This window comes from Perognathus longimembris, chromosome 25, assembly GCF_023159225.1.
Source record: "Perognathus longimembris pacificus isolate PPM17 chromosome 25, ASM2315922v1, whole genome shotgun sequence".
NCBI lineage: Eukaryota > Metazoa > Chordata > Mammalia > Rodentia > Heteromyidae > Perognathus > Perognathus longimembris.
This window is the reverse complement of record NC_063185.1, coordinates 20,506,593-20,578,681: the sequence shown is the minus strand read 5'-3', so window position 1 is coordinate 20,578,681 and position 72,089 is coordinate 20,506,593. Positions and strand designations below refer to the sequence as shown.

General features: G+C 40.9%; 1 protein-coding gene across 5 annotated transcripts; it reads right to left on the bottom strand.

Annotated features, from left to right (window-relative positions):
• Window positions 1–27,484: 27,484 nt before the first annotated feature.
• Window positions 27,485–71,886, bottom strand: Gabrg2 (gamma-aminobutyric acid type A receptor subunit gamma2). Of its 5 annotated transcripts, none has more exons than XM_048333954.1 (9): window positions 71,739–71,886; window positions 70,073–70,140; window positions 67,819–68,039; window positions 63,624–63,706; window positions 61,317–61,454; window positions 36,233–36,385; window positions 31,646–31,851; window positions 29,225–29,248; window positions 27,485–27,827 (listed from the first exon to the last, which is right to left on the bottom strand). In XM_048333954.1, exons 2-9 carry the CDS (start codon window positions 70,112–70,114, stop codon window positions 27,552–27,554), a joined length of 1,143 nt encoding a protein of 380 aa, XP_048189911.1. In that variant the 5' UTR covers window positions 70,115–70,140; window positions 71,739–71,886; the 3' UTR covers window positions 27,485–27,551. The 5 variants fall into 5 exon arrangements, with proteins under 5 accessions (XP_048189911.1, XP_048189912.1, XP_048189910.1 ...); XM_048333955.1 differs by having other exon boundaries at window positions 27,552–27,827; window positions 36,233–36,382; window positions 71,739–71,883; XM_048333953.1 differs by lacking the exon at window positions 29,225–29,248 and having other exon boundaries at window positions 27,552–27,854; window positions 71,739–71,883.
• Window positions 71,887–72,089: the final 203 nt, after the last annotated feature.

Genomic DNA, 72,089 nt, shown 5'->3' with positions numbered 1-72,089 from the left:
GAGCTGTTGCGCAGCCCCAGGACTATGTGTTGAGGGTTCAATGCTTCTAGCAGGAATAAAGTTCATTGAGCTGTTGATGAAGCAAGAGAAAGGAATAAAGATGAAATATTTTTAATAAGCTGTTAATTCTATTGTTTTATACTAGAAACTAAACCAGGACTTCTAGCTATGTCCCATACCAAAATTTTATTGGGACCAAATTTTGTTTTCAAATTTCCAACATGAGATGCCATGCCTTTAATACCTAATGCTATTTCTTCTTTTAATAGCTAAACAGTTCATGCTGGAATATACCCGTAAAGCCTTTTAACTGTTTAAAACAGTGCACAAAATTGCGAAAGACTATGTTTGAAGAATAATAGCATTTTACATTTAGATGACTCATCTTTATAAGTGACTTATAATAATTTGGACCTTGAAATTAACTTATAAATCCCTCTAAAATAACCACATTTAAATTCATGGATCGAGAGCAGTCTGGTGAAACAAAAATATAAATAGAATGATTGGATGTATAAATGAAGTTTATAGATGAAAAAATTAAACTGTATTCATAATTGAAGTGGTTAGTTACACCAATAAGTCAAGCATTTTGAATATATTTGTTCCTTTTCATTTGTAGACCTTTGTCAGACAGGCTCAGGAACATGAGGTTGATTATACTCCTGTGTACTCAAGGGATCGTCACGATGTACATGAGGATTTCCCTGAGGAAAGCACTAAGGCCAATAGCTGGTACACGCATGCACCTAGCAGAGGAGAAGAAAGGAAGAGGGACACAGGGAGGGAAGAAGAGAAGAGGGTGAAAGGAAGGGGAGAGGGAGAGAGAGAGAGAAAAGAGAGAGGGAGAGAGGGCGGGAGAGGGAGAAAGAGAACTCTGTTGCTTATTTTAGCTACAAATTTCCAAGTTTAGCTTCAACCAAGATTTTTTGACTACATTCCTGGTTTTATATTGATATCAATGAGTATATATTTTGCACAAACATCTAAGAATGGTGACATTCTAGGTTGTTAAAGATTGCTTTTAAGAATATTGAAATGAAAAAAATAAAAAGAAAGACTACTGAAACGATTTATTACACTTTGGGTGAAATTGAATGTGGCTATTACCCCATATTCTAATAGAAGTGAAAATTTACTCAACCTCATTTTAACTAGTCAGGCAGTTGAAAATGTTAATTTGTGGTATTAATTTGTATTTAATATATGTAAGGAAAAATAAAATATTTTTACAAAGGCTTTAAAATGTCTGTCACTTTTAAATTATTTATTTATTTCTACTTACCCCATTTTTCCCACATTGTCTTGCAATAGCCAGTGATAAATGGGAGGAGCCACTTAACCACATTTAATGTATTTTTCTATTCAGTTTATCTACCGTCTAGTTTCATTAAATTTGCAAATGTGTGCATGTGTCTTATTTTTATACATGTATATCAACCTGTCCACGTAAAATAATTGCTTCTTGAGGTAGCATTGTAAACTTACTTATTTCAGTAGAGTCAATTCAGGAAATGTGGCTCAATTATCAAGATTACATCAAGTAAATAATGTGAAAGGAGAAATAACCCAAATACCAAGTTATGAGACTCAACATGTAGACCTGATGGTTGGTTGATTTATTTTTCATTAGAAATTGAAAAAAACTTCTGATTCTATCAATGCTATTAATTTCTGAATCATATTTACATTTAGAGAGAAAAATATAAATTGGAAGGCACATATACTTCCTTCTTTTGCATTACATTAGCTTAGGACTCTTATTAGGACTGTTTTCTCCATGTGCAGCAAGTCCACGTGTATTTCCCTCTGTGAGGTGACAGATTTGATTCGTGGTGGTGTATTCAGGGGGCTCCAAAGCTATCTAAATGAACCTCTGTGCCTTTCAGATTGTGATCTTAGAAATATCAAAACTTTGGGCTGGGAATATACCTCAGTAGTGTGGAGTATTTGTCTGTGCAGCTCTGGGTTTAGTCCTGAAAAAAATATTAGAATGATTATTTCAAGAAAGTTTTTTTAAAAGCCTTCGTCTAATTCTTTAAAAAAAAAAATCTGTGAATGCTCCCCTTCTCTTCCTTTGCCTCCCTCTCTCTATTTTGCTTAAATTCTCTTTTTTTTCCTTGAGAGGAATTGCAAGCAATTTGGTTTTAATTAACTGCACAGAAGCTTCTAGAGTATTCCTCTGTTTGTAAGTGGAGATGTTACTCCCTGTGTATATGCTCTCAATTTATGTGAATCAGAATGTGCACCTGTCAGCTTACATTGAGGCAGTTTAAACAAGGTAGGTGAAGTCCCTGATCTCTGTTAAGAATTCCAGAAAAAAAAAAAAAAGCCATCTTGCTTGCCCTAGAACCAAAGTCAGAAAGACCTCCTCATTTCTGTCCCCAAGCGGCAGTGGGTCAGTCAGTGTCTGCTAATTCAGGGTTTGCAGTGACTTTAGACAGTGTAACTACTGCAAATGAAGACAATTGCATCTTTGCCCCTGTGCTGATTGTAGCTAAGTGCTACTCTGCCCCACAGCCGGCTTTGTTGTTAGAATGGCCTGATTTCCCATCAGCACAGGCACTGGGTCACTTGATTAATATCAGCTTCCTCACCTACACGCGTCAACAACAAAGCCACCCTGATAGGTCTGCCTTGAACATTAGCCATAGTTCATGGAAAAATGAAAAAAAGTACCTTGTAAAAAAACTACAAATGCCCAGTAACTTACTGTTTTCCGGTGATGCCTTAAAAAGCTTTTAGGACATGAATAGAAATGATCCTTATATTTTCTCCTAATTGGAAATTCAAGATGTAATTAGGAAGCAGTAGCCCTGAAGTACTGGTCTTTGGTGTCATCTCTGCTCCTCGAAAAGAGCATTTGTCCTACGCCCTGAATATTTTGTGCTGGTACCAGGTCTCCCAACTTCCCCCTCGGCCTCCCCCCCGCCCCGACTCAGCACTGAGGGCTCCCCAAAATGCCGGTGCACTCCTGCTGAATCCACTAACCTGCCCTGCTGTTTAAGGGATCATTCTGTGATAACCACAGGCAATGTTAGAGCTTTAGAAGGAAAAAGAAAAAAACGTTTTCTTACATAGCCAAACTAGTTTTTATTAAGAAAATGTTTAGCAGTCACCTAGCAAATACTAAGGACAGTCTGAGTGACAAGAACATCTGCTCATTTGTTTTGTGTAGAAAGAGCTTCAGGAAGTCCCTGCTGCCTTAAGCTTTAGTTGAGACGAGGCCTCTGGCCATGTTTCCGCGTGACAACATTCTTGTTAGCCCACAGGACTGTGTCACATTATTATGCCGCTCACATGCTCCTTCTGAAGCAACGTCTCTCTGGAAAGAGCAAAAACTTGAGTCTTTAACTTTGCATATATTTGGCCATTATGGTGGAGGAAAAATCTCCCTTCTCTCTCCGATTGGTCCTGTTCTCCACCGATTTTAGGATTCTTTTTTCTCTCCAGCTTTACTGAGGATAATTGACCAAAATGTCACACAGGCAAGGTGGCCAAGGTGATTTTTGATACATTATGCATGGTAAAGTGATTATCATAATCACGCCAATTAATATGTCCATCAGCTCATAGTCACCATTTTTGTGCATAAGGTAACGCGTAGCAGTGTCTACTCTCTTTCAAAATTCCAAGCACTGACAGTTACAGTAGTGACCATGTTGTGCAGCGAGTCCACAGCGTCCATCTACCCTCTGCCACAAGAGCTCCGTTCCCTTTCAGCAGCGTCTGTCTCTTCCCCTGCCCTGCAGTCCGGCCACTGGGGCCCTGCTCTCTTCTCCTGGGAGTGTTAGTTTCACATGTACATGGGATGATTGACTGTTGGTCTTTATGTATCTGAGTTCGAGCATGTTGTCACAAGGGACACATTTTCATGACTTAGGTTTTACATGCAGCGGGTGATACCCTACTGTGAATAACGTTGAAATGAATATGGGAGGGAAGATGTCTTTGTGTCATACTGGTTTCATTTCATTTGGGGACAAACCCAGAAGTGAGTTGCTACTCCCATGGCAGTTCTGTTTTTAACTTTTTGAGGAATCTCCATGATGTTTTCCCTGATGGCTGTACCCGTTTCCATGGCCACCAGCAGTGCACAAGGGCCCCTCGTGCTCCCACTTGGATCATCTTTTATCTTTTTGACAGTGTCCATCCTAATGGGCGTGAGACTTGTCTCATTGCTTTGGGATGTCTAATTCCAGGGCCCATTGTGCTGATGAACATGCTCTCATAACGTACACTAATTGCTGCAGTCATGGGCATTTACTAGCTCACTGTTTGAGTTGGCATTTCTTCCTGTGGTGAATTTTAGACCAAAGTACAAAATAGTAAGGAAGGGGAGTTTGGGATCGTTTGCTTGTTTTTGATGTTGCTTTTGGTGTTGTTTGGTGTTTCAGGTTTTTAACATTCTTCCCAAGGAAAGATGGCTCCCCATGGTGCCCTTCATCCTGTCCCGTACGCCGGTGTGGATAGTGGGGGAGCGGAAAACCCATCCTCTACTGTTTGTTGCCTAAAAGAGGAAAGCTGCCAATGGAATTTGATCCAATCAGGAATAATGAATGTGATTTAAAAGACAGATTTGATAGTAGCTTTATTTGATTTTACAAAGACTGTATTTGATTTTACAAAGAATGTTTCATAGTATTTAAAGAAAGCATGCTCTCTTAGTGATTCTAAAGAAACCAAGGTATGAGAGCTAGCAGGGTGACACAGGCGTACGTACAATCTCAGCACTGAACAGGAGGCAGAGGTGGAAGAATCACTAGTTTGATTTCAGTTTGGGCTACATGGCAAGGCCAAGAAAGAAAAGGAAAGTGAGGGGGCACAAGAGAAGGAAAAAGGAAGGAAAGAAGGAAGGAAGTGAGGGAGAAGGAGGAATGGGAGGGAGGGAGGGAGGGAGCTTTGAAGCAGGGTGATTTTAAGAAACAATGTAGATGCTCATTTCTTGCTCCTGCTGTGCCGTGTTTGACAGTGAATTGTGTGGTAAATTCAGCCTCTCTAGGCCCATCTTTTTTTCTCTCGCGCCATCAAGTTTATGTCACATGAGAAACACATAAGGAAAGAAGAGAAAAAGGAAAGTTTGGGATGACTTATGGACAGGGCAGTTCAGGATGTGTTTTAACTCAGATGGGAAAGTAGAACTAAATCTTTCTGGATAGCTTTTATTAGATTACAGATACTGGTTAGGACATTGCACCTCAGGGAGTCCTCCTACGACTGTTACTGGAGGACTGATGACTCTACTTCTGTCTCATGTCCTTCATAAAGTTTGCTTTGCTTGGACTTATTTCCAGATCCTTTTCTACCTCTAAGAGGAATAGGTCCTCATCAGTCCATCCTACACTGGAAATGAAGCTACAAACCTCACGTAATGCACCTGGAGCCTTAACCATAACCGCTTTCCAAGCCAGCACGCCACTGTGTGTCCGTCATTTCTCCTCGTGACCACGTGGAGGGAGTGCCGTGGCCGTGGGTGCTATGTAGCAACATGAGAGACTGTCCCACAACACGTTACAAGCCCTGGCAAGGACCACAGCTAAACACTTGAAGTGTGGTTTCTAATGAATGCATATAATATGCTTTCCTGCATTCGTAAGGCCAGAAAGTCTTAAGCCATCCATGTAACAAGTCAGCAACTATATTTACTTGTTTGGTTTCAGAATCAGTGTCTACCTTTCTCATGTCATCGAAGGTTCCTTGAAGGCCTAGAACCATGTAGAAACTATAGTATTCATTCAATAAATGGATGCTGAATAAAGAGATAGATAGAGCCCTACTGGCAGGTTTGTGGTACCACGGGTGCCACTTAGGATATATAACTAGGTCCTTGGTGACGTGATCATTTATTTTATGGGCAACATTTTTGTTACCATTTGTCCATCGTAGTAATAGCAGTTGTTTCCAGTCTAGAGCAATTTTGCCCTTGTAATAAGGCAGCCACCACTTCGAAGCAGAGGAAAAGGTGTTGCAATTCCTTGGAGCAAATACTTATCACAGAGTATCAGTGCCAAGGCTAGATCACCTTGATCCGAGTGTGCTAACTCCTCTCTGGTTGTCTGGCCGCCCTCATTCCCAGATTCCCTTCTCTTCTGTCCTTCACACTCTCTAGGATGAGTCCTAATTAAGTTTTTGGAAAGTGCTCAGGGCTATTCTAAAAGCTCTTAGGAACAGAAATACATTCATATAAAAGTAAGATTTGAGAAATCGTTTTCTTAAAACTAGATAGAAAGAATGACCTCTTCCTCTCTTTTGCTAAAAATATATCAGGTAGCATGTAAAAGGAGGCAATACTTATGGGGACAAACCTTTATTCAGTCACAAGCTATTTGAAACTGTCAAAGATTGGTTGCAAAAAAAAAAAAAAAGACATTAAATTTCATCCAACCGGTAGCTTCACTTCTACCAATGATGAAGAATCCTGCTCCTTTGTAAGCGGGGTCCTGAATCCCCAGAGCAATGTAAATGATTCTTTCTCACCAAATGGGCTTACTGTTAACCAACAGTAAATCAACCTTCTTCTTTCTTAGAAAGGTCACCCCTGTGCTCAGTGGCAGTTCTTCAGGAGACCACATTACTTCAACAGCTCACCCACACAGCATCTGGACTAACAGAGAAGGCTTTCACTGGGAGCCACTCAACACCACCTCTCATCACCATGCCTACAAGTAGACACTCCCACATGTCCCTCAAGCCAACTCAAGTGAGCGCAACACCCAAAACACTGGATGGGGAGAGTAACCGTACTCACCAGTAGGAGTAGCAGTGAGCCTTGTCTAAGTGCACTTCCAGTATCGCACAGTGGTGCAACTATGGACACCTCCAAATGAGGGCAAGCTTAATTCTACTTCTGGATGAAACATGAATCACTATTTGCCAAATGTAAGGTTACTGTACCAATGCTATGAAAGCTAGCAATTTATTGGTAGGATTTACAGTAGCTGTTTCTGTCATCCCCATCGATCACAGGGAATGAATGGAGGAGAAGAATAAGTGTAGTTATTGTAGTGCTCATAACAACAGCTCATTTTAGGGGATCTGAGTAGCCACAGGTTGGATTCCTGGACAGCAGTAACGCTGAGCTGGAGGCGGAGTGCGGAGCATCGGTTGGCACTGGGCCGGTGAAAGGGAAGAAGGCAGTGTTTGTGGAGGGAGATGGCAAACCGCGGTGCAGCCTTGGTGGATGCTCCCGCCAGCCCTAGGACCTGGACAGGTGCTGGCAGGGCTCTTTGGAGGAGCCCCGGGGGGAGGGGGAGCTCGTAAGGTGATCGATCCTGTGTCGATTCGTCCCTGATTCAGGCTGACCTTAGAAGACCTGAACTTGGAGAGTCAGCCTGCTTCTGCTGAGGCAGGCTCCACAGAGGCCTGTGAGCCCTGTCAGCTTTCTTCATCCAGCAGAGGAGGGGATAAACCCATCTTTTCATCTTCCAGATGCAGGAACTGGCGTGTAAATAAATTAGACATCTTCCCTTACAAACTCAATGTGATTACTTTATCATAAGTATATACAATGAAAGTATACCTACGGAGAAATGACTCAAATCAGTGATATCATGGCTTAGCTATATGTTCCTGATTTACATGGACAGTCACTATGGAGCTATTACTACTGCTGCCTTCATTCTTAAAACGTCCCAGACTAGATATAATAAAAGATCACCCTCAGTGAGGTCAGTGCTGAAGCCACCAGGGGTCAGTGCACACAAGCTAGACATGAAGACAGCCAGAAATTCACCAACAGGCCAGGGGCTGTCCTTCCCGTCCTCGGAGAAGCAACATGATGTACATTACTACTTCCACCCCAGAGCGAGTAATTCAACCAGGTGTGGGGCTGCTCTCCATTTTAAGAAAGCTTCTGGTGTTTCCTTATTTTTTCAAGTTGAAAGTCACTGAGAATTTGTAGACTAACTCCGAACAAGGGTTCATGACTCTTGCCCTCCCCCCTCCCTCCCTCCTTCCCTCCCTCCCTCCCTTCCTCCCTCCCTCCCTCCCTCCCTCCTTCCCTCCCTTCCTCCTGCTTTGGTTAGTTTTATTTTACACTGCTTTTCACTGTAGTCAAGACATGTTTTCTTATCAAGTGCAAGATAATTTCTAGAAAGAAAGTTTTAAGGGTCAAACTTTCCCATAGTACTGAAACTCACCAAACAACAACAACAAAAAACAACTCTTCACAATTTCTTCCTACTTTGCATTGCATCAGCTTTAGAGTTGGCTGTGTGGCCTGAAAGCTGGGGTTCTGAGGCATATTCTTTAGGTGCCAGATATGTGATAGAATAAGGTCATAGTCCATTGGGTTTTACTCTCTCTCTCTCTCTCTCTCTCTCTCATATATATATATATATATATATATATATATTAAAACATCTCTGTGATGTTAATTGTGGACTTTAAGACACAAAATCTCTCCGTATGCATTTCATTCACATACACAACAGAGGGATTAAAACTTACTTTACTTCTTCAGGATTCTTTATGAAGATGAAATAAAATCACACGTGCAGAGTTAGTTAATAACTGGACTGTTGTAGGCTTGCAATCATGATAACATAATTCTTATCTAGACTGATTTTTCAGAATCCACCAAACACAGTTTGTACTTGATTAATTCATGTGTAATTTTTATAAAGCAACCTTATTAAGCTAATAGTTTTCAGCATGAATGTTTTCACATATTGGAAAAGTGAGATAGAAAATTGTATGTCACTGAAGTGTAGGCATTTCTTATGTAATATATCTAGTTTTCCCCCTGGATACCAGAGCAGGAGCCACAATTTTAACAAGCGTTTAACCTGGAACGGTGTTATTGTGGCTCTAGTTTCTTCCTTGGCAATGTGTCCATTTTCTCGGGGACATTCAAACACCTAAGTTGGGGGAGGCAAGGATGCACAAATAAAGGACCATAACTCCATCATACCATATGTTTTGAATTGCTTTAGTGTCAGTGAAACCATCCATAAAATTGGAAACTCGTCTCTCTGGGGTCTAGATAAATGGATCAGGAAAATGTGGTACATATACACATGGAATTTTATGCCTCTATCAGAATGAATGACATTGCCCCATTTGTAAGGAAATGGAAGGACTTGGAAAAAATTATACTAAGTGAGCCAGACCCAAAGAAACATGGACTCTATGGTCTCCCTCATAGGGAATAATTAGCACAGGTTTAGGCAAGTCATAGCAGAGGATCACAAGAGCCCAATAGCTATACCCTTATGAACACAAAAGATGATGCTAAGTGAAATGAACTCCATGTTATGGAAACGATTGTTATATCACTGTTGTAATTACTTTCAACATGCAATGTGAAACCGTAGCTTCTATTGTTGATGATCCTCTTGTATCCCCTTCCTGTGGTTGTACCTGCACTATCACTGTATATTATCTGAGTACATTGGATACTGTATATACTGGTATTAGAACTAGGAAAGTGAAAGGGAATACCAAAATCAAGAGACAAAGGATAAAAAGACAAACGACTCCAAAAGCAATACTTGCAAAACCATTTGGTGTAAACCAACTGACCAACTCATGGGAGAAGAGGAATAGGGGGAGGGGGGAGGGGGGAATGAGGGAGGAGGTAACAAACAGTACAAGAAATGTACCCAAGGCCTAATGTTGAAACTGTAACCTCTCTGTACATCACTTTGACAATAAATAAGAAAAAAAATTACCTCACACGTAACAGCTTGTCATTAGTGGATCCAGTCAGAACAGGTCCTGTCTGTTGGGGGACGGTACCGACCAGAGGCCAAAGCAAAGGCCTCCCCAAACAGAGTCCAACTGCGATTTCAAAAATATGCCAACTAATTCATTGCTATTCCTTCTTGATCTGGGCAGAAGTAGAATAAAGTGGAGTCAATGGAGTGTGATTCCAGGATGTTCTGTTGAAACATTGGGATTTATTTTGTGCTCTCTCTCTCTCTCTCTCTCTGTATGTATGTATGTATGTATGTATGTATGTATGTATGTATGTATGTATGTATATGTCTCTACTTATTTATTTTTGTCCATCACGGGGCTTGAACTCAAGGCCTGACTGCTGCCCCTGAGCTTTTTTGTCAAAGCTAGTGCTGTTCCATGTTGAGCCACTGCTCCACGTTGAGTGTTCTGGTGGTTAATTGGAGATAAGAGTCTCAGAGTTCTCTGCCCAGGCTGGCTTTGAATCACAGCCCTCAAACCTCAGCCTCCTGAGCAGCTAGGATGACATGCGTGAGCTGACTGAGCCTGGCTTTCTGTCTACTTCTTCCTCTGCACAATTAATCTACCTGGTTGTGAAAGGGCTCTCATGCCGATGAACTGAAGTATCTGGCAAGCATGAAGTGTATGTATGAGTGTCACCACATCTCGGTGCGACAGGAATGATGAGCCAGAGCGTCCGCATAAGCTACCCCTAGCCTGACTCTCAGGAGCTGCGTGAGATTTCAGCTCTACTGCATTAAGCTATTACGTGTTAGGAAATTTGCTGCAGAGAAAAAGACAGTAGAACATTTCTTGCACAAGTAAATGACTGTTTATGGTAAAAGCTTTTGTCTTCAATGGAGTCTAGGTGACTGGGGAGACAGTGTCTAAAGAGACCAGAGGTGCACTTAATGCACTTGTTTGTACCTAAACTCGAAGCTCTTTTCACTTTTTTATTTTTGTATTTTGTAAAGTATGATTGCTGAAAGATTTAAGTTTCCAAGCCTTGCTTTTCTTAAGAGACATACATATCAATTCTTTATAAGATATTTTGGAGAATATTTGCATCAGTGTAGTGTCTTTAATTTTAAATACTGTCTTAAATTATTTCTCATTACTCACTAAACAAACGATGAAGACTTTGCAGGCAGAAACTTTGGTACCTTCCCAAGTTTATCACAGTCTCAAGCAATCAGCAGCAAGGGTCTAAAAAGCATTGAAGAGATGATTCCTATTTTATATAGGGTAGACTCATTCAGAGTCATAAACTTAGTTCTTGGGATCTAGGGACGCAATAACTCCAGCCCAGCTTTCTTCACAAGGAGAAACATGAGATCCTGCCACGGCACACGGTCGCCCAGGGGAATGCATTGGCGGGGGAAGAAACCAGCCCCGACACCCAGTGAAGTTCCCCCCGAGCCCAGTGCTACAATTCACAGCATCCTTTTATGCAGAGTGGTCATCTACCCGGCGCAGTCTGGCGATGGGCTGCGGGTGGGTAGCTTCTGGAAACAGTTCGTCTTCTCCCTGCTAGGGCGTTGTCTGCAGATGGAGTGGAGTGGAAAAACTTGACTGTTTTGTGTTCCCTTGACAAAAGGCAATTCCAGAAATCATCGTGATGCTGCCTGCGTAGCCCTCCGTCCACACCAGGCAGAAATTCTGTCAGAACTTGTCACTTTTATTTAAGCAAGGCCTTGACATTGAGCAACTTTATTCTAATCATGCTTACATTGGGTCTGACAGTTCCACGGTGTCTGTGTGCCCATTGTACGTGCTTAGATAGATAATTCACCACCCAGCATTGCTCTCGGAGCAACTCTGAGAGATTTTCACCTTTCCTCAGCCCAATTTGTAGAGAACGAAAAAATGCCTGTATTGAAAACAATCGTTGTTTTTTTTTCCCCTGTTCTCAAGAGACTGTGTGGAAAAAAACACAGGACTGAAACAAACACAGTTTATTGTTAGGAAGAATGGAAAGTAGAAATAAAAGCTACAGAACCCATAAAGAATGGAATACTATTTTTTTTTTAAGTTTCGGTTTGAATCCTAAATTTCCAAAGAAATTGATTCTATTCACTCAGTTTTGTTGCCATTGACAGATCACCCTACAATGTAATTTTAAATGCAAGTGGAATCATCTTGTCATCTCTGACTAATCTGTTTTAATTAGTGACACATGGGGACACTGTCTTAATGTCCCGCTTCCTTTGATGCATTATTTCATATAACTCTTGCTGGAACAAATGATAAGTCATCTCCAGTTTTCAGAAGTAGAGAACACATCTCAGAGCAGTGAAGCACCACGTTCAGAGGGCTTTACCAAAAGTTCATTCCAGGGAAATAATTCCCTCTGAGTGCACTCTACTGAAACACAGCCATGTCTGCCACTATTTTTGGAAGGTAAATGCATGAATTGCTTTATTACACTTTAGAATATGGACCAAGGAAATAATGCCAATGAGCTTACCCTTGCAGAATTTTCAGTTTCAGTTGGCCTCTCCCTCAGCAGGTAGAGAGAGCTGAAGTGTCTCATGCCAGCCAGGGGCCATTTATCAGTGTTTAGAGGTACTTCCTGTGTCATCAGTGAAAGACAAATGTGTACAGTATTACTACTGAACATCCTTCTATGAACAGGTCAGCACCCACAACAAGGACCTGCCCCAAATGATGGTGTTGATGTGGAGAGGCATTGCTCCAGGTGCAGATCCATCAGATAGGGTGTGTGGACCTTCCTTGTCCTGTGGCAGTCATCCCGTGAATGGCCCCTATGTCAGGAAAGCCTGGAGAATGAGAGTCAACATGGCCCAGTTCCTGAATGTAAAATGAAGCAACTGAGTCTACCAGGCCTGAAGCCTGTCCTGGTTTATTATTGCCTAAACATAGTTTGTGGTAGATGGTGTTTTCAGAATTGTAGCAGAAATATCTTATTGAAAATTCTATTTATAACGTCTAAGTCAGTATTTACTTAATGAAATATCAATGTTTCGGGTGTTTATCCTGGATTGTGTGTTGTCATGCTGATGGTTGGTGATACAATTACGAAGTTCAAAGGGGCTGTCAGGGGCTGTGTTTACTTTAATCCACAGCTTTCCAAATAACCATTGGGCTTAAATTTTATTTCAAATTTAAACAGGCTGTGCATAGCAGTATTTGAATAATCGTAGTAATTAGCAGTGGTTTTACTGTCAGCAGCAACTTGTGTTTTTACTGAACTTACTGAATGCCAGGCACTTTGCCAGGCACAACACAAAAATTACATTTTATAATTCTAGCAGTCATACCACAATATATGGTAGCTGTGAGTATGTAAGAAACTCACTACTTTGCTTTTTGGTAGTTGTGAGGTTTGAATTCAGAGCCTAGTGCATACGATGTTGTCATTCTACCAGGGGAGCCACCCCCAATCCTTTGTAGCTTTTAGTCATTTCTCAGATAGTGTATTAGGCTCAGACCAGCTCTGACCAAGATCCTCCCATGATGATGCTTCCCAGCCCCCAGAAAGCTGGGGCAACAGATGTGTGTAATCCCCTTTCTTAAGGGATTAAAACATTCCTAGTGGATCTGCCCAGATCTCTAGAAAATGCTGTCACCAGATTTACAGGCACCACAAATCTCTGAGTTCCTATGTGGGGTGCAAATACTATTACACTCCCCTATTTTCTGGAGCTGAAGGAGTTAGGTAAAGAGCAGGGCTCCCTTCAGATCTGAAATCTATATAGGGAATGCTGCAATGACTCATAAATCCTGATGGCTTTTTGCTGCAAGGGCAGGGGCATGGGAGACTTAGAGTGACAGCCGTATCCTTTTTATACTCAACTGCTGTGTACCTGTCACCTGCGATCATGGTACTAGCATAACAGTGCACGCTCTGCCATGTAAGGGGAAGAGCTGGGCCTTTGCCAGCCATTGAGTTTCGCTGAAGGAAAGGAGGACGTCCTGATGAAATTAGCTTCCTGACTCTCTTGGTCTTGCTGCATAGTCCTGAGAGCGAGGACTCAGTCAGATACAACGAGAGCATCCTGAACATCCACGGCCCAAGATAGTCACTTTCTACGGCACTTTATTCTTAGGATTTTTAACACCCCCCATGGCACTCCTCGAGTCTGCCGCACTCTGTGGAGTGTACACAGGATGTACAAAGCCTGCGAGTCTCTCACCGTGAAGTGGATGACTGGCAGCGTGGCAGCGTGGCTCCCTGGCGGTCTCTTCTATACTGGAGAAGGAGTCGAAGAACGCCTGGGCTTCCCCTCGGGAGCCATCAGGAAGCACAGCCGATGGAGTCCTTGGCCTGTGCTTTGGACCTCCCAGCCCAGAGTCATCACCACTGAAACTCAGATGTCCCCTGCTCTCTCAAAGTGGTTTTTGGACAGGCTCTCATCAGGTACTTGTCACCTGTATCAGTCTAGACATCCAAATCACATTTTATTTGCACATCTTGCCTGCCTGTGTAGGATAGCTAGAATGCTTTGCCTGTTTCCTCTGGAACAGACCTGCAATTACATCTTGGGAAAGCTAGTAAGAAACAGAGGAATTCAGAACAATGTCCTATTTCTGATTGCCAAGAGATGTGGCATGTTCAGTGATACTGTTACACCATGAAGTTCTTAGGACATCAGAAATGTCCACTGAATATTTAGAAAAAAAGCAAATATGAAGAAATGAAGATCCCAGAACAGGACCAATTAAACTATTTCTACTTGAATAAGATGGGATTGAAGGGCAGTAGGAATAACAAGGGGCTTTCCAAATTGTGTGTGCATATACACAGAACTAATTTTTAAACTGTATTTCATTTTACCACTTGTTAAACAGAAAGTATTCATCCATTATTCTGTTTGTACATTGACGAGGAATCTACATGAAATGGATTTTTAAAAATAAGGGTACTAGATTGAATTCTAATGAAAAGAATGATGAAATATTTTGCTACAGAGCTATAAAATTAACTTTAAACCTCTTGCTAAATACCCTCCAAAAATTTATACAATGTGTTTAAATAGCCATCTCGTTGGAAGTCATTTACCAATGGTACAAGACTGGAAAGTGAGCACATTCACAACACTACATTTTAAAAGTAGATAGCATGTAATAATTATTTTATAGGGAACAATTTAGTGTTGCTTACAGGCCTTATGCAGCATGCTGTTATTGCCTGTAATAATACCAGTTAATGTAGTATTGTTTATGCTGGTGAAGTCTGAAAAGGAAAGAAAAGAGTCAAGTCAGCAGAGGAGCTAGCTTAAGAAATACAATATCCTCATGCTTATTCCTCTAATAGTGTTAATACACTCTGTTTATTTATAAGAGATGGAAATCTGTACAAATTGTTAAATTAAAATTGATAACATTAACTGTGATTCAACCAATCCAGATATAATTTGCTTTCCTGAATTCTTCTGTGAAATTGCTTTCTTCAATGGAATTACAATTAATCAGACAGTGTGAGAGCTTGGGCCATCTGGTATGGCCTTCTTAGTGCCAAAGTAAATGCACTGTGATCCAGCACCTTAACCTCTGATGTTGTACTTCTCATGTCAGGCTGCACTCCCTGAAGTACATGGGTCGTGCAGGCTGGACCCCAGATCTTCCCGTACTCATGTCCTATCTTCCCATAAGTTTCTTTTTCATTTAAGCAGTTTTAGAGAGATAAATAAACCGGGCATGCTGAAACACATCCATCTGAATGACCAAAAGGAACAGAAATGACCACAGCAAATATTTCATGAAGCTTAGCACACATTGCTGTGTGATTGTAAATTATTGAAATATATTTGGCAAAAGTCCTGGTGGCTTATTATAAACTTACATATACCTTATGGCCTAGATCCCTTTATTAGATATTGTCTCAGGATGCAAAAAACTATGTATTCCCAAGAGTAATTTAAAAAAAATTTGTAACAGTTTTATTTGTACTGCCACAAATAGGAAAATAGTTAATTTTCCATTATGGAAGGATAGAGATAAACTTTGCTTATCTAGTGGCATACTTGTCAGAAATATAAAGGGAAATTTCCCAACAGATACAGTAACATTGATGAGTCTCAAAACGTTATTCCTTGTGGAATAAGTGGCAGAGAGGACATGCGTGGTATGACTCCACTTAGGTGAGATTCTAGAAGAGGTGACCCTCGTCTGATACTGAAAAGTGGAGTCGTGATTGCCCCTTGGAAGGTGACAGCAGGAAGTTCTTGGGAAGATAGGAGGAACCACAGTGGGGACAAACATGGTATTATGTTGATAAATTGGTTTGCACTACACAGTAATGTGCATTGGTTTACAGTCGTATAAAGACAGGCTTAACATGTGTGGGTTTCAGTGCACAGAAACTTTTCTTGTAAATGTGGGCTGAGTTAAGAGAATGATGTCTGGGAGTAGGAGCATGTGCCCACAATTTCAGCACACAGGAGACAAAGAGGAAGGAAGGAGACAGGAAGAAAGGAAGGAGACAGGAAGAAATGAAAGAGGAAGAAGAAAGTGATGGGTAGACCAGTAGATATAAAAGTAAACAAATACAGCAGAATACAAATTGTGTTACTGTTTTCTAAATGAATGAGGAAATTTTTTTGAGGAAACTGACCTTATGAAAGTACTGGTACCAGGTTTAGTAGAAATATCTCCATTCTAGTTCGGGTTGACTTTGGGTGCAGAATGTGGCTGTCTACCCGCCTCACCTTAGACCGCTTCTGTTAGAGGAGGCTTTCTGGGCACAGCGCGATTCCTTACCCTGCTTCTGAGCCTCCTTCATTGGAACTTATTTTCTCATTCTACCTGCTTTTCCTCAGTGATCTGTTCATCCCCTGGTCTTAAGGCGCTGATTTATAATCTAATAATGTAGACGGTATTTTCTCTCCACATCCTTCTCCGTAGGGTCACTGCATGTGTTCACGTATCTACTGAATATCACAACATGTGTGGCAGTGCTGGCAGTGAGAAGCGAGAATCACTCTCACCACACTGTCTCCACGAATGACAAGGAACAGTCACGCTTGGTGGAATTGGCCTGGGAACGAGGAGGTAGATGAGGGAGAGGTCCGGGGCATCAGGCTCTGCATACATGGATATGTGAACATTGAACCCCCTTCTGCCACTAATTGATCCTGACAAAATGCTTTCCAAAATGAAAACTAGTCATAGTTCAGGTTTGCTCATCAGTGATTTTTCATGAGTTCTTTCAAGACCAGAAGACAGGTTCCCATACATCCACTCAAAGATAAGTGAACTGAGGTTGACTGGTATGTAGTAAATGACATACATGTATAACCAGCAGCATTCTGGTCCCCAGTTTCATGATATCCACTCTTTATCATACTCCTCTCATGATAAATACGTCAGGGCTTGGCAACAAAAATTCAATCCCAACAGATCCTACTCTGAACCCATCTTTCTGATTTGCTATGCACTGATATTCTAAGTCTACGTCCATTTACTAACTCAAGAAAGTGAACGTTTTCTCTTATACATCCTATGTAATAAACCCCAAAGGCTTGCAGCTTCTGTTTTCTGCTACCTTAAAATTGCAGCACCATGTCCCCATCCCCCCGTTCAGAGCCGCAGCAGCCCTCCCCTCCTCGGAGCCCTGCGGCAGCTCCCTAACGGCCGGCCTCGTGCGGGTCACGGCCTTTGCAGTCCACTGTGCACAATGCAGTGCGAGCGGCTTCCTGAAGTCAGATCTGATCACATCACTTTCTCTCCTACTTAAGGCCTGTCGCTGTCATTCGGCTGCCCGGAGGACCAGGCTCTACTCCTTCCGAGCGCTGCAAGGTCATTCAAGACATAGGGTCTGCTCACACCCACGGCTGCCTCGGAAACATCCTACTTCATCCGAGCTCCACCGAAGGACACCCTCTGAAGGGGCTTTGGCATCTCAGATTGGAAAGTTACTTTGTCCTGCCCCACCGTTTTGCCTCCTTGCCTCACTTCGTAGGCAGGCTGCATCTCCTCCTGTACGCTTGTCCTCAGATGTAGCTTCCTCCCGAAGCCTTGTCTCACCCACCAGGATCCCCCTCTGTCTTCCTAGAGAACCCGTCTCTGCAATGAGCCCGGCTGGCGCATTCATTGTGCTAGCCCTTCATTAGCCTCTTTCTTGCCTGACTCTGTCACTGAACGTGGTAGCCCTTTAAGGGGAAGAATTCGTCCTCTTAGCTTCGTTTTTTTCCAAGAAAGGAAGTCCAAGAGAACGATTTGCGTGCAAATGGTTTTGCAGGTGGTCCTAGCAAGGGGGAGACAGAGGAAGACCCCACGGTGAGCTCACCCTGCAGATGCTCTCGGGAGCCTGCCTGGGCCCGGGCGACCGTCTCCCACTCCTCTGCTTATACCATCCCATCCGATTGTACCGCTGAAGGCACTGGTGGGAAGGGCAGCCGCGGTGCAGCGGGGAGGGAATGTCGGCTCCGTGATGTGCGTACAGGGCAGCATGAACCCTGGGACCCAAAGGACCGCCTCACTGACACACACACACACACACACACACACACACACACACACACACACACACACACACACACACACACACACACACACACACACACACACACACACACACACACACACACACACACACACACACACACACACACACACACACACACACACACACACACACACACACACACACACACACACACGGCTGGCCGGAGTTCAGGCTATGGTGGAAACGGATGTGGGCAATGGGCACGAGCCGTTTGTTCATTGTCCTGCCCTCCACGCTTAGGGATGCTCACGACCTACTGCGTAAGGGAAGACTGGAAGGACAGGAAGGAAAAGGCCGGGTTTTCATGACTTCCTCGGGGCTCTACTCTTACAATCCAGGGCTTCTAGCACTTAGTTCTCAATAGATACTTTGAATGAATAAATGTTTAAAGGCTTCACAAAGATAGGAGTGAGAAGTTGATCTGCACACACACACACACACACACACACACACACACACACACACACACCATGTCATAAGCCCCTCATGACCCAGTTTGGGGGCCTCATCACTTGGGGAATGTTTACTGTCCTCACAGTGGAGATGGAAAGGCAGCTCCGTCTCCAGAGCTGTTACTGTCTGCAAAAGGAAAAGGAGCGGAAGTGGAGGTGGGGGTGTGGGAGAGGCTAAGTCTCCAAATAGCTCCCCGAAATGCCATGGGAAACAGGAAGGGCTGGGGGAAAGGACAAAGGGACGCAGCCTAAGCAGCAGCAGGAAGGAGCTGCACTCAACCTGCGGCTTTCCCTACATTTGACATTTCTTTAAAAAGCCCCTTTTGCATGTGAATTATATATGTAGCACTGTAGTCCACTTTCCTGACAGTGACTTTTTTTTGGGGGGGTGGGGGGGAGTATAGAATGGCTTTAAGAAAATTCTTTCATATACTGCCTTTATACTTGAAAATCCAGATTTTTTTAAAAATCATTGAAAAGTTCTCATTTAGTAGCATAGCTCTTTAAAGACCGGATATAAAATCATTTTTACGAAATTAAAATACACAAGTGAGGGTTTTCGCTGTTTTGGTTATTTGTTGGTCTAGACAGTCCTGGGGATTGAACTCAGGGCCTCATGATTGTTAGTTGTTTTAACACATAAGCTCTGCCTGCAGTTGTTTTGCTTTCTTAGTTTGTTTTTTCCAGGCAGGCCTCTGCCTGTCTTTGCCTAGCCTGGCTTCCGGCCCAGACCCTCCATCTCTGTGTCCTAGTGGTTGGATTTGTAGACATAACCCCAACATGCCTGGCAGAAGGTGAAAAAACTAAAACATTAATCGATAATACACTAAGCAGTATAAATACTATTAGCATTTTTCCTTTCGTCTGTGTCTATTGCTTCCCTACCTACCGAATTTGGAAGTTATCTTTATGACACTCAGATTCAAATATAGTAGACTTTTTTTTTTCTCCAAAGCTACTTTGGGAGACCTTTGTTGACTTTCTCAGACAGGTTACTTAATCGGGAGGGGAAAAACTGGGAGAAAATGAGGGAGGGGTGACACTATTCATTACCTGATGTAACTATAACCTCTCTGTACATCACCTTTACAATTAAAAAAAAAAGTTACTTAAGATTTGCTTTGGATATGGGTGATTTTCCATAGCTTGTTCTCAGACGCATGGCAGAGAAATGGTGATTCTCCCAGGAGAATTTGCTGTAGGACTTTGTTTAATAGCAGCTAACATTGAAACATTGCCAGAGAGCCAGGGACTCTGACCACTGGGAGCCGGGCTTACAGGTTCCAAAACTATGAGTACAGAAAATAGCAAATTCTGGTCATGAGGCAATGATTTTTTTTTTTTTTTTGCCAGTTCTGGGGCTTGACCTCAGGGCCTGAGCACTGTCCCTGGCTTCTTTTTGTTCGAGGCTAGCACTCTGCTGCTTGAGGCAGAGCACCACTTCTGGCCTTTTTCTACATATGTGATGCTGAGGAATCGAACCCTGGGCTTCATGTATACAAGGCAAGTATACTTGCCACTAGGCCATATTCCCAGCACAATGATTTTTTTTATTTAGTTTTTTCCTATACTAGGATTTGAACCAATGGCTTCTTTCTTACTAGGCAGGTGTTCTACTCCAGAGCTACTCCCACATCTGCACAAGTTATTTTTTTTTAAACTTTTTTCTTCATTGTCAAAGTGTGGTACAGAGGGGTTACAGATTCCTATGTAAGGCAGTGAGTCCATTTCTTGTCCAACGCACAAGTTATTTTGAGATGAGGCCTCATTGTTTGTCTGGGCCTGGGTCTGGACTATGAGCCTCCTGTTTTATGATTTCTTCTGTATCTGGGATGAGTCACTTGCCACAACACTCAGCTTCTTTGACTGAGATGAGAGCTAATGGACATTTCTACCCAAGTGAGATCTACATATATATGTATAGATACATAATATATATAATTAAATGTTCATGAATAACAGTACAAAGGCATCAGCTTTAGAGAAGGTTTTTTTTTTGGAAAATGTATCCCTTACATGTCTATTCTAGGTCAGGCACTGAACTAGACAGTAAAGATTCAGAGGGAAATAAGTAGTCCCCTCCCTCGGTACCTTTATAGGAAAGCATCAGATATATGTTTTATGAATTCCAGGGTGTGCATGGTGTGTATGTACCACAGTGTCCCAGTGGGGTTACGGTACCCCACAATCCATCTTGCTCTGAAAACATTAATGGAAGACACAGACAAAGATGTTTCAGCTGCTGGCACTGTAGGCTGTGCCAATTACATTCTAATTGTCCTTGTAGTCATTGTGTTTACAGAAATAGGACTGGGTCTGTTATATTTTTAGTCTTGAACCCAGGATAGAATCTTAGCCTTGGGCTCGCAGTGACTCAGAGCCCTGTGTCTTTCTAAGCTATTCAGCGATGATGGGATGGACTGAGTCAGAAGTCCCACTCGTGGAAACAGCTCAAGGCTGCCGTGGCCTGCAGATCACTGACCCCACCGGGCACTCTTGCCATAGGAGTAACCAGAGACCCATTCCTACCACCCAGGTGAACTCCTAGAACATACTAATAAAGGGCTTGGCTTCACTGTGATGAAGCCAGTTGGAAAACATTTTCACATCAGATGTATTACCCGGAATAAAATATATGAGTCTCTCATATTCTTTTTTTTTTTTTTTTTGCCAGTCCTGGGCCTTGGACTCAGGGCCTGAGCACTGTCCCTGGCTTCTTCCTGCTCAAGGCTAGCACTCTGCCGCTTGAGCCACAGCGCCGCTTCTGGCTGTTTTCTGTATATGTGGTGCTGGGGAATCGAACCTAGGGCCTCGTGTATCCGAGGCAGGCACTCTTGCTGCTAGGCTATATCCCTAGCCCTCTCATATTCTTATCTAATGCTTTTTAAGGCCTACCTTCACACACACATAATAAAAATCCAATTGAAAAGTCACATTCCTTCCATTATCTTCATAATATTATGAGAACTGGTGATGACCAAATTGCAAATAAAGTGGCTCCTTTTGTAGTGTGTGTAGTTCCTATTTGGAGAGATTTTCTGGGACACTGCCACTCATCTGTCCATGTCTGTTCTCTACTCTCTGGGTTCTCACAGCACAGCCCTCTGGGTTCCCGTGTTCTCTAACGTCCATCTGGCCTGACCAGGTTAGCTTGTCATAGGTAAGGGATGACGGGATTCATGTGTTCATTCCTATTCTTCCTCTGAGACTGGCAAAAAATGTGAAAGTAATTGTATTTATCTAAAGTCAAAGCCTCTCTTGGGTAGCTTCTCTTGCTACTTCTTTCCTAAGTCCCACAAGTAATCTTTGCTCTTGTGCTTTCATGGTGTGATAGACAACATAATGACCTTTCACAAACATGTGCTTTCTAAACCATGCAGACGGAATAGAGGATAATTTAAGTGCTAAAAGCAACTTTGCAAGTGTGCACAAGGATATTGACGTGAGTTTATCCTGGATTGTCTGTGTGGGCTCAATGTAATGATAAGGATCCCCCCATAAGCAAAGAGTAGGAAGTCCCAGCAAGAACGTGACACAATGAAGGGATCATGAGTGCTGCAACTGTTTGTTGGAATTGGAAGAGGGCTTGTAGCCAAGGAAAGGAGGCTTCCAGGATGAGGAAGAAGATAGGTGGAGCCCCTAGGAGGAATGCTGTTCCTACACCTTGACTTTCGCAGTGAGACTTCTATCCTTCAGACGTGATGCAGAGTTCGTCTGAGACTCTGTTCGTGGTACTTTGAACAGCCACAGTAGTAAATTCATTCAGGTAATCATACTTGCCCATAGTTGGTAGACCATGGTATCATGCCATTCTTTCATTAGTGTGTTCTACAGCTTTGTGAGTCCTCTTCTGCTTGCTTATCTTTTAATGGTGCCTTGGATACGCCCACCTGTTTCCTCCCAGGACCATAATTGTTGAATTGTTGTGATCATAAACATTCTTACCTTGCAGAGCCTATATGTCGAGACAGGTGCTATGGATGAGGACTTGTAGAACCTCCACCCAGTACCTGGCAAATAGCTTTACTATAACGTGATTTGCAAAAGCAAAAAGAAGAAATGTCCAATTTTCAGAAGGAAATAGGTAGATTAATGAGGGTAAAACTATATAATACTAATAATGGAATGCAAGACATGTTATGTATGCCTCCATATGCATGCGTTGTTATCCAGTGAATGAAGACTAGTATTTTTGTACTTTTCAGATTTCACAGATTTTCTACAAATTTCCACTATTACCAGAAAGGAAGCTTTCTGGTAGTGGTGGGGCCTCCTCAAGTGTGGGAAGATGCTTGTGTTGCATATGAAATTCTTCCCTCTCTGATCACATGCTGCTTCCTCTACTTCCATTGTATGCACCTCTGTTACAGATTCTTGTATTGCTCTTTGTCTTAATCATATTGTGGACATTTCTGTTGAGTTAACTTTATAGGTGTTTAATCAAAATTTCTTTGATGGAAGACTTCATTCTAGACCCATAAAACATACAAGTCACAAAAAATTATAAGGCAAATGTATTTCATGGGGGGGGGCTAGACAAGATGATAAAATGCCTGATTTAAGATGTAAATGGATAGTGAATTATTTATATCATATTCTTGTCACAGCATTACTCATTTAAAATTTGTTTGCTAAGGGGATTGGATGCATGTTAAGTACTTAGGTGAGGTAAACAGAAGGATTAGACAACTCTAAAATCATACCAAACATGGACAGACAGAAAAAGAAAATAGTGTATTTTACTTTATTAAAGCTGGAAAGACTTCATGGATTACTTGGACTATTTAGACAGTAGAGCCTGTTAAGCAGAGAAAAGAACCACATTGTTTTAGTAGATGCTGAAAGAAATAGACCACTGATACAAAGGAGCTGTGAAAAGAAGATACTGCTTCTTAGAACTGAATATTAAACCATAATCAGTTACATCAGACCATAATAAACAGCATAGAAGACACAGACTAAGCCCCTACCAGAGAAGCAGGGGTCTGCATTCTTCACTCACCAGGGAGAAAAGGAGTTCTGCCATAATAGGGTCTTGCTCAGCGCGTGTGACAGTGGCCCTTCCCATCTCCGTTGTGAATGGCAAAAGGGAATCGTCATAAATGATCATAATTACTTGTAAGCAAAATTGACATGGCCCTGCATTCTCTCTTTTCTGAAATTCCATGTCTGTGCTACAGAAAATAATAAGCAATCATGTTGTGCTATTAATTTAGTTACTCCCTAAAACAAAGCATGCAATATATAACAGTATTATCCCTATCTTTCTGATGAAGAAACCGAGACACATAAAAGTGACAGGTCTGATAGGTCCTAAATAACAAAACAAAACCAGAAAAAATACTCCAGACTTGTACTTCCAAATCCTGAAGCACTGCTAAACGCAGTGGGAATGGTCGCCATCAGCCTGCTCTTCTGTCTGCCATCTGCACGCCAGCTGTGTGGCCTGGGACAGCTCGTGCAACACTGGAACTTCCACAGAGCCATTGTTCTGCATCTGCTCCTCTTACACCCTTGACAGGTATTCAGTGACAAAGAAGAGAGATGGCAATTTTTGATCAAATTCCCAAAGATCACATCATTTGGTTCATTTGATTTGACTTTTTATCACATTGCTGCTAGTAGTCACAGTAACATGGATACCAGAAAAGTGGGACACGGGCCATACAATGACTGAGCACTCAGCTAGAGATAGGGCATTGAGCCAGACAGAAGATGAGATTGAGCTGGAAACGACGTGTCTGGAAGGTAGGAAATAGATGTTTAAGCTGAATACAGGAAGCCACAAGGGGCCAAGAGAATGGCAGGCAGAGAAAGGACAGGGCAGCTATGTTTGTGAAAGATACTGATTTATTCTTTGGAGATTTTTAAAGGAGTTCAAGAAAATATGACACTGACTCCGGGACAAGACTAATCCAGTCCCAATGCTTTTATGTTTGCTGCTGTAATGCTTCTCCGCTAACTGGGCCTCAAAAGCAACTGATGTAAGTCTTTTTTTCTGACCAAACACTGGAATTTCCAACGTATATTTTAAAAGAAGAGTTGCACGACAAATTCCCCTTTAAAATGAAACACCATGACTGTTGTTGGACTCTTCTAAAGGGCTGATTCATTTGGGGTATAAGAAGCATTATTGCATAGGAGACATTGGAAATGAGGGAGAGAGCTTTCCACCATTCACTGAATGTCAGTAGTTGAGGCACATGAGTGTACATATTGGTTATAGACAGTGGAGGGTTCTAAATGTTGACTTGTCAAATGACCAAAAGGAAAAACAAAAAGAAAAAGAAATGTACAGTAGTACAGGGTCAGTGATCCTAACTTCATGTGTCAACAGTCTATTTTTATGTCAGTCATGAGACTTGAACTCAGGGCTTAGTGCTGTCCCTGAGCTTTGTTGCTCAAAGCCAGCACTCTACCACTTTGAGCCACTTCTTGTTTTCTGGTGGTGTAAGAGTCTCATGGACTTTCCTGCCCCAGCTGACTTTGAAATGTGACCTTCAGAGCTCAGCCTCCTGAGTAGCTAGGACTATAGGAGTGAGCCACCAGTGCCCAGCTAACAGTCTGTATTTTAATCCATGTCCAATGTGTTGAGATAAAGAAAGTTTGATGTTTTAGTAACTTCAATACGTCTCTGCCTTCCTTCTTCATTCCTGCCTTAAGCACAGGTCTTAGTTCTTTAAAAATGAAGAGAATGCTGTGTGGAAATAAAACAAAAAACTAAGTCCCCCAAGACTTAGGGAAGGGGAATTTGGAGAATGAGACAGGAAAGAAGCTCAAACTACTTACAGAAAATAACCCAGTCAGACCAGTGAGATGGCATTGTGGATCCGAATAAGCATTTTTATTGGAAAAGTCCACATTAGGTAGTTCCCTTTGTGAAAAGGTTTTCAAATACATAGACAAGGAGCAGCTGATAATTAAGAATTAGATTCTATATAATATATATTCATATTGCCCGTATATGCACACATTGGAAAGCTAGCTTTGTTTAGTGTCCCCATTACAGAACACATTTCAAGTTGACAATGATAACATATTTCTCACCATTGAAATTTGCCAACAACTCTCCTAAAGAATGAACATTCAATATCTCAACAGTTTAAAACAAGAAAATATTTTTGTTCTATTTACATTTGTTGGAGGCTAAGTACTAAAGCATTGATATATTAAAATTGGTCACTAAATGTATTTCAAGATTCATCCAGATGAGTTAATATCATTTTACATGATTTTATATTACCCCAGTTGTTCTCTCTTTTCTATACTTTTTAGATTCTCTATAGAGTTATACTACCAGCAGTAAAATTCTGACTTAGAGAAATGATTGCTTTAAAGAAGAACTGAAAAAGGATATATTTTAAAAAACCTAAGTATTTGAGATGAGAAAAGGAAAATAGGGCTCACCGCATAATGTTTGAACTGTGAGGCAATCCTATCGTCTGATTACTACATAGTCCTACCAGGCCATCGTCACAGGCTCGTTGGCCTCCTCATAAGCCATTCGTTTGTTCGCTCCCTTTTTAAATTTAATGTTAAGTACAATTTTTCCAGTATAATAAAGGACTACATTCTGAATCCCAGTCATGTATGAAAATCTTGTTCATAACTGTCATAAATTCCCAAGCAGAATTTTAAATGGGTCAAGACAGCCTTATACCCAAACCTGGAAATGTAAAAAAGGCTTTGCCCAAGTATTCATTGGTGCACAAACAAGAGACATAGATACTAGTTTAAAAGAAGTACAGATTGCAAACACAGTATTGTTGAAGAGGAACATAATAGCCAAAGTTCCTTGGGTCCTTTGGTTGTTTCTAGAAGACCAAACATCACTTGATAATGCCAGAGTAAAAAGATGAATACCCACATCCAGGTCCGCAAAGGGAGAGATCCATCACTAGGAATGTGGGTGATTTGTCTGACTCTATTTTCTAAGCACTGACTATGTGTCAGGCACAATGTGCAGAGACCCAAAGAAATGACAATGATTCGGCCTACAAGGCAATCACCATCACTGGAAGCAGATAATGAGATGGAGGCTTAGTTCTGCTGAGAACTAGCATCCTAAAAGGAAGGAAAAATAGCGGCAAGCACATACGATTACTTCATATTCTACTTAGAAAACTGGGCATACTTAAGAGTTAGCAAATGTCAATTATTCAGCTTATATTTGACTTCAAGTGTTGTCATCTGTCATACAAAAGCAAGGAAATCAACCAAATCTTCATGCATGAGGGGGAGGGCAGTGAAAATCCCTCCCTCCCAGGTCCGAACCCAAATCCTTAAAATTGCATTCATGTTTTCTGTTAGATAGCCCAAAGACACAAAATAAAAGACAATACTTTAGGAAGATAACTTCAGTCCATTTATTTTGGCTCTAAAGAGATGCATGCATTAAACTGGAAGCATACTACATTATTGAAATATTTACATCAGTGTACAGGCGATATGCAGGAAATTTTGTTCTTGTCTTGGGATAAAGACTTAGTAGATTTCTACTCTAGGCTTTTATATTTGAAGTGAGTTGTGATTCTTCACAATAAGGGAGGTATTCTATTTTGTTTAAATTTACCACAACTTGACCCCAAGTGAATGTAAGATACAGTTTGGAACCTTTCGGGTGGAACTATATTATGAATCAAGTAGAGATGCCACCGGTATAAACAGTCAAGCTCTCACAAATTTAGTTGTAGCTGAAAAAATAACTATCTTGCTTGGCTTCAAAGTTCTTGTTCTAATTTTACTTTTGCCTTGCAGGTTTGAAACATGGCACACATTGAAGTTCAAATTACACTAACCAAAGGAGAGTTGGGCACAAACAATATGACATTATACAGTTTATCCGATCAGGACATAAAAATGAACTCCGATCATTACCAACTACACTTAGAAAGGACATCTTTCCATGAGATTTAGCGAGTCAGACCCATATCACTAAAACCTATAGTTCCTCACAGGTAAAGATAGGAGACCCAGTACACCAGATTGAACAAGCAAAAGGCTGTGGGGAAGAAGATTCTAGCATATGAGTCCATTTTGGCAATACGGATATGTATCCTCCCATGTCTCCAGGCTCCAGTTCGACAGTCTTCAAAGCAGCAGAAAAAACTGGCACAGTCCTTGCCATCCAGACACTCATAGCCATACTCTTCATCCCTCTCTTGAAGGTGTGTGGCATTGTTCATTTGAATGGTTGCTGATCGCGGGCGGATGTCAATGGTGGGGGCCTGGGACAAAGGTGGGGAAGGAGAGAGCTCCAAGTTAGGGATGCTTGCGCAATCTTAGGCTTTCTCCACAATGTCACCGATGGGATGATGAATCTGAAAATGAGTACTCGGAAAATTGCTATGGCATTGCAATCTACGATGGGAAAATTCAACTTAGAAAAGTAGCACATTTGCGGATTTCAAAATACTGAGCTTAAGCAGTGCAGCTGAAAATAATGTCAAGCTAATTGCTAATGCAAGACTATAGAGCACCAAAAGAACACAAAGTTTAAAGATTTAAATCAAACTACATGGAATCGTATTCTATTGATTACTAGATGTGAAATTGGTTACATGAAGCCATTTGATGAGACTGCTTGTGAGTGAAACAGAGAAATAAAAATGCATTGATTTTGAAATCAAATTCGTAGTCATGCTTAGTTATAGGCAAATAGGAAACCCATTACACTGAGCAGTTATATAAAATGATGGTAATAGAAAAATGCTAAAAGGTACACAATTTAAACAATTCCTGATTTTATACTACTAAGGTAGTATACCTTAGGTTTTAAGAGAATATTTTAGTGCCACTCACCAACTTGAAATTAAGAAGTAAGCAATATTCATATACACATGAATGAGTCTACATGTTAATTGTTTTAGCATTTGAGGAGAAACTACTAATTAGTTAATACCAGTAAGGAAGTCCATACCAGTTAGCTACATGCAAATCGAATCTTGCTACCCAACTATGGATAAAATTTTAGTGTATTCAGTGTTGATTTTGCTGAGTTACTTTTAGTACAGCATAAATACAAATCTGAGTCTATAAAATCAGCTATTGGAATTGAGTAGCAATCCCATTTTAACATTTAATAAATCACCAAACCTGATGAACACATTGGAAGGAAAAGACAAGTGTTTTAACTTAAAGTCTTTAAAAGACAGTATTGTTCTTATAAGATTCACAAGTCTAGCTTAGATTTTAAAAAAAGATCAATTTTATAGAAAGAAATTTTAAATCTGGATTTTAGGATTTAGAGTGTTAAATTTTTGTTTTAAAATAATTTATGTACAGTAGGTATAACCACTAAAATTGAATCCCATTTTCTCCCATTCTGAAGAGAGAAGGTCATTTTTTGCTTTGATGTGTAAAAGAGCCTTGATTACCTGTGACATTTCACAGGCCTTCTGATTATGAGCTTTAGAGTAAGATCAAAGCCTATGGTGAAATGCTGAATAGTTACTTCATCAGCTCTCTGGAAACTATAGAACTTTCCCCAACTTTGAATATGTTATGTCTAGTAGAATGCTTAAATCTCTACTCATAAAAAATGAATTAAAAAATACAGTGTGAAGCATTAATAGTTAAATTTAGCAATTGCATGCAGTGGATTTTCATTCCAAGAATATTATACCTTGAAGGAAAACATCCGGAGAAGCTTTGGGTTTGTAGACAGAAAAGAGAATCGCAGGTTTGGGTTTTTTTTAATCAAAAAAAAAAAAAAAAAAGAAGGAAAGGGTAGAAAAGAATAAGAAAGAGAAACAAAAGATAAATTAAAAATACATTTTGAAAACACAGCAAGTAAAATGAACTGAAATTATAAACACAGAAGGAGAGTTCTGAACTTGGGATAAAGTATATGCCTCATTGGTACAACAGAATCTGGTGATTATTAGTTAAATCTTCAGTAAATTAGTCCACATTTATCTCACTACAAAAGCCAGTCTTGTCCAATTGTGAGTCTTCCTGTTGTCTGTTTTCCCTGTATAGAAATGGTGTAAATTCATTTTCAAACAGTCATCAGAGAGACTTTTAGCTGCTGAGAGTAGACACATGACACAAGGGCACAGTAAACAGGAAAAGGCTTCTCATTCCACATAAATTAGCAGATTGGCTTAAAGGGGGAAATGTATGTAATTCTCTGGCAATTTCGTTTTCTCATTTTCTTTGATTCCTTTCCTTCTCTCCCTTCTTTTTTTTTTCCATCTGCTATTTCTTGGACTGTAAGTTGAGGAATTCAACTGTGTTCCTCTCTACCCTGCAGTGATGTAGCTGATAATCAAAGGGCTCTTTTGGAAAGGACTTTTCAGAAGTGGTCTGACAGCCTAACCTCACATCCTTGTTAGAGCTGGCAAGTACAATACCGGGGTCAATGGAGCCATCTTCTCAGGGGAAAATGAAATGGAAAGAGAAGAGGGGGCAAACAAAAACACCCAGCACAACAAGTAAAATAAAACATGGATAGAAAAAAATGGAAAGGCACAGAAAGGCAAAACAGGGAGAGTAAAGGATTGCACGGGGCATCATAAATATTGGAGGAAATGAAAAAAGAAGCATTTCCTTTTGTTAAACAACAGGATCTTCCTTGTGACAATGCCTTACGCTTCCATCAGTGTGCTCTTTGCAGAATTTTGCTGGAGTTTCTGGGAGATGTGTCAGGATGAAATCTAGAACCAGCTACCTTCTCCTTGGTCACACAGGTAGCCCCTGCCATAGATAGCCCTTGTGGCTCTCAGATCAGGAAGCCAGGGAAAGCTGGAAATCAGGTGGGTGGGGCCATTACCCTTGCCCCTCTCTTGAAAGAATGGAACTTAACTTTCATTTGTGGCTCTGAAAGCCAGAGTCTGCTCAGGTGGCCACTTGGGTAGTTTCCCATTCTCCTCAAAGCCACAATAAGAGCCAGTCACTTTAGGCACTTACATTTGTGCTTACCCTTCTCTGATTAAACCTCAGAGCAATCAAAAGTCATCCTGCCTTTGTCCAAATCAGACAGATGCTGAAAGAAATTCTTGGTGGTAACTGCATTTATTTAGGATCATCAACCATTAGCCATCAGCCATCATTGATACCAACCAATATCATCAACGATGAAGGACAAGGACTCTTTTTATGTTTACCTCCCTCAGCAGATTAATTTTTCCCAGCAGTGCCGTACATACTTATTTTCTATACAAGAAAGACATAGGGAGACTACATAACTTACCTGAACACAGGAAAGTATTTGTTTTCAAAGGAAAAAGAGCCAGGTACTAGTAACTTGCACCTATAATCTTAGCTACTCAGGAGGCTAAGATGTGAGGATCACAGTTCAAAGCCAGCCTAGGCAGAAAAGTTCAAGACACTCTCCAGTTAACCAGCCAAAAGACTACATTGGTGGTATAGCTGAAGTGGTAGAGCACCAACTGTGAGTAAAAAATTTGAGATCATGAAGCCCTTAGTTTAAACCCTGCTACTAGCATGCGCGCGCGCGCGCACACACACACACACACACACACACACACACACTCACAGAAAGATAATATTGTATATGGATCCAACAGAAGTCATCTGGTGACAACATACATATGTACACCCGCCCAAAGACACACCAAATAGTTTGGAAAAGTGTCATAATCCTCAGAACTTGAAGAACCTGTAGCTGACCTGTAGTGGAATGACTTAAACAACAGTTTTCATTTATATCACTAAAACGTTTTAAACTGTACAGTAAGTGGGGCAGCAAGATGGAAATCAGCGAAACGTTGAATAATAGCAGCTAGAACATGGAGACGTTCCTCAACACTAGTTTTCACCCATCTCATAAAGATGCAAGGTGTTACTTTTGCATAAGGATGCTCACTTAGAACCCAGGAATCTCAAGTAACTAATGACCGTTAGTAGATCGTATGTTCCGGTCAAAACCCACACCAAACTATTTCCATCCTGAAGCCCAAGTTTTGAGCCTTAACCTTCAGCTAGGGTACCAAAGCCAAACCCAAGCCAGAACCTCATGGTCTTTAGACAGAAAAAGACAAACAAACAAACTTCAGTGGGCCCAAGGGGAAATGATACATACAGGATTTTTCTTCTTTTTGTCTTTGTCCTTGCTTGGTTTCCGATTGCTGACAAAGTAATGCAGGGTGCCGTACTCCACCAAAGCAGAGAAGACAAAGATAAAGCAAACAGATACAAAGAGATCCATGGCTGTGACGTAGGACACCTTGGGGAGAGACTTGCGGGCAATGGTGCTGAGGGTGGTCATGGTCAGGACGGTGGTGATCCCTGGGGAGAGGCCGGGCAGAACAGGTCATGTGACGGCATGTGGTCATGTGAGCAACACGTCCCCACTGATTTCTGATCCCCAGCCACCAGGGAGGAGTCAAAGCGAATTAATTTCTCTACCTTGCAGCTATTATTGCTTGTCTGCTAAACGTGTTACTGTGGTACGCACTGGGTATAGGCCGTGACGTATATTCCAGTAAGAGAACCCTATGAGTCAGGCAAGTTCTGAATATCTTCACTTTGTGGGGCTGGGGTTATGGCCTAGTGGCAAGAGCGCTTGCCTCGTATACATGAAGCCCTGGGTTCGATTCCCCAGCACCACATATGTAGAAAACGGCCAGAAGCGGCGCTGTGGCTCAGGTGGCAGAGTGCTAGCCTTGAGCAAAAAGAAGCCAGGGACAGTGCTCAGGCCCTGAGTTCAAGGCCCAGGACTGGCCAGAAAAAAGAAAAAAAATCTAACTGAATATCTTCACTTTGAAATAGGGATACTTGATCTGACCAGTGCCATCTTTGTCACACCGTAGATGATAGGGTATTGGGTTTAACTGACACCGTCTCGTCTTCACTGTTGTCAGGGAAGTCCCACCTCCCAAGTGACGGGTGTGCCTGAATCCCTAGAGGCAGAGGCGGGGACTTGGACAATAGATTACTGGACCTGCCAGTCTTGTGTGGTGACTCTCAAGCTGCCTGTGACCCTGCCCTATGCTATGACCCTATTTAGGCCCAGACCAGCTCAAGTGCCATTATGCCATGCCACATGTCTCCATGTTCATGTCCTGTCTCCTGGCTCTTTTCTAGTCACCATGGCGTCCCACTTCAGCTCTTCACTGGAGCTGATCTAGTTTGTTTGTATTGCTTTTCTACTTGTTCTTTCCTCTCTGATTCTCATGACTTAGTTTTCTGACAGTGTTAAGTGTATTCATGGGGCTGCTGGTCATTGAGACAAGAGTCCACCAGTAGTCCTCCAGGTCTCTAATAAAGTCTGGTAATTTGGCCTTTTAAGTGGTGGCGTCTCTGTCTCTTGCCGACTGGATTTCCTGGATGTACCTTACAACAACTTCAAGCATGATGTGTGCTGTCAGAGATGACAGGCATGATGGGCGGAAAGAAGGCCCGTGTGAGGGGCGGCTAGCTAAGACGGTTAACGCGAAGCTTCAAATATAAGAAGTAACCAACCTTGTCACTGTTAAAAAATTAACAGAAGGGCTGGGGATATAGCCTAGTGGCAAGAGTGCCTGCCTCGGATACACGAGGCCCTAGGTTCGATTCCCCAGCACCACATATACAGAAAACGGCCAGAAGCGGCGCTGTGGCTCAGGTGGCAGAGTGCTAGCCTTGAGCAAAAAGAAGCCAGGGACAGTGCTCAGGCCCTGAGTCCAAGGCCCAGGACTGGCCAAAAAAAAAAAAAAAAATTAACAGAAGGTCAGAGGAAAGGAAATCTTGTCTTCTTACGGGTGTTTAGAGTGCGCGGCCTCTGACAGCAGGCAGGGAAATGCATGTTGTGTGGGTGAAGTAGAAGTTATGCACTCATGGCATCCATTCACTCGATTGGGTAGGTGAATTATTTGTAGGATGATAATTATCTCCAAAGTAAAATGATACATACTATTTGCTGAAATGATTGCTTGGGTTAGGCTCTGCCATTGCTCCATTAGTAAATCAGCAGAGGGAGAATTTGGATGCAGGAATCAAGTGTGTGACTTAAAAACTCTTCTTTTCCTAATTGTACAGTTGTCAAGCAAAGTAATTTCTCGGCCTTACTCTTGACAAGTGACATAAGTATCACTTAGAGTTGGATTAAGTCATCTTACTTCTACTCTATCTATCTATTCACTTACTTGTGTTTGTCTTGGCACTTGAACTAAGGGCTGAATGTTGTCCCTGAGCTTTTGTGCTCAAGGCTAGTGCTCCACCACGTGAGCCGCAGCGCCCCTTCCGGCTTGCTTTCTTTTTGGTAGCTAGCTGGAGGGAAGAGTCTCCGGGTCTAGGCTAGCTCTGAATAGCCAATCCCCAGATTTCAGCCTCCTAAGTAACTGAGATTGTAGATGTGAGCCACGAGTGTCCAGTTCATCATGCGTTCTTTTACAATTGCTCCTCGTGATATAAACGTGTACTGAAATTTAGGGAGTAGTAGTCATCCAGAGAAGTGAGACCACAAGGTTAAAATAGTAATGGGTGCCGAGCGTGTGGGTGGGGCCCTTCCTTCACCCGCCACCGGCCCGGGGGAGCCCTAACACCCACACCGAGTCACATTGGCTGTGCCCACGAGGCAGGGCCTAGTTCCTGACAGCGGTGTGACCTTAGGTAAGTCGTTCAAACGTGCAGCACCTCCACGTCCTTAGCTCAGTTTGTGCGACAGTTTGTGCGACCATTAGAATTTCTGTGTGCATTTTCTGCAAAGTAGAGAGAAGTCCTACAGGCCATACTGAGCATGCCTGCTGTCTAAGTGCTGAGTGGGTCGGTCCGGCCACCTGTTCTCTGCTCAGAAGCCCCTCCCTCATCCCCTTCCTCACTCACTCTGGTCCCTTTCCCACATAGCCATTTGCCAGTTGACATTTATTCAGTGCTAAACGTTAAGTACCGCCAAGTGGGCTACCTAAGCAAGTCATGAATGGGACGGGTGGGCAAGAGCCCAGACTTCAACAAGGAAAAGAGTTTAAATATTTCCCTTCCCATGTTCTTGGGGAAGAGGGTAGATTGGAATATTTCGATGTATTTATTCCATCCATCCATAACTATATACAATATTCGGATTATCATCCGGTGGTAGTAGCTGTGTTCCCATCCTACAAAGGAGGCAAAAAGGTACTTGCATTTCGGTTGGGGAGATGGGACATTGGCTCACAGTGGCAAGTTCTAATCCTAAAATATTAGGCTCACGATAATATTGAGTTAATTTCAGCTTGTACCATTAGAGTAGATATTCAAATTGTTGAATAGGATTTGTAACACACAGTACTGCATAAAACAGGAAAAATCAAAATGACTTCATTTTGAAACAGATGGGAAACTAAATTAAGTTTGGAAGAGGACAGATATGCAAATTACTTTTTGCAGTAATCACTTCTGCCCTCTGTTTAATAACCTAGTACAGATCATTTTGTCAGGAAATCTCTGCAGTGGCTGTGCTCAATGTGGGTTGCATGTGATACTTTACTTAAACCCTAATGGAAGCTTGAATGTTAATTACAGGAAATATTTGTTTGTTTCATGTGTGAGAAAGCTGCGATTTTGAGAACAAAGGACATCTCAAGGTCATATTGTATATATGTCTGGAAATCCAGAGTTGAAAACCCTACCTCTAAACTCTTACATAATACTTGCTCTGTAGCCAGAGGGTTAGTAAGGAATGTGTTTCTGGGTTCCCCATAGCTGATGAGAGGCGACTGGGGTTTTATAACTAATCTTTTCTTCATTTTTACTTAAATCTTTGAAAACTCCTATGTAGAATAAACCTTTCATTCAGGGCTTTCGACTCTAATGCCCCAAGCACCTGTGGCTTTGTATCTTCTTCTATGGATAAAGAAAATTAGGGTGAAAACTTGAGACTAGGGCTGGGGATATAGCCTAGTGGCAAGAGTGCCTGCCTCGGATACACGAGGCCCTAGGTTCGATTCCCCAGCACCACATATGCAGAAAACGGCCAGAAGCGGCACTGTGGCTCAAGTGGCAGAGTGCTAGCCTTGAGCGGGAAGAAGCCAGGGACAGTGCTCAGGCCCGGAGTCCAAGGCCCAGGACTGGCCAAAAAAAAAAACAAAAAAAACTTGAGACTAATGCTATCATATGGAATAGATGGAGCCAACTGCAAATAATCTTAACAGTCATTTTGTTCCCAAGATTTCACAGGCAAATGTACTTTACCAAAAAATAATCTTTTTGATAGCTCTTCTGTAAAGTATCAATTACTTCAAATATCATCAGAAGAACTACATGTTGAAATTAACCAACAGTGAATGACACATGACATCCTAGGAAATGTACACTGATCGAATCCAGGAAACAGACGCCCCTCATCTCCAGTGTCTTCCCATGGTGTTAATACTTCACCCTGGCTGATTTTTAACTACTTATATGATGTCATGAAGCACAGAATTAGAAAGGGATAAGTAGAATCAGTATGTTTACACACAGTTCTATTGAAATTAAAGTTTGTTTTTAGTTATCTTGGTTATAAACCTATAATGCAAAGTTATTGAAGAAATTCAGGAGAACAGAACAACAGAACTAGGAAGCTTTACTATCATTCTTTAAATCCTTATTTTCCTTAAAGTAGGTGATTCCTGTGTAAATGACTACTGCTGAACTTGAAGCAAATCAAACTTCAAATGGGAAATCAAGGTTGGTGATATTGGCACAACACAACACAAAGCATGTGTCTCACCTAATGATGTTCTGGCTGGTACAGCATCCTTATTGATCCAGAAAGATACCCAGGACAGGACAACGATGAGCGTGCAGGGGATATAGGTCTGGATGGTGAAGTAGCCCATTCTTCTGCTCAGATCGAAGTAGACACACATGACGACGTAGTCTCCTGGAAGAGAGCGGAGATGGCACCGTGCAGGCCCTCAGCAAAAAACCAGAGAGCATTTGAAAACAAGCTTGTGTTTAACTCGTATGAATACCCACCTGTAAACTGAGAGCTACGTGAAGACTACATTGAAAGCTTCCTTCTTTCTACGTGGGCTCTCAACACAAACAAAAGTAAAAACAACCCCCCCCAATCATTTCTCTTAGATGTAAGAAAACCTTTTTGATTTTTTTTTTTTTTTTTTTTTGGCCAGTCCTGGGCCTTGGACTCAGGGCCTAAGCACTGTCCCTGGCTTCTTCCCGCTCAAGGCTAGCACTCTGCCACTTGAGCCACAGCGCCGCTTCTGGCCATTTTCTGTATATGTGGTACTGGGGAATCGAACCTAGGGCCTCGGGTATACCGAGGCAGGCACTCTTGCCACTAGGCTATATCCCCAGCCCAAGAAAACCTTTTTGAATGTATTGATCATAGTTTCATTTGTGAGATGATTCTTGGCCTTGTTTTATCTTCATGCTTATCACACAACAGGTGCATTTGCTGTTTGGAGGTCAAAAGGAAGACCAGTGTTTGTATTTTGTGCCTATCTCCCCTGCAGTGGTTCTAATTTTAGAAAGAAAAGAGTTTGAACTTTAAATAGGGAGAAACGTACTTCTGAATATTTTTATTTAAAAAAGAGAACCACTGAGGTGAGGGCAAATGTGGGGATCGATCATGGCATTTCATGAATTAGATTGATTTCCTCATTTGCCCTCACTTCAGACATGGAAGACACAAGTTATATGTGAGAGGTGAAAACATTTTATTGAAGATAACCTTTTATTGCCCAGCCTTTACGTGTTCATTTCCTTGATCAGAATACCAGAGACAAAGCAGTCTTTTATTCATGCAGGAAAAAAGAAAAGAGTATTTCTTTTGAAATAATAACATTCAGAAGTCCTTTTCCTCATTTTTTTCCCTAAATCCTTGGATTTCCTCCACATCTTAAAAGTGTTTAAATTGAAATATACAAACTATAAAAATTTAAATGAAGCCTCCCATTTTTGATAACTTCCCTCTTATCATATGAGTGACAGTCAGGACTTTTTTGAATGACTGATCTGACTCTTTAAAGGTAAACCTTAATTTTGGCCAACATTAAGGAGATAATCATCTCAATTCAATTCTCCATTTCCCCTGAGGTCGGGGTCTAAACTTCCGTAGTCTGCTTATCTATCCGTTTCTATTAGGAGGTAATAGCTTCTGACCATCTTGCATCTCTGCCTGCAAATCTAAAGCTTTTCTACCAGTGGATTACAGATTCAAACTCGGGAACAAGCCGTTTAAAAGCAAAGCGGCTTCGGTGACAGCTGAATGTCTGTCTTATCTCCCAGGCCAAGTCACTTTTTGTATGCTTAAAAACTCTTGGACTGAGAAGCCTATAAAATGAAATCCCCATAAAGTACTGCATCAGTGATTCTCCAAACCCAAAAGGCTTAAATGCCAACCACATCTAAGGTGGTTATTTCAGCCACTTCACATTTTTTCTTCTCCTGGATTTATCCTAACATACGCTTTTTAAAGTCATAGCACATCACAATTAGTGTTGTACTGCTGATACTTAGTATGTCGAGACAGATCAGACACAATATAACAAATCATAAAGGAAAACGCTTAAGTTTACTGTATAAAACTGTGAGATTCTATCCAAAAAAATTAAGGCAAAAGACTTGGAGATATGGCTGAAGTGGTACAGTGCCGCTCTAGCAAGTTCAAGAATACAATTTTTAAAGAGTATTCTAACTAGTTTTGTAAAAGGTAGAATACCAGACTTCTCTCACCAGCCCCATTCCCAGTGTTGGCTTAGTCCCTCGAACTTCGCTCTCTATGGATGGTATTTAGAGCTGTGCACTCTGCAGTCAACAAAAGGGAAGCAGGTTGGAGCTCAGCCGAAGCCTTTGCTGTCTAAAACCCCGTGGCTATGAAAGACCCATCATCACTACACAGGGACAAAATGACTCTAATAAAACAAGTAAGGGCTTATTTATTACAGTGATTAGAACTGCTGGCAGGCACATTTCTGAAATTTTTGATGAATACCAGTCCTTGTAAACAAGTATATCTTGTTCATTTTTGAAGAAGGACCAAAGTCCTTAGCGTGGCATCAAGGCTGTCATTTAACTTTAATCTAGGTCTTTCTCTCTGGCTATTGTCTTCCTGTTTCTAAGACAGGTGAATATGTTAACTTCATGCTTTATAATTTGTCTGGCTTTATTCTTTCCCACATCTTCAATGAAATAGAGAGTAAAAGCTCACTACCAAACACATTCCACGATGCTAGTATAATGCCAATCCCAAAACCAGACAGGGACCCATCAAGGAAAGAGAACTACAGACCCATCTCTTTGATGAACATTGATACAACGCTTCTCAACAAAATTCTGGCCAACCGACTTGAACAAGTCATCAAAATAAAATCATACACTATGATCAAACTGGATTCATTCCAGTGATGCAAAGTTGGTTCAATATACACAAGTCAATTAATGTAATCCGCCACATCAACCAGAGCAAGGTAAAGAATCACATGGTTATATCCCTAGATGCGGAAAAGGCATTCGATAAAATCCAGCACCCATTAATGATAAAAGCCCTGGAAAAACTGGGATTCCAGGGAACTTTCCTGAATATTATAAAGGCAGTCTATGACAAACCAACAGCTTGCATAATACTAAAGGGTGAAAAAACTAAAGCCAGTCCCTTTAAAATCAGGAGCAAGACAAGGATGTCCGCTCTCTCCCCTCCTGTCCAACATAGTACTAGAATTCCTAGCCAGAGCAATTAGGCAAGAAGAAAACATAAAGGGGATCCAAATAGTGTCACATCTTTCTTCATTTTCTCCCAGTGTTTTTCCCTCCCTAACTCCCTCCCTCACAAGCTGTACAGCTCACTTTCCACATAGTGTCTGCTGAGGGTCAGTGCTGCATTTGTTCCCACTTTGTCCCTCCATGTCTGTGCTCCCCCTTACCCCCTCCCGAACAGATAAGCTGAGACAAAAGGTACAGAAATCAAAAACAACAACAAAGGAGGAAAGAAAAAACCCAAAAGCAAAATAACAGAAAATTCTCATTTCCATTGCTTGAAGTTCATTTTGATAAACATCCTTTTATTTGATTCTAAGCAGATGGTGATTGAGCCTCTGTGATCCTCTCCTAAGAATATCCTCCTTTGGTCTCAGAGTGAATGTTTAGTGTCCTATTTAATTTACCATGTCAAAGAGTAAATTTTTTTTTAACCATACATTTTGTCAATGATTTCTTAACAACATAAAGGACTCGGGATTAATTACAGGGTTAATTAATCATTAGAATAATTTTTGGAAAACAGATTGTATACTTAGGATAATAGACCAAGGAAAACGGATATTTTAAGTTAAACGTTATCTAACTCTTTTTAGTTCTAAACTTTTTAAGCTGCCATCATTTTAAAGTAACATACAAATTGGCATAAAATGTAGTCTAAATAAAACTATGAAGTTCATACTGTTTGTTGTTGTGTGGAATATCAAGGATGATCTGGTTTGGCTATAACTAAAGAATAAAGACATTTTAGATTAGATTAGCCAGGCAGAGGGCACCTTCCTATAATTTCAGCACTTTAAAAGATGCTGAAGGAAGAAGATTGTTCATCTGGGTTACATAGAAAAGCCCTATCTTAAGAGCAAAAACAAAGCTGAGCGTCCGTGTCGCACACCTGTAACCCAGAGGGTCACAGTTTGAAGCCAGCCTGGGCAAGAAAGTTCATGAGACTCTTCTCTCCAATTAATCACAGAAAAAGCCACAAGTGATGCTACGACTCCACTCGTAGAGCACTAGCCTTGAGCAAGAGCAGCCCAGGGACAGCATGTAAGTTCCAGAGTTCAAGCCCCAGGAATGGCACAAAACAACAACAACTGAACAAAAACCCCACAAACAACAAAAGCAAGATGGACCTATGGATCTAGGAGGTTGAGCCGCAATTGCAGCATCCTAGGTGATAACAGATCCCTCGCCCCTCGCTCCGTCCTGCCTCTAGAGAGTACCAGGCGGTATTCTCCATGCGCTCCATGACTCCCCGTCTTGTGTGTGGTCCAGCCAAGGAGAGAGAGGGGCAGGGAAGCGGGGAGGGGCTGGGGAGCATCCGTTATCAGCTGCTCAGAGCTGCACCGGGGGCCTCTGCAGCTCTCACACTTGCTCGGTGTGAGCAGAGAGGACAGGGCCATGTCCACCTTCCTTCCCTGAGGAGCTGTGGCATGTGACCGTGTAAAACACACCCCAGCAAGGGAAGACTTGGTCCACTGCCCTCCCGGGAGGGCCTGGCAGTGGAAGAAGAGCACGTGCTGAGTGTGGGCTGAATGAGCCCCGAGAGGCCCTGAGAGGAAATCGATGCACTCGCTCGCTGAGTCTCAGCCAAAGAGAAGGTGGAGGAGCTGATCAAAAGAGACGCGTGGCCCAGTGCCAGCCACGCGCTGTCATCCATCCGCAGACCAGCCAGGCTGCCCAGGGAATGGCCCACGGCCACACAAAAAGGGCCTTTCTCCCGTTTCTGGCTAGTTCAGGACATCGAGGACTAGGACGGATGCTGAATTTACACAGCATGTGATCGTTTCTGTGATTGTTTCCTTCTGTTGCACAAAAGTCTGCATTCTGGAATATAGACAGGTATATCTATACCACCAGCAAAACACACACACACACACACACACACACACACACACCACAGCTCATTATAGAATCAGTCCCTATAAACCACTTGAATGACTGATAGGAGTGCAGATTTCAATCATTTGGATCAATTGCAGTGACTTAAGAATAAAGTACTTTATTCTCCTCTTAGGGATAAATACATTAAGCCATTTTTTTAAAAAAAAGATCTTATGTAGAAAATACCATACATATACCATTACAGAACAGCTCAGAAGGGATGGAGCGTATCGAATGCGTTAATGGTTCTGAAGGGAGCTGTATGAATATTCATGACACATGGGGTGAACTCAGAAGCTCTGTGTCATTCCAGATCTCGTCTCTGACATTGAGTTCAGATCCATCCATGTTACTTTTATGATAACAAACTAAAACATTAATTTTCAAATTAAATGTAACTTGAGTTCAAATATACTGCAGACTGATCATAGCTGTTGGGTTGAAATAAATTAGTGATGGATTACAGAGTACTTCCTACAATATAAATACAACTTAATCTCATTTAAAATGATGGAAATATTCACCACACCTGCAGATAGTCATAGATTCTGCATACCATATTCATAATACCATTGAGCTGGGTTAGATGGCGATAGGTTAACAGCCACTAGCCACGCCTAACTTCAGCACGAATGAATGAGCCATCTATCATTGACAAGAAGGAGAGGGAATACTCATGATCATAAAGTGCATAAGGTCAGTCAACTATTCTGGAAATTAATGAAATGAGATTAAGTTGTATTTATATTAGCCTAGTAGCTCACTTTTCTTTCTTAACTTAGTTGAGAATGAGAAGAGTTTTGAGCAGCGCTGAGCAGAGCAATAAAGTATACCATGACTGTATCACCTTCCTATCTGACCGTCTATCTTGGAGTAAAGCAGTTCCCATCTGTGAGATTTTAGCTTTCTTCACCTTGAATGCTAGAAAAAGGTCTTTTCTAGATAGTATACTGAGAGCCAAACTAAAATATGTACAACACCCAACAGAACACAAAGCCTCCAGGAAGCTGACAGGAGTAGTTGTGGCTTGCTGGCTTCTGGCTGAAATCCCACTCCAAGGGCTGCTGAGTGGTTCTCCCAGGGATTGTGCGCAGAGAAGCGCAGGCTCACAGTGCGCTTGGAGAGAGGATTTCTGCACACGGGGAGCTGAGGCAGGCCATTATTTTTAATTGCCTGATCCTTATGTAACAAGCGCAAGAAGAGCACAAGAGCAAAAGCATAAATAAGTAGTCTTTCCTAAATGTATTATGTAATGGCTAGTGGTCGCAGGATAATTTTAAATGCCGATGGATTAGACTTTTTTCATTCTAAGAGTTTTGTAAACATGAGTAGTATTATTTTTTTAAGTAAGCTTGGACTTTGTACATGGGGCAGGTTTGCATCAATCTCCTTTCTTACAATCTTAATTTAATGCTCATAGCATTCTAGGATGTAGGATTCTATTACTATTGCAACCCATGATTTCAGTGGTAATAATCCAAGCACATAAAGGATATCTTCCTTGCTTAAAGGCAGAGGAAGATAACTCCGGGTTGGATGTTCCAGAGTCTCTTCAACATCGAGTTGGACTGTGGCTAACTCAAATTTTTGTTTTAAACTAATTCTTACAAGTAAATAGGAATGTTAATGGCATTTAATTATGGTAAATAGAGTGAAGGAGCAAGTTGTGGGGTCGTCCTGTTTGACCATTTTGTTTTGATTTAGCTTCGTTGCTTTTTGTGTATTTTAGCAGTACTGAAGGCTGAGCTCAGTCTTACCGCTACACCCATACCCCAAGCCCTGTTGCTCTTTTTAGTTTGGTTTTCAGGTAGACTTCATGCTTTCTCCCTGTGCCTCCTACCTCAGTCTCCAGACTAGCTTGGATTACAGGCCTGCTTTGCTTTTTTTTTTTTTTTTTTTTGCCAGTCCTGGGGCTTGGACTCAGGGCCTGAGCACTGTCCCTGGCTTCTTTTTGCCCAAGGCTAGCACTCTGCCACTTGAGCTACAGCGCCACTTCTGGCCATTTTCTATATATGTGGTGCTGGGGAATCAAACCCAGGGCCTCATGTATATGAGGCAGGCACTCTTGCCACTAGGCTATATCCCCAGCCCCAGGCCTGCTTTTCTTGATCTGGTTCTTAGAGGAACAACATGATACCAGAGGTCTAACGCTTTGGAGTTTCAAAAATGTATGACTTGCATTTAAATTTTCATCTTTCTAAAGTTTAGCCAATGGAACTTTCTTTTACCTGTGAAGAATTTAAAATTAATTTGTTAAGTAAATATGTACTTCTTCAGATTTTAAGATAATCATCTATATCAACTTGCATATATGTGTATGTCTATTTCTGTCTATGTATGCACCTTATATTGTCATCAAAGTATTTCAGTCCATCTAGAGGAAAAGAGATTTTATACATGTTAAACAGCCATTCCTACAGACTTCTTTATGTATTTAAAACAAAACTTTTCTGACCATAAGTTTTCCATTAATGACACCAAGATATTGTAGAGCTGTTGAGAGCACTGCTTTGGTCATGCAGCCAGACAAATGTGCCCATAAAAAATTAGTACTTTGTAACTGTAGCAATTTCCATATACTTGAAACTCATTTGATTATTCTAAAAATCCTATTAGATTGTTAAACTTTCACTTCTATGTGCAACATGGTAAATGTAAGCAAAAAAAGCTTGCCCACATTCATGCAGCCCGCAGAAACAAGCGGGAATGCCAGTTCCCCAACTCTGGATTCAGGACTTGAGCTCTACACTGAGGGATTGCTCAAGCAAAATCTACAAGACAGCCCCGCGCTGGTGGCTCATGCCTGTAATCCTGCTACTCAGGAGGTTGATCCCAGTTCAAAGTCAGCTCTGGCTGAAAAGTCATCCTGAAACTCTATTTCCAATTAACCATCAGAAAGCTGGAAGTGGTGCTCTCACTCAAAGTGGTAGAGTACCAGCCTTGAGCAAAAAGAGCTCAGGGACAGTGCCCAGGCCCTGAGTTCAAGCCCCATGAATGACATAGTAAGCAGCATCAAGTTCCTAATATAGTTGTTGTATGCAGACTCCAATCTCATGGTTGGATATAACCTTACAATGCCAAAGATCTCCAAGAGAGCTCGGCATTCCCTTGACCACATCCATTATATTCTTCCAAGCTTGAGAAAGGAGTTGAAGAGCTGAAAGTGGCTGGAAGGGTGTGCAAACATTGGACCTCTCTCTTACCTAAAGCTACAGGCACATCAGATTTGTCTGGGTGCAAACTCAGACTTTGGCTTCCTATAGTCCAAGAAAGGGAAGGAACGACAGGAGAAGGCCAGCAGAAACCAGACAACTGCTAACTGAGCCTTGGCCTGGCAGAGCCGTGGCAATGCCACCGTCATCCTCCCAAATCATCTCCAGCAAGCACCATGCAGCAAGGTTCTGCTTCTGCCTTCCCCAGCAGCCCCCGTCTGCTAACTGAGCACGGAGGCTGAGGAGAAGCAAGGTGGGTGGAGCAGCCACAATTAAGCCCTACAGTAGTTCTTCAACAGGATAATGACTGTTCTGATACCTTCAAATTATACTTCAAACATATATTATGGCATTTTAAGACCTTAGGATATTTGGGGGATAATGGCTTCTTCATTCAGAAAGGTAGAAATGGGGATGACACTCTTCCGAGGCAGGTGTCAATTGGTGTGTCCTGGTGTAATGAATAATCTGTGTAGCTTTGTGTATGGGGAGTCCTTAATAGGCTTATCACATGCAGATTCATGTAATGTACTTTAAAATTCAGTCAGATCTGGCTCATTATTATTCCACTGGGCCGGCGTCTCTTCCAAGGGCGATTTATCTTCATGAGCCCTGTGATGCTCGGAACATAGGAGGCCCTGAATAGATAAGCAATGAAATGGATGGAGCAACCATGAGAGATGACTAAAGGTTCCAACATGCCCAGTGGCATTTCCCAGCACGCCCCTCGTGTCTGCGGATGAGTGCTGCACTCGGCAGCGTCTCTGAGTCCCAGTTCTTCCCTTCCCTGGCCCTGTGGCCTTGTGTCTGTCACTTACCCTCCTTGAACCTCATTTTGTCCATCTGGAGAATGGCTAAATTAAAACTCAGGAGTGGAGCTACTCACGAGTCTGAGAGCTGAGGACTGTCGTTCTAAGCCAGCCGTGAAACTCTCATTTCCAGTTAACCAGCAAAAAGCTAGAAGTAGAGGTGTAGCTCAAGTGGTAGAATGCCAGCCTAGAGCAACATAGTTTGCACCAGGCCCTGAGTTTAAGCATAAGTGCTGGGAAAATTTTTTAAAATAACAATATAAAAGAAAGGATGGACAAATGGGACTGCATCAAACTGCAGAGCTTCTGCAGGGCAAAGGACATAGCTCGCAAGATAAACAGAAAGCCCACAGATTGGGAAAAGATCTTTACCGGCCATTCAATGGACAAAGGCCTCATATCTAAAATATATGCAGAACTAAAAAAATTACATTTCTCCAAAACAAAACTGCAAAGAACCAATAGCCCCCTCATCAAGTGGGCTAAAGACTTACAAAGAGACTTCTCTGATGAGGAAATGAGAATGGCCGAGACATATGAAAAAGTGCTCTACATCACTGGCCATAAAAGAAATGCAAATCAAAACAACATTGAGATTCCATCTCATCCCAGTAAGAATGTCCTATATCAAGAAAACTAACAATGACAAATGTGGAAGGGGATGTGGCCAAAAGGGAACCCTACTTCATTGTTGGTGGGAATGTAAACTGGTTCAGCCACTCTGGCAAGCAGTATGGAGATTCCTCAGAAGGCTAAATATAGAACTCCCCTATGACCCAGCAGCCCCACTTTTGGGTATCTATCCAAAAGACCACAAACAAAATCACACTAAAGCCACCAGCACAACAATGTTCATCGCAGCACAATTTGTCACAGCTAGAATTTGGAACCAACCCAGATGCCCCACAGTAGACGAATGGATCAGGAAAATGTGGTACATCTACACAATGGAATTTTATGCCTCTTATCAGAAAGAATGACATTGCCCCATTTGTAAGAAAATGGAAGGACTTGGAAAAAATTATACTAAGTGAAGTGAGCCAGACCCAAAGAAATATGGACTCTATGGTCTCCCTCATAGGGAATAATTAGCACAGGTTTAGGCAAGTCACAGCAGAGGATCACAAGAGCCCAATAGCTATACCCTTATGAACACATAAGATGATGCTAAGTGAAATGAACTCCATGGAAACGACTGTTATATCACTGTTGTAATTACTTTCAACATGCGATGTGAAACCGCAGCTTCTATTATTGATGATCCTCTTGTATCCCCTTCCTGTGGTTGTACCTGCACTATCTCTGTATCTTATCTGAGTACATTGGAAACCGTGTATACAGGTATTAGAACTAGGAAACTGAAAGGGAATACCAAAATCGAGAGACACAGGGTAAAAAAGACAAACGATTACAAAAGCAATACTTGCAAAACTGTTTAGTGTAAATCTACTGAACAACTCATGGGAGGGGGGGGAAGAGAAAGGGGGACAGGGGAATGAGGGAGGTGGTAACAAACAGTACAAGAAATGTATCCAATGCCTAACATATGAAACTGTAACCACTCTGTATATCAGTTTGACAATAAAAAATAATATAAAACAAACCCAAACCCGAAATACCACAGGAAGAAAGTGAGAGTTTTGAAATTTTTCAAGAACAAATTATTGTTCAGAGTAGACGAGAGGAAATCTTGTGGATTTCTTAATAAATGAAGTGAATTTTCTTTAGGGCAATAATCATCCTGAAGCAGTTAAAAGAAATGAATAAACAAGAAAAGGGGTGCCATTTTTGAGTGGGTTCACCCATCATATCTAATGAATGCTTACTGAGTCTCTGACTCTACTTTGTAGAGTGGGTGAAAATTCACAGTAAATAAGACTCTAAGAGCTGAGGAAGCTGACACACCAGGTATTTGTCAACTGACCTTTAAAGGTTTCCTTTTCCTCGGGTAACACATGGTGAAGGAACAGGAGTGTAAGATTTCCTGTTGAACTGCCTTTGGCAAACTCCAGCCGCAGTTTGGCAAGTACCTTCTGGCCATGATGCTCTGAGCTTACAGTGGTCTCTACAGGGACTACTTCACAATTGCAGATTTCCCCCCTTCCAGTCTCGCTCTTATTCTTCTGTCTACACTTCCACCAGAGGCATCGTCATAAGAAACCCTACAGGGTAAAAGGTTCCTGATCTTAAAATCTGTGCATATGGAACCAAACTTCAAGCTCTCTTTTGGTTTCCTTGGCAGGAAGGAATTGCTTGGACTACTTGCCTAATTTCCTAGAGTTCCTATTTTTCTTATCTCTTGAAAAGGAAGGTAGTAATCCTGTCTACTTTGATGTTTTTTTAAGTGCTGAAAGAAATACTTCATACAGATTGCCTGTGTGGTATGCTGTGTATGGAATGTTTTCAAGACATACTACTAGTTATTGCAACACTGGGTAACTATAAAGTCTAAAAATAAATAATTATCCTGATAGAACTGTTCAAATAGGCTATCAGTCTTCAAGAAGAACTTAGTATTGTTTTACTCTCCAACAGAATAGAGTATCATTAGTACAGCTTTATCATTTTCCTTTATCCCACTTTAAATATCATTAAATATTTTGTGAATCTCTGGATTCCATCTAATTTCAAATTGTAGCCCATCCTTCATTGCTCATCTGAAAGTTTAACTTTTGCCTTCCTGAGGAGCGAGAGAATGCATTGAACCTGGGGTAGCTATTTCTTACAGTCCTAGGGCTTTCAAACCTGTCCAAAGCTATAGATAGGTTCCTAATTGGTTTTATGAGCACTTAAAGGCAATTAATTGCATCAATGCAAGGACCTTCGAATTCCATCTTCTCATCTTCCTCTGCAAGTCACTTCTTTCATCCTTTCCTTCCAAATTTACTCAGGCGTTATAATAGCTAGTTTCCCCAAAAATCACTGAGAAAATCAAAACTTTGCCTCTTATCTTGGTTTAATAATATGTGGTTGTTATTGCTTATATCAAAGTCCTGATGACAGAATCTGGTCACAGAAGCCCCAGAGTGAGAAGCAGCTACTTGAGTCACTCTGAGCTGCTCTCCTTCTGGAGTAGCAGAATGACTCATGATTTATTATTTCAGTATCCTTACTGGCACAGAATACATATATATATACTGTTAACATGATTTAAGAACCTCGGACTGTGAGTCACACAGATAATCACTAAGCAATGATAATGGTGTTATCTTAGTGCTGTTTTCTTAGTGTGTTGTAAAGCATTTCCACTTTTCTGAGAAAGGAATCTACTACTGCAGGCACTAAAGCATGGAGGAGTGAAGGAATCCTGTGGAGGGGTTGCAATGGGGCTAGAGGCAAACTCAGTCTGGAACCAAGTCTGGAATTAGGGACATTTACTTTAATTCTGGTTTGTTTGTTTTTTTTTCAACAATCCATGATAGATTGGTGAATATTTCATTGTTATAAACACCATTTAAAATCCAGACCATTTGTAATATTCCTCATAAATTAGTCAGAGCTTATATCTTCCAATAAATGGAAGCTGAAATTCCACTTTGAAGTTCTTAGGTATTTGGCCTCTAGAGCCAGCTATGAGGCAGTTATTCATATACCCCTAGTATACACCGTGTCCTCCTGCCGCCTGAATGGAAGGTTACAGAGCCGGCAGAACCCCAACATCACACTCACCATTAGCTTCCAGGAACTTTCAAGAAACTAGAAATTAAATCATTTTTCTTTTTATGCAGCTATGAAATAAACTGGAATTTTCCAGATGTTGTTACGTGGAAACTTTTTCATGTCAAGGCAAATTAGCTATCTCTGCATCATATCACAATTTCCTGTACATTGACAGAAACTCAGCTCAGTTAACTCCCAGAAACTTTGGCAGAGTGATTGTAATTCCTCCATTTTATGGGCAAGCAAAGAGAGGTGTGAGCACAGTGCATTTCCTTCATATTCACAAGTAAGTTCAGCTAAGACTTTTCTTCCCCTCCGGCCTGGTATTTTTGTATTACAAATTTTACCAAAAGCATTTTTTTGTAAAAATAACATATTAGTGATATCAGTGAGTGGTAGATAAAGTAATTCAGTCATGGTAACCAGTTTAGCTATCCTTGATAATGAGGTTCCTGCACAAGCGTCTGGTTATCTCTGTCAAAAAGACAAAGACAGGGGCTGGGGATATAGCCTAGTGGCAAGAGTGCCTGCCTCGGATACACGAGGCCCTAGGTTCGATTCCCCAGCACCACATATACAGAAAACGGCCAGAAGCGGCGCTGTGGCTCAAGTGGCAGAGTGCTAGCCTTGAGCGGGAAGAAGCCAGGGACAGTGCTCAGGCCCTGAGTCCAAGGCCCAGGACTAGCCAAAAAAAAAAAAAAAAAAAGACAAAGACATGCCAGGTTAGAGTTCATCATCAGAATCCTGCGGCCAGCAAGTTGAGTTGACACCCTTAATAACTTGCTATAGTGTGAAGACAGAATGGAAACGTATCCCCATTCCTCTCTCATACCTCCTCCCCACCGTATGAATCCCTATGCATGCTAATCACTTGTTCCCTTCATAAATCTATGACAACAAATCATCACTACCTACGCATAAAACCACTGCCAGCTCTCCTAGCCTCCCCTGGTGATGTGATCATGGAAATAAAATGAGATCGACCTTCTGAAGCTCTAGAATCTTCCTGTTTCTTTGTATAAGGCTCAGCAAGCGTATGTATGTCAAATGGGAAATGGCCATGAAGGCTGGCTTCGTGCCACGGCCTCATCACGGTAGTGATTTGACGTGGCTTGCCTGTCTGTGGCTTAACCTGGTAGGTTTGTAGGGCCCAAACCCCTCCTCCTACCAGCTTAATTCTCTGTCAGTGAGATGGGAATCGCACTCTGCAATTACTTAGGTGAGTAACCTAGTACCCAGGATCAGGGGTTTGGGGACTGAAGTGCTTGGCTGATAATCTCCAGTCCTACGAAGCAGTAGTCGCATGAGTATGTTTAAAACTATTAGTACCACTGGGCTGGGGATATAGCCTAGTGGCAAGAGTGCCTGCCTCGGATACACGAGGCCCTAGGTTCGATTCCCCAGCACCACATATACAGAAAACGGCCAGAAGCGGCGCTGTGGCTCAAGTGGCAGAGTGCTAGCCTTGAGCGGGAAGAAGCCAGGGACAGTGCTCAGGCCCTGAGTCCAAGGCCCATGACTGGCCAAAAAAAAAAACAAAAAAAACTATTAGTACCATTGAGTTGTATGCATTTTACCTTTAAACAGAGGAAGAGACGTCATTATGAAAAGGTTTCATAGAGGAGAAATTTTAAAAATGTAATTCACCATTAAGACTAAGTACAAGGAGCCATTTAGTTTTTCTTGACATTATTATACTTCATCATAAAGCCTTACTTTTTTCTTGAAGCCACTGTACTTAACCAGGTTTTGTTTTTATATGGGACTCTTGGAAATATGAAGGAATTTTTTTTCTCATGCAAAAGTAACAACAATCAATGCTGGCCAACCTTCCCATTATTTCGACACATTTCTTTATTAAGTTATGTCCAATTATTTTTTTCCTACCGACAAGAAGATCATTCTGGTTTATTGTTTCTTAGAAGTTACTGCACGCTAATATCTGTAAAATTGAATTGAGTACAGTATGATCTGTGTGGACTCGCTTTTTGTTGTTGTAATTAATGAAGCTGTCACTGCGGGTCAGCAGGGGAACCTTGCCCCTCGCCTGTCTTTAGAACACAGGACAGTGCCCAACACCCTCTAATCATTTTCCTGCTAATGCGATGCTTTCTTACCTGTCTCTTCTGAACCCAATTTCACATGAATAAAAAGTCATAGCCATGGGCCATTGATGTGAATAAGCCAGGCTTGATCCCCAAACAGTCTCTTTGCTAAAGAGTCATTCTCAAGGAGAGATCTTTTACTCCTGGGCTATATATATATATATTTTTTTTTTTTTTTTTCTGAGCGTTAAGCTGTCTTTTTCTTTGCTAGGGCTAAATATCCCGTGTGTGACCTTGAGTTGTGAAGGTCAACAGAAGCAGAAGCTTATCAATTACCAGCAAAGGACTTTATTCCTCACCAGACAGGTCAGGAATTTGTCTTACTCGAGTGTTATTTTTCTCATTGCCGTTGCTAGTATTATCTCACGTCAGTTACACAGGGCGGGGCGTTTCATTGCTCTTCCTTGTGGGCTTCACTGCAGAATTTCTTGGCACAGTGCACAGCGTGAACTGCTGCTCCCACAGAAGTTTACAGATGCGTGAGTGCATCCAGCCCGCTTAGGAGGCCAGGTAAGGGTTGGTTTACAGCACTAGGAATTCCATAAAGGCACATAATTTAATTTTTCTATAATTCCTCCTTTTGTCCACGGCAATGACTTGTCATGCTGTGATGAAGCTCAAAAGGAAGATCTCAAATTTCATGGTGTCAGAGATAGATGTCTTAGCAGCCATCTCTATGTCAGTTCCCTATCCTCCAACCAAGTGCCCCTTAGATTCTTGACACAGGACAGGCAAGGACATCGTAAACACCAGGAAATTTCCATTAGGAACTCTTGGGACACAGAAAACAAATATCCACCAGAAGTTTGCTTTGTAACAGAGAGGCTAACGATCAGGAAATAGAGAACGACATTTTTAAGAGTGTGAAAGAACTTCAAAAACTTCAAGAACTTCATGTAGTCTGATTTGGTTTTTTGAGGTGAGGGAAGTGTGAGCCAAAATAGAAAAGGAATTGCCCAAGGTCATCCAGCCATATGGCAACAGGACCACAACAGCAGCTCCAACAGGAGTTACAGTGATTTGCCCTGGACTCAGCTGTCTCATTTCATTGTGGGAAATGAAGAATGGGGTCTTGATGCAGAACAATAGCTCTGGAGAACTTCAGCAAATGACAAAAGGCCGGAGTGCTAATTGGCAAGGCAAGACTGCTGATCAGCGAAGTGCAGGCAAGTGGCAAGCAAGCGTTCAGCTGCTTAGATGAGAGTCGAAAGAGAAACGCAAGGAATGGAGGCACAGATGTCCATACGTAGAGCTACAGGGTTTTATTTCGATTGCAATTCTATCTTCCAGAAAAATACATAGTAAAGATAAAGCAAGTGAGCTTAAAGTCAGTTTGCTTTGCTTATGATAGATATTTAGGCTACATAAGGCCACATGTGGAATGGAAAGAGGAAATGAGAGCTAGATTGGAAAGGTTCTGTAAACTTCTTTGCAACCTGCTTAACATCTGTTCCCAGGCAAACCTTAGGTGAGCCACGGGTTTTACATTCATTTCTTAGCATGTTGCTCTGGGCTTGAAATTGCTTCTCAAAGATGCAAGAATGTCTACATTTCTGCAGATGCATTTGCACTGCCTTTTGAGGGTTAATCACCTCCAATCCCTCCCTTTTTTTTTTTTGATAAGGATAATCATGCATATGGTTTTCTAAAATAAGACACTAGTAAATTCAAGAATCCAGCTCTGAAAATGGGGCTGGAATTGTTAGGCACTTGGGCCAAAGAAACTGTCTGTCCTGCGTGTTGGAAGAACTGATACCTCGGTTCATACAGTTCTTTTCTTATGGGACTAGGACTCCAATGTTTGAAAAGTAGAAACTTCCTTTTCCTGTGAGGGCTCTCAGTTTTCCATGCTGACAGCCAGTGTCTTGTGGCGATTGCGCAGATCCTACCCAAGCCTGCAGCCAGTGCTCTAGGTGGGCATTGGACATCTGTGTGCTCATCTACCACTTCTAACTGTACATGCTTAAAGTCATTTCTCTGTAATTACAATTGTCATTGATCTTTGAAATTCACTTTTGTGAAATCTAATTTCATTCTTAGTCACGGGTACGGTAAGAAGAAATCCCCAAGTAAGGAAATGTGATCATTACGTGGTTACAATTGGTGTTCATGATTGCATTATCTCTTTAAAAAGGAGCTATTACACAGCTCATGAATTCCACATTGTCTTTTCTATTGCATAGCTTTTCACCAGTTAGCAGAGAACAATAGATACATGGTCCTGTTCAGCCTAGGAGTGTTAGCAGACTGGAAATCATGTTGGGAAACGATTACAGCAGTCTCCGTTGTCTAATGGGAAATTTTCATCTTTCCCATTGTCATGTATTGTACCTTAGTATTCCTTTTAAAAGTGTCTTCTAGAGCTGGCAGTGATATATGGAGTTAGCAAATATTAAGTATGTGTTAGGCATGGGAAACAAACTGCACCTGTAAGAAAATGTTACTTTAGTGCATCCATTTTTGACTTGAAGGAGCATATTACCAAGAGCAGGTAATATTTTTGAATGGACGAACAGAAAGACAAAGCAGTATGGGAAAGGGGACAATTATACTGTGGTCTCTGTATTAAATGTAAAAGCAGTGTCCACGTAGCAGGGAGATACTGCTGTGGTTTGAACGGCATGGGTTAAAGCTCTGGCAGCCATCTGGTAGAGCTACTGGGAGGGGGCTGAACTAGGAGATGGAGCCTACGGGAGGGAAGTCGATCACTGGAGGTGATCCTGGACCTCCAGCTCCATCTTCTCTTCCTTGCTTCCCAGTCATCTGGAGATGAGAATCTCTTCTTACCCATGCTCCCGAATAACCAGCAAGAAGCTGGATTGGAGGTGTGGTTCTGGCATGAAGTGCCGGCTGAAGAAGCTCAGCACACAGTTCAAACTTCAGCACTGCCCCTCACCTCAAAACCAGTGTTTTAAATTTATTTGGGACAACTAAGGAGGAAGAATGTACTGTTCATCGGTGATTGTACCAATTCATCTTTTAAGTGAGAAGAATAAATGTTTCAGCAGATTTAGAGAACAACAACTTGAAGAAAATTAATCCCTTTTTCTGCTATCAAAAACAGAAACAAATTCTCTAATTTATTCTGTCCTGCATATTTTTATTCAAATGATATTTTTCTTCAAGGAACAAATTCATATAAACATTCCGCATTTAACAGTTTCTTAATTAAGGCCAGGTATGAATGATTATCTAGTGGTCTACTAACCTAGTAAATAATAATAACCCCCAAAGCTATAGATATGTTTCTGAATGTGAAGGACACTGCTAAAATATGTCTCTGGGTTGAAATTTCTGCTGCATTTCGACATGACGGTTATCTCAGTATAGGGACTAACAAGTGAGTATGTTAATGACACATATACACTCTCATCCTGTTAGGTGCTCATATTTCTTTGCTGCATGTCTGTGAAGCTAGCTCTTAACAAACTTAGGAATAAAATTCCTTTTAGTCTGTCTTTTTGGGTAACATGTTTATGAGACACCGGGGAATAAGAACTCTAGATCTTAAGAAATTATCCCATTCTATTAAATATCCTTCAACAAAATGCTTAGCCTGTTTAAACTTCAATTTTGTAGAAATAAGATGGTACCATGCCTATCACACAGATTCTAGAACTTCCTAAAACTCACTGTCTTTCCTAGTACACAATGAGCCACCGTTTTGAGCCCCAACATCTCCACAGGAACCCCAACTATGCATTAAGAGGTCATAAGCAGAAATGACACATATCACTTTGAAACCAAACGCATTTCCCTGAATTTCACATGACTGCTCTATAATCTCAACCCCTTAAAACCAACTTTCTAACAGCTAACGTAGGAACCATAACATAAGAGTATTTCAGAAATGCAACTGAAAGCAATAGTTGCATTTTTATTTTATCTAAAAATAATTGTAATAATATATCACCAAAAAAACAGATGACAATTGGTTGCTGTTTCCCATAGTTGCAAACCCCAAATATCGAGGTGTTGGCTTTAGATTTTTCTTGCTTTGAAAATTTTTTGAGCATTTTATGAAAGAGAAGCATTAATTTAGTAGAGGCTGGCTCCACTCTTGGCATAGCTACAGTGTGACCTTGATTCTATTGTGGGTTATGAGACAGTGCTGAAGATAAGATATTTAAAGAGCACCTAACCAAATCCATTCCCTTTCTAGATAAGGAATTCCCATTCCAGAGAGAGAACAGGACTTCCCCAAGAATGCTTCTGGCTGCAGAATTACTTTTAAAATTCCTATATTTTCCTCCCCTGCAACCAAGATGAACTTCCCTAATTTGAAGCTTAAAAGACAAAATTAAAGTCTATTATGCTACACTCACCCACTGATCTATTTTAAGGTATTAAGTCAAGGAAATTTTTAGTATTGATTAAAGTAGGCTCGCAACTCGTGAAACTCAGAAATAACAAAAATGAATGCCTCTTGCTGAAGAGTTACTTAAATAATTCCTATATTTTCCTCTCTTGTAACCAAAAATGAACTTTGCTAATTTAAAGCTTAAAAGATAAAAATTAAAGTCTATAATTGTACATTCACCCAATGTTTTATTTTAAGATACTAAATCAAGGAAAATTTTAGTATTGATTAAAGTAGGCTCAAAGCTCAGTAAAATTCACAACTAACAAGATGGCAGGATTGATATTATACCAGTTTAGATCTCTTTTAATTTTCTCATCTTTCAACTTCTTCAATGAAAAAATCCATTGGCTTAGATTTTTGTATTTGAATTTCCTTCAGAACAGTTCATCTCAATAAACATTAGCTTTATGAATATCTCCTTAGTTTCAAAAACATTGAACACAATGTAAAAGGTCGAACTGTTCTCTATGTAGACTACAATTTTACTTGTAAATGTAAGTTGATGTTGGCATGGTATTAAATAATGAAATCAGAATATGCAGAAAGGCTGAAGTAGGTACAGGCTACTGAGGAAATTTCAAAGAAAGGAAATCGCATCATGGGAGGAGGGCTTATATGTTTGAAAATCAAGAACAGACGATAGCTGTTTTAGAAATCAGTCAACAGACACAAACCTCAGCCACAGAGCCGATGTTTCTAAATTGTAGTCTACATCTTGGGTAGAAAGTAAGATGAATTTAAGTGGTAGAGATATCTTATTCTCCTATATGTGTCGACACTGTAATCGCCTTCGGAAAAGTAAAACTAGCATGTGAAATCTAAGCCAAAGAAGATAGGACAGAACAACCAAGGCAGTACATAATAGCTGATGTACATGAATATGACATGAAGATAATAATTCATGAAACACAGATGTCTCAGATGCATGGTGAAATACATGATGGAAGTTTGTGTGGTGTTCAATTATGGGAGGAATATGACATGGTTCTTTCAGTTTCTTTATGATGGCCTTGGAATCCCAACCATCCAGCCCCCCTGCTCCAGGTAAACTTGTTCACTTTTCTAGCCCACGTCTCAGGGAAAACACACAGAATAGGAGGGCGAGAACTTGATGAATTGGCCACGTGATGTAAGCAGAAGACTCAAGTCTTACATTTTAAACAAAGCATAATGGAAAAACAAGTAGTCAAATTTCACATTATTCAATCGATGAAATGCACATAGTTTCATCAATGTGTCGGCATCTTTGGCATGAATGGCATGTATTGGTTTAAAATAAATAACATCTGAGCAACATAGGTAGCAATTACTGTCCACAAGGTGGATGAGAAGTTCATAGGAAGTTAACGGGATAATGATGGTAGTGGTGGTGGTGATGGTAGTCATGGTATGTCATCATGGCATTGCCAGTTGAGAGTTTGCCATGAGCCAGGAACAGTGTTAAGTGTATCTAACTTAATCCTCAGGACATCTGTTAATGGTGATGCTATATTGTATCAGGCGCATTAGATAACTTATGCAAACTGTAAGTGACAAAGCTGGTGTCACAACTTAGTTACCAGGTTCTGCATACTACAGCATTCTTAAAACCTACTTCTTGGGGCTGGGAATATGGCCTAGTGGCAAGAGTGCTTGCCTCCTACACATGAAGCTCTTGGTTCGATTCCCCAGCACCACATATATGGAAAATGGCCAGAAGGGGCGCTGTGGCTCAGGTGGCAGAGTGCTAGCCTTGAGCAAGAAGAGGCCAGGGACAGTGCTCAGGCCCTGAGTCCAAGGCCCAGGACTGGCCAAAAAAAAAAATCCTACTTCTTACTGTTTTGGTGTTAAGATCAGAAAAGCCATTGCTGGGGACCTGCCATTTATTTCATCTTAGAGCTGTAGAAATGAGATGGAATGGATGAAGCAAGAAGCCATACAGGAGGAAAAGAGATGTAAATTCACTATTCTATTAGGATTGGCTAGTTAAATTCAAGAAGATGCCATTTCTGCCACAAGCTGGGAATTCACAAAACAATGATTAAAAAAAGTTCATTGAATCAGATTCTTATGTATTAGAAATAATAGTTTGCATTTAATTGAACCTGATGAAAGTTGGACATCAAGAACTCAATTGTCCAGGATTGGAGTAAATTCAGCGAATAAGGGTCTGTGTCTAGGTGTGGACCATCTGACTCAATGTCCCTGTGCTCATGAAGTATATTAACCCCTTATGCCTGTTTCCTCATGATGGTGATGACATCACTGTGGAAAGTTCTAGGTACAACTGTGGTTTTGGAGAATTAGAGTCAGTCCTTTGCCCAAAATGCTTTCTGTTGCATGTAGCTAGTGCCCACTAAGTGTTATCTTTTGTGACTCATGTGTAAAAGCATGGATCGTGGGAGAGGGAGAGAGAGACGAACAGCAGGGACATCGCTTCCTAAGCTACCCACATTGCTCAGATAAGAACAGACACATTCGTGAACTAGGACAGTGGCAATGGCAGCTGAAAAGAGGACAGTTACACAAGATTTTTTCCGAGACATAAGTGCCTTCATGATTCATTAGATGTGGGAGGCAGAGACATGGCTCTGAGGTTCACGGCCGGCTCAAAGGAGCAATGGTGGCATTCCTGCCGGATACAGAACACAGAGACAGAGTCGGAGAGAAAGGGGGCAGGGAGAGAGAGAGAGGAGAGGCGAGCGAAAGAATAGAAGAGTAGTTTAGAAATCAAGATTCTAGAATTTGTTCTACTGTATTGATTCTGAATTAAGGGTGGTCCTGAAGTTGTATCAGTCTACCACCCAGAAAATATTATCTTAAGTGTGGTTCAGGGAAGGTAGTAATGGGAATGATTGAGGCAATGAAGGTAGAGCCTGCCAATGAGCGTTTGGTGACTGACTGCCTCTGTAGTTCATGCCCCCTGCCTGTTGGCATTGGAGAGAATATTCTAGTTGGATGCTACCTGTAGTGTACTCTTATCTCTGATCTCTCTTTTTTCTTTATAACCCTCTCAGATTCAGGGAAATACCAACACATATAGTGGAATGTAAGAACACTGTTATTTTATTTTTGCTATATTTTATATCAACCTCTGGTCATTTGTTCTTAGGGTCCTAATTACATATGCTAATTAGTATATACTTACGGTCCTAATTCTAAAAAAAAAAAAAAAAAGAAAGAAATTTCATTTTCTTGACAACAGTAAGTCAACTTAAAGAAAAATAAATAAATACTAAATGTAGTGTTCACCCCCTTTGCCCTGGGCCGTGCTTTCCACGCGAGCTGGCCGCAGCGGAGCCCCGACCCGCTTTCCCCGCACAGCCTTCCAGCGCACCAGAAATAGCCAGCCTCATTGAATGGGAAGCTGTAGTACTGGACCACGTGCCGTCGGTGCCAGGTACGTCCCCACGCTCTTCACACGAGCTTGCGATAAGCTGGGTGCATTCTAGCTTACCTAAAGCCAGGCAGGTTTTCCTGACCATCGAATGATAGATAAGGTTGATTAATGCCCACACAACCTTTCCTCAGGCCCATATCGTAGGGAGCCACGGCTCTGCTCTGGCCCTTGACCGTTCTTTTATCATCAAGTCTCTAATAAATAGCCCTCGGTGCCATTCTAGATATATCTCACACTTTCTTTGGTTTTGTGGCACAGTACTGTCAGTGTAATTATACTAGTTTTTTTTTTTTTTTTTTTGAGCAAGATAGACCTGGAAAGGGAGTCACCTCTCTGGGAGAACCAAGCTTGACCGGATGAAGAGAAGTAAAGTCTGCACTTAGCCGTGTCATGTTATTCTCAATATTCTTGCCCAGTACATAGCGCAACCATAATATAATAACAACTAAGGTTCAATGGGATTATGATTTTATCTCCTGATGATTGCACAGGAAATGTATTTAATATAAGTTGTTTGCATAAATTGAAGCCTTGTTGAACTCTGCTTCAGAGATCAGAGTGGCTTCAACAATCACACAGATCAAACAGAAACGTTAAAATATAACATCGGTCAACCCATTAGCCAGACTGTCTCTCAGTATTGTTACCAGTTTTCAGTTCTACCCTTTCTTCTCATAGAGGCCATTGGAATAGTACTGAACACTTTTAAAGGCTAACCAGAAAAACAAGGCGTGAAAAGAAAGATTCAGTGCTAAGCCAGACACTGCATTAAAATTCACACGGGAGTTGATGGTTCAGTTAAATGAAGCTACTCTGTATGAACTCTAAACCCTGACAAGATACTGTACTGAAAATAAATAAGTTTTTGCTGTAATTTCCTAGAAAGATGATTTGCCCTATGTTACCTTGGTAATAGGCTTTGCCTTCCTTAATATAAGGGGTCATTTTCTTCCAGAAGTCTCTCCCTTTCCAATAATCAAAAAAGGCCTTCAACTATAATCATAAACAGAGGGAAATAAAGCTGAGGTGATATTTGTCCCTAATATGTGGTATCTGCCTTTCTGATGCCAGCATCTGGTCTTTATACCACTCTAGGCTCCAAATGACTAAACAAAAATTCTGCCACTCATCAGTTTATGCTTTCCTTTTTAGGGGATCAGAATAATTATAGAAATGTGGATATACATCAGAACTCCATGCCCAGTTTCTCATTCTGGAAACATACAGAACCAGAGATTATTTTTACCCATGTTCTTCCTTTGGCAAATGGAAGATTTCAGTTATAAGGCAATCCTAAACTTTATTTTTTCCCCTGAACTAAATAAAAAACTGTTCTAGTACTTGATGATCAGGATTTCCTGTGAATAGAGGAATGGAGGCAAACTTAAAATATATATATATGTATATATATATATATATATGTACTCAAGTATTGCTTTGACCTTCTGTTTCTTTTTGCAAAATAGGGGAGTCTCAGAAAATAAGGGAACCTTGAAATGCTGAAAATAATATTAATTATCAGATACGATTTAGAAAATGATGTTTGTGAAGGCAGATTCTTAAATTGTCATCTTTGTGCTGGTCCTTAATTATCTTTGTGTACAAAAGAGCAAGGCATATTGCAAATTATCCCAAACAAAAATACACTAGGGAAATAATTTATAAACGTATCACATATGTGTGAGTAAACCAACTCGAAGAAATATGCTTACATCTAATAGATGTTTGTATGAAATGTATTTATATTTAGTAAATATCTTAACACATCTTTGAAATTGGGACTCATTTTAGTCCATATAATTTTAAAAGGAGTAGTCAGGTTTGTAAAGAGTTCAGATTGGCACATGTGAGCAAGCCTGGTCCAGAAATATGTCCACCTTTCCCCTGTGATGTGCTAAGTTAATAAGAATCTCTAAAAATCATGAGATTTCACATACAAGAGTATTACCTTTCAGCTTCTCTTGAAAAGCTGATATCTGGACCACAGTATATGCGTCACACAGTCCTGACTATTATAATCCTTGTGCACTAATGATTGTTTACTAAGTACGAGTATCATTCCAAGAAATTTACTCTTAGTGTTTTAAAGTAGATATGCCACATCCCTGGGGATGATTCTTTTTATTCACGTTTGGTATTTGGTGATCCCCTTAGATTCGATAAAATTGCACGGTATCTGATAACAGATGGGATCAGAATTGGAACCCAGATCTTTCCAATACTTCCAAAGCTTGCTCTCTTAGCCATATTCAATATTGGAAGGAGAAAGAGTGTAGACCCACTACTGTCGTTTTCATTTACACGTGGAAGTTACATTACCTCGATGTGATCATTTCAAATATTATTGCAATGTTTTAGCATTTTTATTCCTTAAAAGAAACAATAACTGTATTCCTAATAAATAGTCCCCTTTTAAAAATAATTGCCATTTAATGTTTGTTGAAAGAAATTAGTAAATCATTTAGGAATCCAATTTCAATCCAATTTGCTTCAAATTGATAGAATTCATTTATATTTATGCCTCTAGAATACCAATTATGATTTTCTCTATGGATAATAAAAGACTTCATTAATTTCCTGAAATAGTATTTGTAGACAGATACTGAAAATCTTGCCAAATGACATACATGTTCCAGAGTTTTAACTTTCAAAGGAAGTATCGTTTAAACGCTCTTGCCAGTGTCTTACCAGACGTTGTCTTCACCACTTCAGTGGTGTTTCTCAGCCCGACGAATGAAAACTGGTAAAGCCTCCAGGACCTCGTGTCACCCACCTCCACGGAGCTACGCTTCCATTGATAGACAATCTCTTCCCGTGGGTAGCCATCTACCGTGAGATGGGAAAACTCGCTTTAGAAATGTCTGCAAATCAACCTACGTGGCAATCACCTTCTGTGGACAAGACAGACATCACGATGTGGGAGACAATAGTCCTGCATTGGAAGACATTTATAGTAGGGAGAATCGATGAGTTGATATTCCAACCTACTGGCAAAGGGCAAAACGACCCTTGAAAAGTGAAGGATAGGTAAACTACAGATGACTTCCTCTATGCTCTGTCTATGCTTTCTATCATCTGAGGTAAGGCAGAAAAAGGATCAGTATAAAATAAGCATTAGCTATATATATGTCATAGTGGAGAATCCCTTTCCAGAGTAAGCAGTTGGAGTAAGAAATCGGGGGGGGGGGGGGGATGTCCTCAACTGTTTGTATTTTTGCATATCGATTTGTATGGAATCTATTTTCTCATGCATAGACATGTGTAGACAGAAGCAGTAAATACAGTGTTAAGAAAATACCAATGAGCTTCACATCAGGAAAACAGAAAGTCTTCATGACAAAGGAAATACTCCCAAGGCAGGACTATGAGTAGAATTTTCCTAGCTGTATACCTTAGGAGAAAATTGCTGTTAAGTTATTCACTTATATAAGGAGATTAATAGAGTGCTATCTCATAGAATTGATGCTCGATGTATATTACTTGAATGGATGAACATTATTGATAAGCTAACTGTGGAATGAACCCTGTCAAGTAAATCAGTATTAGAAACCACAGCTAGGAATGTAGTTCATTGGTGGCACAATTGCTTAACATGCACAAGTCCATGGGTTCAGTCCCTAGCACCACAAAAACAGAACTTAGGAATTGCCTCAACTGTTTGTCTACTACTAGTGTTATAGGTAAAGATAGCCCTTCATGAGGAAGTATAATTGACTACTTAGAATAAGATTTTGCATGTTTCTTCCTTTCTTTTATTTAATTGGTGGTCCCAACAATATTTGTTATGAAAGATGATACATAGAAAACCATTGAAGATTCTGGCAGGGTTCTGTGAAAACTTGGGGAAATAAAAATGTTATTGCAGAATTTCCTTTAAGTAATGGACTGGTAATTGTCTTCTTTTCTTTTAAATAGCAATTAGTAGCAACCTAGCAGCCCAGATATTATCAGGGTGAGTTTTAGCTAAGTCAGGAAAATGGTCTCACTTGGGAAAAGTTCAGAGCCTTCAAGAAGGTTAATATTTCTAAATATCAGAGAAGCTTTACATGTATCATATAAACACATTTCTGGATGGGATAACCATGAAGTAAGATTTATAATGGACATGTTTCTAAATAATGATGAACAATGACAGTTTCTCTCAGTCAGCGATTTCTTTTTTTAATTTTGTGGTGATGAGGAGTTTTCAAAGAGAGTACAATTTGCTAAGTCTGTTCAATAACTTTTAATTAGTTATAGATAGGATCTTAAGGGTCCCCTGACTCCCTCACTAGGAAATTAGGTTTATAACATATAAGCTTAAAATTCATGGTCAGTTATTCAGTCTGCCTAATACAATTAGCAGGCCCAAATTAGGAGCAGATAAGTTATATAACATGGATGGTAAACAAACAGTAAGGCAAGCATTTTAGGCATTTGAGACTAGGTTATTTGGGTTCTGTTATCTGTTGCTAGATGCCCTTTAGGTTACTAGAGCTCAATTCCTATTACTAGCTAATAGATATCACTGGTATAATTTATTATTTGATATTGATTAATTAGAAATCATGCTTTTCTTAAGCAATTGTGTCAGGTATCAGCATAAGGGTATATCTGTAGGGCAGACCTTTCCCAGCAATGGGCTCTAATACTCTTCTGCTGGTCCCATCAAAGGAAGTGGTTAGAATATAAAGTCAATCCTTGCACCCTTTCTATTGGGTCCAGGCCTGGCTTTACAACTCTTCTGGATAAAGGCAACCACTTCAGTTGAATGAAATCTATTAGTAATTCCTGATGGAAGAGACCTGGTTTTTTATCTCTGCAGGAGTTACCCTCCTGCTGCTAATAGGAATTATAATGAAAGGGACTTGATCTTTAAGGTTAACCATATAGCCATATACCACTTCCTAATGTGCTACGTTTCTTCCAATTAATGGATGTCAGTTATATAATTTGGTAATACAATAGATCACTCATAGGTGACAGTGATCAAGAAAGCAATGGAATATTACTTACAGCTGGAGAACTCCAGGGGGCAGGAGTGTTCGTCCATTGGAAAGTTGTGCAGCTGCAACTGGCACTCAGCATCGATAGTCAGCCTGAGTGGAGAGATATTCGATATAAACAGAATGATTTTAGGACTGGAGGCATAACACAATGGGAGAGTGTATGTGTGGTAAGCACAAGGCCCTGAGTTCAAGACCTAGTACTACCAGTACATAAATAATGAATAAATAGGATGGTTTTAAGTAAAATTTCTAAAATATGCACTAGCATAGTTTCTTGAGCATATATCATATTTGGATTGATAAATGCCAATAATGCTCACCTAAGATCCGCAAAATCTAGGCAACATATTTTAACACGAAATCTAACCTGATTTGCTTTAATACCCCAGGTAATAGCATCTTATTCATGTCAACTCCATTTATTCAGAATTTGTAAGTAGTTAAGGTACTGTTTTTAGAATTCTTTGGAAAATTAATTTTGTACATGAGATTTCTCAGTACATATTTTTAACTTAACAGAACAAACTGTTTTAGGAACTTAAGTTTATTTATTGTGAGTATGTAAATGAATGGTAGCAATTCTCAGCTCTTATTTGGTAATTAAAACAGAACTTTATGTTTATAAGTTCTTGTTAGTTCTAAATTACAGTAGGCAAGCTAAAAATTACCCTCATGGCACAACAGAATTTTATGTCATTTTTAAATGGAACACTGTGAAATAATTAATTAGGATGCCACAGAATAGAGAAATGTCTAATGACAATGAAGAAATGTTTAAAAAAATTCACGGAAAGACCAAATATGTTTGCTAGTGAGTCTCCGTTTGTGTAGAAACCGTTTACTTAAAAATGCTGATGTTGAGTCTCAAATTCTGGGCTGAGTATCCAAGAAGGAGAAAATTTAAAGGTGTTCAGATGTTCTTGACCACTTTTTTAAAAAGTATGAATATAATTCCAAATTCTAATGATGATCCTTTAAAAAATTCATGTTTAGTCTTAAAGAACATGGATATCACTGTTCAAGTAATAAAATGCTGTTTTATGGGGCTGGGGATATAGCCTAGTGGCAAGAGTGCCTGCCTCGGATACACGAGGCCCTAGGTTCGATTCCCCAGCACCACATATACAGAAAACGGCCAGAAGCGGCGCTGTGGCTCAAGTGGCGGAGTGCTAGCCTTGAGCGGGAAGAAGCCAGTGACAGTGCTCAGGCCCTGAGTCCAAGGCCCAGGACTGGACAAAAAAAAAAAAATGCTGTTTTATGAAAAGTGAATTTAAAAGATTTCCCAATTAGCATTCCTTTTAATTGGGTATATTTTTATTCTGTGATATAGTACAGCACTTACTGATCTTGGAATATGTCGTTAATTGTTTATGAACTATTGGGTAAAGTGAATTGTTTCCTCATTTAGTGATGTCTTTATGGCTTTATTGTACTTGAACTTGTCAAAAGTCACACACACACTGGCACAGTTGGGATTCAGACATGTGTTTATCAGTTCCCAGGCTGGAGGTTTGAATCATTGTCACTCCATATTTACATGCCTTTGAAAGAAAAAACTAGATCTGTTCATAAATTAAAATTAAATTTGAGCTTTTGGTATTATCTCTTTAGATTAAACTGGAGCTACTAAAGTTAAAAATAATATAGACAGGGGCTGGGGATATGGCCTAGTGGCAAGAGTGCCTGCCTCGGATACACGAGGCCCTAGGTTCGATTCCCCAGCACCACATATACAGAAAACGGCCAGAAGCGGCGCTGTGGCTCAAGTGGCGGAGTGCTAGCCTTGAGCGGGAAGAAGCCAGGGACAGTGCTCAGGCCCTGAGTCCAAGGCCCAGGACTGGCCAAAAAAAAAAATGCTGTTTTATGAAAAGTGAATTTAAAAGATTTCCCAATTAGCATTCCTTTTAATTGGGTATATTTTTATTCTGTGATATAGTACAGCACTTACTGATCTTGGAATATGTCGTTAATTGTTTATGAACTATTGGGTAAAGTGAATTGTTTCCTCATTTAGTGATGTCTTTATGGCTTTATTGTACTTGAACTTGTCAAAAGTCACACACACACTGGCACAGTTGGGATTCAGACATGTGTTTATCAGTTCCCAGGCTGGAGGTTTGAATCATTGTCACTCCATATTTACATGCCTTTGAAAGAAAAAACTAGATCTGTTCATAAATTAAAATTAAATTTGAGCTTTTGGTATTATCTCTTTAGATTAAACTGGAGCTACTAAAGTTAAAAATAATATAGACAGGGGCTGGGGATATGGCCTAGTGGCAAGAGTGCCTGCCTCGGATACACGAGGCCCTAGGTTCGATTCCCCAGCACCACATATACAGAAAATGGCCAGAAGCGGCGCTGTGGCTCAAGTGGTAGAGTGCTAGCCTTGAGCGGGAAGAAGCCAGGGACAGTGCTCAGGCCCTGAGTCCCAGGCCCAGGACTGGCCAAAAAAAAAAAAAATAATAATAATATAGACAGATTACAGATACCAGCATAGACACACAGTCACAGACAGACACACAACACACACAACACACACACACACACACACACACGTTACAGATAAGCTACCAAAAAGAAATCATGCCTATATATAGACTAGTAATGATTCAGGCCTTAATTGACAATCCTGAGTGATATTTTTGAGGTGGCTTCTATAATTAAATATTGTAGCAATTCCTCAAATTAATAAAAATAAAAAATGACTACAATGTTATGAGAACAGTAAAGAGACAAGATAGAGTGATTGACGTCACATTTCCAAAGCTATTCCAAGCTCTGATTAATCAGACAAATCTAGATTCCCATGGTTGTAATTTTATTCATTACCTGATCGCTAATAAAAACCCATGATAGATATAAAATAGATGCAATGAATTTCCTTGGCAATTGTAGCCATTTTTCCAAATGATTGACCTAACTCTGATAATGGTTTGGGGGCCATCTTAAAGAACTGTATTTTATAGGTTGAATGTTACCTAATGTCACTGGTGCCTAGTACACAAATCATTTGGAAGTTTTAGGATGCTCAAGTCTAGAGGAATCATTTAATTCACACCTTTTACCAACTCATACACAGGTAACAATCAATGTAACAATCAATGCATGCTTTCCTCTGTGTCATATCACACATATATCACTTCAGATCATCTCTGTAAAGAACGACCTACGTCTACGCATGTTTGAGAGTTCAAAGTAAGGGCTGGTGCAGTTGTGATGGGAGACATGGAGAAAAGCAGCCCATCGTGGGCCTTGCCTTCTATCCCTGTAATTTACAGGAGTCCTTAGTCCATCTCATACGAGTGAACCAAGTGATTAACCATTGTGCGTACTATGGAAATGAAGTTTGGAAGTTCCTCTGAGAACCACAACCTCCGTTGTTCATGTGCCCTCACCTCTTGTAGAAGAGAACATTCTGGAGAGCCTCTTTAGCTTGTATAGATAGTAAGCTAGATCCATGGAACAGATCCAGTACAGGGGATACATAAACCTACACAGTAAGATAGCACAGAACTCGAGCCAGACCCGTCTGCTCCCAGTGTGCATCCGCTGATGCTATTTAATCATACTCTCGCATGAACTTTGATGTAAAAATGTCTTAAAAACCTATGAGTAGGAAGTGGGTTAGGATAATGAGAGCAACTAATTTAAACAGAAAACGTTCCTGATGTTACTTATTATTTAGGTTCAGAAGCAGGCTCCAGTGCCTCATGCCCCGAATCCTAGCTTCTCAGAAATCTGAGGTCTGAGGATCGTAGCTGGAAGCCAGCTTGGGCAGGAAAGTGTGTGACACTCGTATCTCCAAGTAATTAGCAAAAAAAAGACGAAGAAAAAGCCAAAGTGGAGCTGTGGCCCAAGTGGTAAAGCTCCAGCCTTGAGCAGAAAAGCTGGGGGACAGTGCTTAGGCCTTGAAGACCCAGGGCTGCCACCCGTGGAAGTGGTAGTAGTAGTAAATCCAGAAGCTGTGAGATGGAGAGCAGGCATCGTGCTTCACATCCGCAGCCCCAGCAACCTGAGAGGGTGGAGAGGGGATGGATCCCAGTTCTGGAGCCGCCCAGGCTGTTACCAAGATCCCGCATCCCCCTTAGGGCAGAGGCAGTCCCCCCCCCGGGCCCCGGAGGGGGACCCCGGCACAGGTCTCCGGACGCAGCTCAGGGGGCAGAGCCCCAGCCCGGGCAGCGGGGCCCCCGCGCGGCTACCGGAGCGTGTAGAGCACGCGGCCGTCGTTCCAGATGCGCAGCATTCGGTTGGGCGTGGTGATCCAGTGCGCGTCGGCCTTCTTGGAGTTGCGGAAGAACGTGTCCGGGATCCAGATCTTCCCCACCATGTTGCTGTTCAGCCGCAGGACTTTGATGGTGCTGTTGAATTTCAGGCGCCTGTCATACCAGGTCTGAGCAAAGAAGATGTCGATGGTGTATTCCTGGTTGAGAGGGAGAGAGAAGACAGAACCTCCTCAGGGCCGCCCTAGCCCGTGGCAGAGGCGTTCCCCGCCTGGGGCTGAGGACACTGTGCCTCTCAACGCCTCTTCTTGACCAACTGGCCCGACCGGATTCCGGCCCAAGGCCAGATCCTCCACGTTCCAAGCTGAGCAGCCCGAGTCTGCTGGGATGGTAGGAGCTGCCACTGGTTAGCAGCTGTCTTTGTTTCTACTTCCCCGTTGCAAGTAATACCTCACCTCTGTCCCCTGGCAGGGGCGACACCTGCTAGGACTCGCAGACCTTGCTAAGCGTCTCCTAAGAAAGCCAGTTTCCTATGCCTAGAGCCACTGTGGTAGGTTCAAGTCTGAAGTTCAGAATTCTCAAAAAAGCAAGTGAGCTGGAGACCATCAAAAGTGTACTACTGTTTTATCCTTCTTGTATTATTTATCAAATATTTGTTTTCAGTTGGTCCTCTGGCTGAACATTTTCCATGCATCATCCCGGTTAAGAAACTACCTATGCAAACAGTATAGAAAGGGTCAAGTAGTATAATAAATAGCAGGTTAAATTATTTGCTGTCTACATGATTCTAGATAGCTATCCCTAAGTATGTCTGAATTATGTCGGCTCTACAAATGAAGTGATAAGAAAAACAATGATAACCTAGTCTGCTTTGTAGACCTGCAAGCACATGTTATTCACATTTCTATCCCAGTACCCTGAACTCCATTTCATGTTGAAAAATATAAAGGACCAGGGAGAGCATTGATTTGCTCAAGAGTACGTAGACTAGGGAACTGTTTCTCCTGCCTGGGTACTGCTCTGAATTATTGCCCAGAATCAGCAGCTATCAAGTATCTGGGTACATTTCCAGTGGGGGGAGCTGTACCAACTTACTCATCATTTAGTTTCTTGTGTGAAGTTTATAAGGGAAGGAAATGTGTTCTGTGAAATCTTGGTCAACAGAGGTGGTCAGGAGAAAAGTAATTAATTTCAGATAATTTTGGCCAAAACAAGACCAAGTACAATTTAAAAATATTTTTGTGTGAACACTAGTATTTTCCAAACTGTGTGACAGTTCTAGGGGACTGATACTCTTAAAACAGAATTCTTACGTTGATCTAGAGGCACTGTATTCATAAACTGTTTTGTTGAATGGCAACTCCTTTGTATAACTACTTAAAGGTAATAAAAATATTCAAGAGGGACAAGGTAACAAACAGTACAAGAAATGTATCCAGTGCCTAACGTATGAAACTGTAACCTCTCTGTACATCAGTTTGATAATAAAAATTTGAAAAAAATATATTCAAATAATATAAACAATAAACTAGAACAGAAATACAGTATATGACTTCCCGGATGCTGTGCCTGGCTTTTTTTTTTCAGAATACTAAGATTATATTACAATGGTTGGTGGTTAAACAAGCCAAACAATTATTATGATTATACAGGTAATGATACACATCTTTATCTTGTAATTGAGAGTGATTCAAGTTTCTTATCTATCTCTGTCTTAGGAGAATGTCTTTATTAATAGTTTCATAAACACTTCAAATCATAGTATTAGCATAATCAATACATTGTTATATATAGCATACATTATAGTGACATTATGTTGACTGCAGTCAGCTCCTTTTCAATCCATTTTACTCTTTTATTTTATGGACTTAGTCTAGTTTCTCATCTCAGATTAGGATAGAAAATGGTACAGAAACATGAAATTAAATATATATATATATTAACTCCAATGCACTAATTTTCTGGGAACATTTTTAAAGCAAATTATGCTATTAGCATTTGGAAAATACACAATAATTGCTGAATTTTGGTAAACATAGCATAATTACACAAATTTTATTTTATATGTAATCACATTCAGTTCTTATTTTAAAATCCTCAAAATCTAATTATCTTCAAATTACAAAAGAGAAAATGGATGTAAAAGATTATTTTTCCCTTCCAAAGTTGAAGCTATTTTTTATATAGTCCTTGTTTTATCTCTGCTAAAAAATAGTTTTATAAAGACACTCACCATGTTGATTGCATTCACTGGCCCAATGCTATTCACATACATGTCTGTGTGGATTAAGGTTGGTTTCACTGCAAAGAGAATTACAGAGATACATGCATTGGACAAGAACTGAATTCTACTGTTTTCGTCTTAATATTCAGAATAAGCTTATTTAGTTGAATTAAAAGTAAATTATTCAAAATGAATTTACTAATGTACTCCATTTGCGTAACAAATTTTTTTTGGTCAGTCATGGGGCATGAACACAGCGTCTGGACACTGTCCCTGAGCGCTTTTGCTCAAGGCTAGTAGTCTACACTTTGAGCCACAGCGCCACTTCTGTTTAGGTGTTAGTTGGAGGTAAGAGTCTCCTGGACTCTCCTGTCTGGGCTGGCTTTGGACTGTGATCCTCTTATCTCCGCCTCCTGAGTAGCTAGGATTACAAATGGCATGAGCCCCCGGCGCCCCGTGAAGCAACTCTTTAAACAGGCTATTGCAATACGCAAGCACAGTAGAGCTTTTAAAACTACATTAGCATGAAGAAATGAGGAGACGTTGCTCTGAGCTTTTCTTCTTCTTCCCCTCAGATCCTCTTAATTATACTACTTTCCCGGCAAGCTCTTGATTTTTTTGTGCCTTGCAACCTGACTTGACCCACATAGAAAATACTTTGTGGCCCAGAAAAAAAAATATATATATATATGTAATTAGAAATTTGACACAGACATAAGGAATAACGCAAGCTATTAATTGTTTGTGAAACACTCATCCTGTTCATCATCTGCATGGCCACTTTGCCCCCAGGTGCCGCAAGCCAGCACCAAGTACACCCAGATGATGACTTCCCAGGGCATTGCAGCGTGGCATCCATGAGCTAACAAATGCATTCCCTGCTAACATAACACTTAGTGAGCAGAGGATTCCTATTGCCATTCTGGTCTTCAGTACAAGAAACACCTTTGTCTCCCCTTTATTCTTTTTCATTCAAAGTAGCATGTCCAAACTCTCGGTGACGGGTGAAAGTTTTCAAGGATATGGACACCCACACCCTTGCCTTCCCTTTCCTGAGGCTCTTCTGTCTCTTGAATTTGGACACGGCTAGACGTGTTTGGCTGATGTCACATACACAAAAGTGAGTGTCCGGGTTTAATCCTTCACATTGCACCTGTGAGTGTTTACTCTCTTTCTCTTATTCTCGTTTTCTGCCATGAGGCAGGTCCTCCCAGATGGTGCGCTGCTCCCACGAATAGAACAGGAGCTCCTTAGAGGAGACACACTCAGAGAGCAACCCTGTCTCCGCTGCGCCTGGACGAGCCCCTTCCCCCTGTGAAGTGCTAAACCACTTCTTACCTGGCACCAAAACTCTGCTATTGTCACAAAGCAGGAGGTAATCAATATCATCTCTCTAGTCTCTGCTATTATTTTTATTTTATTTTTTAATCACGCTTCGTAAGAAATTGTCACTTTTGAATAGCCGCTGTAATATCTGGGAAATTTTGCATATCTAGATTTACATAAACATAGTTTTTTATGTTAAGTTTATCAATAGCCCTTGAGTGCTATTTATATCTTTATTTTTACAACACTTAGTAGGATTTAAGCCTTTCTGGTTAGTGAAATATGCTACCGTCTTCTATTAAGAATACGTGGCCTGCTCTGTGGCTTACCATGAAGGATTTTGACCTACCTCCTATGTCAGGTCGAAGTTTATTGTCATACCCTTCCAGCAGGTTGTTTAAAATGACAGTCACATCTCCCTCAGGGACCTTTGGCGTCAAGACCCATGTTTTATTAGAAGCATAATCTTCATAGTCATCATCTGATTTTTGGCTAGTAAAGCTAAGAGAATAAACAAATAAAACTCTTGGTCAAGAAATACAGGGATTATATCCAAGTTGACTTCCACTGCAAACACTGGTAGAAAAGGCAGAATCAAACAGGATTTCAGGAAAGTATGAAACTGAGAACATTTGACACCTAATGGTTAGAATAACTAATGGAAACTGGAGAGTCTTAAATAAAGTTCCCTCCACTTTTC

Coding starts and splice junctions, on each gene's coding strand:
- Gabrg2 (XM_048333953.1), bottom strand. CDS start 70,114: ATGTATGTGAATAGCATTGGGCCAGTGAATGCAATCAACATG. Junction 68,040..70,072: donor CAGTGAATGCAATCAACATG/GTGAGTGTCTTT, acceptor CCTCTCAACCAG/GAATACACCATCGACATCTT. Junction 31,852..36,232: donor ACCAGCCAGAACATCATTAG/GTGAGACACATG, acceptor GCCTCTCCCCAG/GGATCACCACCGTCCTGACC.